The sequence below is a fragment of the Camelina sativa genome, chromosome 6, assembly GCF_030686135.1.
Source record: "Camelina sativa cultivar CO46 ecotype springtype chromosome 6, ASM3068613v1".
Lineage (NCBI taxonomy): Eukaryota > Viridiplantae > Streptophyta > Magnoliopsida > Brassicales > Brassicaceae > Camelina > Camelina sativa.
Genome location: NC_141885.1, coordinates 4,549,914 through 4,619,949, shown reverse-complemented (window position 1 = coordinate 4,619,949; position 70,036 = coordinate 4,549,914). Strand labels below are relative to the sequence as shown.

The following is a 70,036-nucleotide window of genomic DNA, read 5'->3' as shown; positions in this document are numbered from 1 at the left end:
CTTACTGTTGTGCGTGCACGGTGACAATACGGAACGGGTCATGATGGAAACCCATGAAGGGGCAGGAGGTAACCATTCCGGTGGACGAGCCTTAGCACTATGAATCAAGAAGCAGGACCATTACTGGCCAACAATGATCTACGACTGCGAAAGATTCGTGGCCAAATCCGAGAAATGCCAGCGTCACGCGCCCATCATCCATCAACCGACCGAACTTCTACGAGCTGGCGTAGCTCCATATTCATTCATGCGCTGGGCAATGGACATTATCGGCCCGCTACCCGCGTCGAGACAGAAACATTATATTCTCATCCTCACCGATTACTTCACTAAGTGGGTCGAAGCCGAGTCCTACGCCAACACCAAAGCCAAAGATGTCCAGCTTTTTGTATGGAAATATATCATATGCCGCCATGGCCTGACTTATGAAATAGTCACCGATAACGGCTCGCAATTCATTTCTTTGCAATTCGAAGACTTCTGCGAAAAGTTGAGAATCAAGTTAAGGAAATCAACGCCAAGATACACGCAAGTAAATGAGTTAGCCGAAGCGACAAAGAAAACCATACTCGACGGCCTAAAAAAGAGGATGGACGCCAAGAAAGGCGCTTGGGCCGGCGAACTCGACGGAGTGCTTTGGTCTTATCGTACAACGCCATGACAAGCTACGAACCAAACCCCATTCTCCCTAGCCTACGGAATGGAAGCAATGGCACCAGCTGAGGTCGGCAGTACAAGCCTTCCCCGAACAATGCTCGTCCAAGACACAACACTCAACGTGACAAGGCATTTCTACGAATTCAAAACTACCAACTTGCCGCCGCCAAGTACTACAACAAGAAAGTCCACAATCGGCACTTTGACGGGGGAGATCTTGTCTTACGAAAAGTTTTCGAGAACACTGCCGAGCCTTATGCCGAAAAATGGGAGCCAATTGGGAAGGTCCGTACCAGGTGTCCAAAGTCGTCCAGCCCGGTGTTTACGAGCTCCTGACAATGAGCGGCGAGCCAGTACCCCGCTCTTGGAACGCCATACATCTAAAGCGCTACTATTACTAAAAAAAAACATAGCCCATTTTCTACAGTTTTAATTATCTATATAATGTGAACTACGAGCGGCTTGATCCCTCCTGATCGGGGGGTACGTAGGCAGTCTCGTTTACGAGACACAACTGCCAATAATATAATTTTATTATGCTTATCAGCGATAGCGCGTTGCACCAGAGTAACAACAAAAGCATAAAATAAGAGCTGGTTCAAAAATTAAAACAAAGGGGAGCCGACCCCCAAACCGGCAAAAGTTCAAGCCGACCCCAATACGGCACATACCAAAAACAAAAAAAGGGGGGGGAGTAAGAAGAAATTGGGATCGCTACTATCAAGCACTCCGCACAAGGCCCCGCTACTCAATCCCCAGGTCGGCGTTCGAGGGTTCGTCAAACTCCAGGCCACCGTTGGTCGTCTGCCAGAAACGGCACGAATCCTTCAATTCTTTCAGCCTGTCCATTGGGATGACAACACCCCTGAAGACAATCCTTTCGATGTAGGAGCAAGCCGCCTCAACACGACTACTGTCGCAGAAGTAGTGATCTGTACTCTCAAGCTGATTAATGTACTGCTGCAACACGTCGACTCGAGTTCGGCACGCGTCGAGTTCCACATGATCTTAGTACGGCCTCCTACCAATAGGTACAAGGTTGGGAACCCCCGCTTTGGCCAGTAACGCCTCGCAGCAAGAACGCTCCTCGAGCTTTCGGTCCCATCTACATGGCAAAATTGGAAACGACGCTCGAACTATCGACGCGTTGTTACGATATAATCCCGCAGCCATTGAATCTGGGCATGATCGTACTCCAGCTCCAAACGAATCACATCATCAGGTCGTACAGCGAGCCGTTCCCGCGCCCTCCTCAACCACGCTGACCTCGCTGTTACGGGCATCACAAGGTGTTTTCTCGAAAAAAAATAGAGGAAAATGAAAGAAGGTAGAGGCCAGATGGGTAATTTATAGATTGCAAAGTGCGTGTTCCCGAGGGGAGAAATAAATCAAGCCTTGGAAAACGCACCCATTAAATGACCAGTGCGTTTCATAGGCAAAAAAATAAAATAAAAAAAAATAAAAAAGAAGGGGGCCGACCACTGCGTATCGCGTCTATATAATTAAGCCGAGTCGCTACTCGCAAAGTCATGGGCAAGCCGACCACTGCGTTTCGCACCTTTATAATTCAAGCCGAGTCGCTACTCGCAAATTCATAGGTAAGCCGACCATCGCGTGTTGCACCTATATAATAAAACCGAGTTCGCTACTCGTAATAAGAAAATAAGCCGATTCCTGTATGTCGCACTCGAACGAGAAAAAGCTGAGTCACCACTTGTGACTTAGGAAAAGCCGACCAAACGCGTGTCCCGTGCCGAAGAGATTCAAAAAAAAAAGGAGGGGAGGGGGAGAAGAGAAGTAAAGGCTTCTCGCTAGCCAGTATCCCATTGGTTGGCTCATCAAAATCAGGATGAGCGGATCTACTCTCGCCAAAGTTGGCATCCTCCCCGCAAGAACACTAACGTCGCCACTAGAATCTCGGACTCCAAAATGGAGTTCAAACTTACGACGTATTGCAACCTGAAGCGGGATATTCACGAGCTCTCCTCCAAAGACACCGACCTTGCTGTTGCAAGTGACGCAAAAACCACGGTCGACCCCATGGAGAAGCTCGTACGTTTAAAGAAGAGAAGAAATAGCGTGAAGAAATTTTCGAAGCAAAATGACGATATGAGTTAAGTAAAAACAAGGAATCCAAAGTAAAAGAAGATCGTCAAACAAACATAAATAAGTTCCAACAACAAAATACAATGCCATAACGGCCCAGCATCCACTACATCATGGGGATAAGCCGCCGAGCGACCTGGTGTAGCAGGAACAATATTTTCTTCCTCGACTTCCTCACTGGACGCACGCCTCCTTCAGACTCCGAATCCGAATCATCTGCGACACCTGGGGAAGAAAACCATTCGAGGGGATCAGGGAAAGGCTCAACAAAAATGGAGGAAATATCGAAATCACCGGGATTGAGATCCAGCCGCCACAGCAGCAACCCTCTCATGTGCAAATTCCCCAAGGCCTGGTTGTACTCGAGCAACTTTGGGCGAGATGCTTCAACAGCCTCCGCTTGAGCCTTGTGACGATCCAAAATCTTCTGGGCACGATCGACAACCCTACGATAAGCAGCCATCTTTTGATACCGACTGAACCCACGACGACGAGCTCTAAGCCTCGTCGTCTTGGATTCTAGAGTGATCCGAAGTTGGGCACAAGACGCTTCTGCCACGTTGAGCGTCGACAGAAGGGCAGCCTGTGCAGAGTTCGCCACCACTCGCTCACGCTCCAATTTGGAAATCTTCCCGCTCAGCGTCGTGTTCAAGCGAACTGCCTGTTCGAGCTGAGCTTCAAGCTTCTTGACTTGCTTGACCGAGGAACTTGAAGGCATAGAAGCAGCGGACTCTAGGTCGTACACACGCCTCTCGTAGCCAGAAGCGAGACGGTTGATGCGACCTATGAGTTGCGACGACCAAAAATCAGAAAAGGGAACTTAAATAAAAAAAACAACGAGAAAAAGGAAAACAACTGCCGAATTACGAACCTCGAAGGCGGTATTCGCCAGATCGATGATCTTATCGCCCTCCTTCATCCTCTCGATCGGCATAAGACGACCAGACCCAAAATGGATCTTGCAAAACAGCTCAGTGCATGCCTCCTAGTCGTTCGAAAAAGCTCGAGTTGCCGAAGTATGAGAGAAATCCCACCGATAGTCCACGGTCCTCTGCCGCTTTAACAACCAATCGATCCTGAGATCGATCTGCCCTCTTCTGCGAAGGATTCAAGGAATGCTCCTTCTGACGGCTAGAGTCACCCGTAGGCTTTTTCCCCTTGGGAGTCAGCTCCAGCGGGGAGAGCCAGGAGGTTTGGTGGGAGAGGAGACGATCTCGATGCCGGCCTTTTGCCAGCGCGAATCTCAGCCGAACGAGAATCGCGAGAAGCCGGAGGAGATCTCCGTGATGGGTCAACCCCGGAAGGGCAAGTCTCGGATTGGACCTCAAGGTGAGAAGGTGGAGAGAGCGCGGGTGGACCATACGCTTGACGGTAGCGAGCCAACACGTTGGGAACATCCAAATAAATTCTCCCCATTGTACTAGCTGCACAGGGAATTCAAGTTAAAAAAAAAAACACTCTGACCTCCTAACATGTCGTCAACGAACGCCTTAGACAAACCAAAGAAAAGTTTGACTATTACTTGTCGGTCGAGGAACCTTTTGCTTTCTTGGACGACCTCCTTTCCTCTGTCTAGAGCCTGACCAAATATACGGACCCACTGCTCGTATCGCGTCAATATCAGCTTGAAACGCAGGAGGATAAGGAAGAAGGCACCGCGGTATGAAAACTACAAAGAAGCGAACGGGGTAAGTAACGAAAAATATATGAAGGACGTGAACAAATTACAAAGAAAGATGAACTACCAGGTGAAAGGTTCCACCCAGAAGATAAAGGGATCGCAGGATCCTCGACGACTCCTGGAACCACTTTTTAGAAAAAATAAGACCTTTCCGATTTGTGGGTCTTCCGTTTTGCCCTTTCGACGAGCAGAGGGGGTCGCGAACTGACATAGTAACTCCGGGTTTCTTATTTCTGTCAGACGCTGTTAGACGAGTAAGCTCTTCGAAATGATCAACCGACAGTCGAATCCCCGCTCTCTTTGCCAAAATTGAGATTCCAACCGCGTTCCGGAACGTAGCCGGAGCGAACTAAGAAATTGCCATTTTGCGCTTAGCAAAATACGACATCAGAAAAGAGGGAAGGGGAAAAGTAACCCCACATTCGGAGAAAATTTTCTCCGAGAGACAAATGAACCCTTCGGGAACATCCCAAGGACACTGATTGCGCTCGGGGATAATAATGACGGGATCGGCCGGGAATTCGCTGATCTGAACCGCCTGGAGAGCCGATTCACGTTTGGAGGAAGATCGGGGAACGAAAGAAAGGGCATGCTCCTTGGTTTCTGAAGGGTCGGCAACCGACGGGAGAGATATGTGCCTGATGAGGCGATCCGCCGGAACGATAATGTCATCAAAGTCCTCGTCGATAAGAGAAGGGATCTGGCATGGAAGGGCTGACGAACTCGGAACCGTCACATCAGAGAAGATGCGGAACTGGAGTTCGGCCAAATTGGTGTCGTCAGAACTAGACGACGATCCCAAAGAAACGTCACTACCCGTCGGAGACCTCGCCACACGACGGTCCGATCTGGTCGAACCACTGGAATCAGGCGAAGTGTTCTGACGAAGGTGGCTCGCCGCCGAGGAATCAGACGAAGTGGATCGGGGGGGAGGCCATAGAAAGTCTCAAGGAAACAAATATATAGACGAGCTAGAAGATGAGGGAAGAAAATACTTGGGACGACGAGCTGAGGAAACAATCGATGGAGAGAAATGAAGCCAAGATGAAGAAGGGATGAGTATTTATAGGGTTGAAAGGAAGATTCCCGAAGAAATCATCATTACAACTCGAGGATCAAAGCGATGTTACAACTTTCAGATGTCACGCGCATCAAGGTAAATGCGTGACGATGTGACCGTATTTTTTGGAAAACGGGAAAGCTCACGCGCGACTCTCCAATTTCCCAATATTTGTCCGCATACCCTTCAAGTGCCCATCGTTTGCCGACCTCGGATCCAGCTCGTCGTCAAATACAAAGGCTCGAAGATTGCGCGACTACGAACTAAAGATGGGGGATACTGTTAGGGGTGGATTTTACCCCAACAATAGGTCCAGCCCAGAATAGGCCCAAAAGAGTTAATAGACCGAGCAGGGTATTTTGGTCTTTTTAGATGACAAACCGACACATTAATCTATAAATAGTGATTGTACGGCGTGCGGTGAAAGGACACGAAAAACGGAGAGGAAATTTATACTAGAGAACCGGTTCTCGGAGCATCGATTCGACGAGCTCGCAGTTCGTCAATTGTTTCCTTTTCGTCATTTTATAGCTCGTCGTTATCAATTGTAGCCCGACTTTTCATATATAAAAGAAAACTTCGACCCTCTAAATACCGAACTAAAATACTCTAATTAGACCGATCTGGACATCAACACTACGCATGTTAGCCTACAACTTCATTTTTTCATTTTTATTTTGTATCAATCAACAAGACAACAATTAATACAAATATTCATGGTATACGTGAAGTTAACACTCATACATTCACATAAGTTGGTGTAGCCTAGCTACGATAACACAACGGTCTTGTTTAGTCTAGAATCTCCAAGATTGGAAGCCTTCTTATTCCCTTCAAAATGCACTTGTTCTAGCTGTAATAAAGATAATTAAAAAAGAAAATATATAATTTTTTTTTTTTTTTTTTTTTGTAAAAATGTGAATTTTCATTAATGAAAATAAATTGTATTGGTTACAATAGCCTTAATACAGTAGATAAACCTCGCCCAAAAAAATAAAAACCAGGAGTGATCTAAGATACAGAACTTTAGATGAATCTAAGCCAACTTTGCATTAAGTTTTTGAAGTTTTTCCGATGCCTCTTAGCTATGATCGCATCACGGACCAGTCTATTCAGTTGCTTGAACAGGATATGGGGAGGTGTGGCAACATTGTTGTGAAATCGGTAGTTCCTTTCTAGCCATATAGTATAGATGAGTACCTGCAGAACTAGCCGTCGCAATGTCTGGGTTGAAATTGAGTCTTTGATGTTAAGCCACGCTGACAAAGCATCCCAAGTGTGAAACACGAATAAGCTTTAGCCGAGTCTCCGCGTTGCTTCTTGCTAGAGAACCTCACTGAAATCACAGTGTAAGAAGAGGTGGTCTCTTGTTTCAGACAAGCCACAAATGCAGCAGGTCGTATCAATTTGTAAACCCCAGTTAGCCAAGCGGGTTCTTGTGGGAATCCTGTCAAGCTGGGTTAGCCACATCGTAAACGCATGACGCGGTACTGCACCTTTGTACCATACATGCTCTGTCCTGGGAAGGGGTTGATTTCTATGCATGATTGCTTCCCAAGTTCTCTTTGTGTTAAAATCATCAAGATTATCATCCTCAATCCTCCATACGTAAGAGTCTGACTCGGTGCTGCTTGCTGGTAGTGAGATGCGTAAGAAGCAGTTCCGCTTGGGGAGATCTTGTAGGTCGAATACGCCACCCTGAACTGGTACAAGCCCTTGCCACGGTTCCAGTCAGGGGAATGCATGTTTGAGACGGTCAAGTTGGACGACCAAAGACACTGATGAGGGAGCCGAGAGGGGAGGCAAATTGTTGCAAAAAAGTAGAAGTTATCTTGATGCAAAAAAAAGTTTGGGGAGGCAAATTGTTGTACATAGGAATCAAACCCTTTACTTTGAGTATCTTACTTGTGGATTTCTAACCATTTAGCCACTAGATTTATTTTGTTTATAGTGTAACAATATTGACTATTTCTATTTTACTGGTGGTATAAGTACTGCACCCACAATCCACAACATGGATTCGCGACTGCTTCTTATACGGTTTATACCATCCACCTAAACTTCTAAATAACCAATCAAAACTAATTATCTCAATATTCACATTTATTTCTAAATTTCTTGTTATGTTGCATTGATTTCATATATAGTATAAAATATTGTTATGATAAGAAACAAGAGAGGACTAACGAAACCCACTTGAATGATTTTTTTTATTAGAGGGGTATTCAAATGAGAATTTTGGAGGATTTTGGCTTTTTATTAAAATCATCTGTTATTCAATTTATGATTTTAAAATCACTTTCCAAATCTAATGTTATTCAATTTGGAATTTCTATAAAATCATTTAAAATCACTCACAATACCATGTTATTCAACATATAACTGTTTTTTAATAGAAAATCAAAACACAGATTTTAGGAGACTTTGGATACATTTTTACATGAGAAATCCAACAGAAAAAATCACACCTTGAGCGGTGTTATTTTGAAAGATTTGTTTAAAAAAAAAAATTAATTCACAAAGAAAAAAGAAATAGTCCTCTGCAAATGACGCCTTCTGTAGTGAATGTGATGATACGTTTCTTTAAATACATCCTTGCAAATGATCATCATTCTTGTGAACAGTGTCAATGGGGTAAGATGCAAGACCAGGACCATTAGTGATGACCCATCTAAGAGCGAAACTAGCAAAGAAACTGTCCTGAAATAACCAAAAGAGAACAATAACATGTCAAAACCAACCAATTATAAGCAAGAGAACACCCAGATCAGTGAGAAAGACAACAAGACGAACCTGCAAGTCTACAGTAAGGAGAACACGCTTCACAGAGTCATAGAGTCCAATTGTCTACCACCACCTCATTTCTTTGCAGCCTTGGCATCATTGGCAAGACGACTGCATACGTAGTAAGGGAATACACAAACAGAAGGATTTAACAGAAAAAGCGTTTGGGTATATGCATTCAAATAGTAAGCGATCCCTTCTTTTAGTCGCATTAGAGCATAGAAGACATGATGAATCATTGATTAATCCCTTCACAGTTCGATCACATCGTCCAAAATATGAATGTTAGCAGTGATGATATCAACAACCTTCGAGAATTGATATAATCATGACGAGAATGTAGAATAAAAACAAGAGCGTGAGAATTGAAAACAATGACATTGCAAAATTATTCACTTCATGACGAGAATGTTTTGTTTGGAAACCAATTTTTTTTTTGGGTTCTAAAAATCTCTTAAAATCATCCAATATATTCTTTAAAAATCTCACCAAATCACAAACTATTTTTCCTTTTTTAAGATTGAAAAACTAACAAATCCACCTAAATATCCTAAAAACTCTCAAAATCCAAAATTTCCAAAATCTCCAAAATCACATCAAATTCTCCAAAATATCATTTGAATACCCCTTTCGAACGCATCATCGTCGGCTCAGTGAACTTTTTTGACTTCTTCCTTCGTTGATCTCGATTTATTAAGTAAAAGTATGAATACTTGCTTATTGAGAGTTAAAAAACAAAAAGGCAAAACAAGAAAGGGAAATAAAAGTTGTCAAGTAACTAACATGGCAGACAACCTGAACGGGACAATCAATATTAAACTAAACAAAGACTAACGACTTGCACTGTTGCACACTCGTTGTATTGTATTACTATATATTCGTCTATAAGTGGTCCTATAGTGTTTGTAGGTTATTTAATTGGGTTTGTTATATTTTGGGTTTAATAATTTGGGAACCAAAATGACATGTGTTAAGCTATATGTCATGCTTATATTTATAAGGACAATTGCTACGCTACATGTCATGCTAAAGCTTATAAGAGAACAAGTGTGAAGTTGCATGTTGTGTTTGAAGCAATGTTAGACACTTGTTCTCACACTTGTCACCACTGTCTTTATCTCTACTATGATGGATAATTGAGATTAAATTAGAAGACAAAACCCTTATGATGAGTAAGGTCTTCTTCCCTTCTATAAATAGATGGTTTGCTCCATCACAAATCATCACAAGAACAAAACAACACATAATGAAAAGAATTTATAGGAAAGGGGAGAGAAACCTTATCTTCCACCTAAAGATCATCTAAGAGTTTCTTTTCAAGCCTTCAAGCCATTGAAGAAGAAACCATTCAAGGAAGCATCATTTCTACAATGAGTGAAGGTATTACTTTAATCCTCTTTATGATGCTATTATGTGATTAATATAGATGTTTAAGATCTTGGGGTTCATGTTAAAGTATGTTTAACATCGTCAACTCATATTCAAATTAGATCCAATGCACAGAGAAACAACTATATTGATCCATTTTTTAATACACACTAAACTGAAGTCGGGTAAAGTACTATTACACAAACATTAATTTGCATACTCTCCTAATCGCAACCGTCATGAGTTCCAGCTTACAAGGACACAAGAAAGCATTGTGTATCCTAGTTATACACTGGTGATTGTTTGGAATGTGATGCTTGCGATCGATTCACGATGGTCGTTAGTTATGCGGCGAATGCAAGTTTATTATCCACTCCAAATGTGCATTTGTGTTGAACACACAAGAGATATGCGACCACCCTTCTCATGTTGGACATTGTCTCAAGCTTCTCATGACCGGGGTTCTGGATCACACCGGCCTAAAATGTCATCTATGCGATTGAAACATCAAGCGCCTTTGTTTTTTTTAATCATTGCTATGATTGTAAACTCAATTTGGACATTGGTTGCATAGTTGATCACATAACTTCCCCCATTCCATTTTTTATACCGTGCCACCAACACCCTGTACAAGACTACAATTATGTTATTTTAGATCATTACGTACTTGTGACTTTTGTAACGAATCTGGTGGACAAGGCTATCTATAACATCCGCGAACCAAATTGTGGATTTTGGGAGTGGGTGCCGATGACACCAAGGGGAATGTCGATCGACACCATCAATTCTGATTCAACCAGATTGACTTAATTGTCGATTTGGGTCGGTTTGGTTTAAGAAAAACCATGGAACCGAGTTATTTAAGTGTTTTGTCGACAGAAGGGTTTTGGGGGGGGGGGGGGGGTTTGTTTTGTCGCCGCTTAGAGTTTGGAGAGAAAACAGAGAAAAGAGGTGTTCTTGAGGTTTTGGGAGAGATTTTGGAGATTCAAGGCTGGTTTGGTGAGATCTGTCTCTGAGGAGTGGAGATCTTGTGCTAGGAACAAAGGAGAAGAAGGGAGATCTATCTTCTTCATGTGTGACGGGATGGATGGGAGATTAGTGGTGGATTGAGAGACACAAGGAGGCTTTCCCCAAGCTGTTATCCAGGTAAGTTGTGTTGTTTGATGCTTAATCGGTTAGGGAATCGATAGTTGTGAAGGATTAGGGATTTGCGGCGAGAAAGAGCTTTATCGATAGCGCAAACTAGTTTGATAGGGCTAATTCGGGGCAATGTTTGGAGGATGAAACGAAGTCCGATTTGGCTGAATTTTGGTAGGTAGCTTCGTGGTGCTATAAGTTTCATATCCAACAGTGGGTTTGTGAAATTAACGGTTGGTTTGTGTTTTAATCAAGTGTTTGTATTGTGTTTGGTATTGACGGTTTTGTGGTAAAGTTTGGGTGTCGAGCGACACCAAGGTGGTGTGGTCGACACCAGCATGTTGTTGTGTGTTTGGGTCCTAGGAGGATAGCTAGAGTAAGGATTGGATGAGGAGATATTGACTAAAGTGATTCCGTGAGCGTCGGTGTTTGTGTTGGTTCGCAAGTGGTTCAATGAGTGATGTTCGACACCAGGTGGAGGTGCCGTTCAACACTAGAGGAGTTCATATTGAGTTGGAATAATTGTGGGGAAATGTTGTCCGTGGCTGGATGAAATTAAATATTTCAGCCCACCTCTCTTGTTACTCGGTCGCTAGGGGTGGTTGGTTGTGCGACTCAGTAAATATATGAGGTGGGGTTTGATATGTTTGTGAGAGTTTTTTGTAAGGAACAATTTCTACGCCGGTTGTCTCGTCGGAATTATAGGGTTCTGGTGAGATCGTTTCCTGTGGATCCTATGTGAGGATCGGAAAAATGGGTCGGGTTGTTTCACTATCTCTGCCTTCTTTGCGGGTTGGCTATTCATGAGCAGTGTCTATTATGATAATTAAATGGAAAACACTAATTTGACTTAACAATAAGCTAAGAAACAGGTATTCGAGCTTTAGAGTCATGAAAGCTGGTTGGATAACACAGTATTTGATGTAGGGTTGAGCTATAAGATATCAAAGATATTTTTACAAAATTAGTGTGATACATCATTGAAAGCTATGTGGGTGCAACTAGACATCTCAATACCCTTTTCTCAATCTAATTCACTGACTATGTTGGGCTTATATCATTTTGTTGGCTCGTCATTGCTGGACTTGGATCACAAATGCACCAAAGCGTATTAATTAGAAGATAAGAGTTACTTTCTATAACTATCTCTCCAGAGATCTAAATCCCTCTATAGCTCCAAATTAGCATACGAAACTAACAAACTTTATTTATATCACTAATTCATATGTAGCAAACTCTCACACCCTTTCATCGAGTATGCACATTCCAACACTTTTCAATTCCTGTTTGAGTCAATCTGGGTAAATTTCAGTTTTTTATTTATTTGATTTTTAACTAGTTGATAGAATACTCGATATCAAATACTTTTATATATTTTTTTTCTTGTTCAAAAACGTAATACAACTTTTTTTGTAAGTTATCTTGTAATTTTTTTTAATTTATCCAATCATACTCTTTATGCAGATTAACTGGATTCTGAGCAAAACATTCATGTTCTTTCACTAAATAAACTCCATCTTCTCTAGCTCTCCAATTCCATAGGCCTCCGGTATCTGAATTACTGAAAAGCTTGAATGCTGTAAAACTTTGATAGTGTTTATAGTTAGGACCTTGTTTCAAAGTACACATAAAACGTGTTGTACGAAAAAAGTTAGGGCCAAAATAAAATGAATAATCTTGTCCCATTAGTATTATTTTTGGACCAATAACATCATCTTTGGAATAACATCTCATCCAAAGTTTTTTGTTGAATTTAAGATCGTTCGCGATCCTGATTCCCGTGTCGGATACATGGTTGAACACTGAGAGACTTCAAACAAATAAAAATACTGAGAAGTTTTTCATACTTTTTTTGGAGTAGATTTTTAAATATTTTGTTTTGTTAACTTGGTTTTTGTGTAGCTGGTATTTATATGCACACATCTGTATAACTATGGTTCGAAAACGTTTTCTTCAGGTATTATTACTTTATTAGTTTCTAAGTTTTAGCATATACGATATATGTCAAATGGCATAATATCTTCCATGATTCTTTCATATATGTATATGTATCTCAAAAAGTCAATATTAGGTATCTGTATCTATTAGAATTGAAGTTTGAAATAAAAAGGATAAAATCATATAACTAAGATTGTGTACGATAATCAGGGCCTCTCGGACAATTTTAGATGTCCTACGCCAAAAAATTAAATACCATTTTTATTATTGTATATAAATCACAAAAATAGTAATATAAAAAATATTTTCATAATTTTAATTTTAAATCCACAAACCTAAATATGTTCTTTTTGCTGCTCCCTTTTTCATTTTTCTTTGTTTTTATGTTCATTTAAAATTTTATATGAAAATAAATATTATATTACCTAATCACTCATTATTGATTTAAAACTCTTCCAATATGAATTTTTTTACTAGAGTTATAAATTTGTTTTTCTAAATAAAATTTTGCTTCAACACTCATTAACAACAAGTTTAGTTAACATTAATCTAATATCACAAACAATTAAAAAGATGAGATAATTTTTGTGGAAAAAAAAATGAGATAATATTTTTCATAAACCTAATAAAACTTCATATGTAAATTGGATATATCTACATAAATAATATCTTTTTCTTATATTGAACTTGAACTTATAAATACTTTTTTTTATTTATAAAAATAAATAAAAAACTAAATAAAGAAAGAAAGAAAAAAAAATCTACATATAAGGCTTAAAATTTTTGGGCTAAAATATGCCCCAAAAAATTTGATGCCCTAATCCTTGGCTTCACTTGATTGTCCTATGGGCCGGGCCTGGCGATAATCAATTGATGCAATACGAAATACTCCTCTAAGAACATCAGAAGTGTATTCTCAAAAATACATAACTATATTCTCAAAAATACATATTCTTCCATTTTTTTAGTTTTAGCATCTAATAATATATTTCATAATGAAATCATTCCCCATAGAACCTAAAAAAAAAATACTGATCAACCCAACTAAAAAATGTAAACAAATTGAAACCAAATAAAAATAGAAAATGGTTTCATACTTTTAAAGTAAAAACTAAAACCAAATTAATTTATGATAGACTAATTTAAAAATATATAAGATTTACTAATATATATATATATATATATCACATTATATTCAATAATGATATATAATGTATTAAAGACACAACTAAAATTTGTATTTAATAGTATTCTATAATTTACAGTTTGACTGTCTTTAAAACATATGTACTAAAAAAATGGTCTCATAAAATAATTGTTTTATCTCCCAATGAAATAACAGAAAACAATAATTTCAAAATTAATTGATTGTTAATAATACTATTTATTTTAAAATGATTAGAAATAGAGACAATGGAAGAAAAATATATTTATATTAAATTTGACACACTTTTATTTTCATGGATTTTATAAAAAATTAGTTAGACTTAGAGTATAAGATATTTGTTTTGTGATATCGTTTCAATAAATTATTTGAAAACTGACTTATCATATTATAAAATTATTTGTTGTAAACAATTACTTTTATATATGAAAAAAATTAATATATAAGACAACATAATTTACAATCAAAATAAGGTGTTACACTTTTTTCTTAGAATGCTTAATTATCAGTTTTTTTTCCAAAAAAAACAAACTATAAATACATTAATTTATCTTAATTATTTAAGGAACGTACAAAATTTAATTAACTTTGGTGTAACTAATTGTCCTATTACTATAAAATGATTTGATACCTTTCAAAGTAAAAACTGAAACAAAATTAATGTATAAAAAATTTTCTAATATATAAGAAAACTCACATTATATTTAGTTATCATATATATTGTGTTAAAGACACAACTCAAGTTTGTATTCAATTAATAGTAATTTATAAGTTACAGTTTGATTGTCTTTATAACATATGTACTAAAAAAACATAATGGTATCATAGCATAATTGCTTTATCACCCTATGATACAACACAAAACAATAATTTCAAAAGTTATTTATTGTAAATTCTACTATTTATATTAAAACTAGATTAGGACCCGCCCGATGTGCGGGTTTAGAGTTTTTAAAATAAAATAAAATTTAACAAAGAATATAAAGTAAATTTTTTTAGTAAGTAAAAACTATCTATAATAATAAATATATACACGGAGTTGTCCAATGTGATATTTGGTGTAAAAGATGTGAATCTGCGGTTGAGACTATTAATCATGTTTTCTAGGCCTGGGCATAAAAACCGTACCCGAATACCCAACCCGGAACCCGACCCGAAAAACCAGGTTCGGGTTGGGTACGGGTTTGCCTATAAAACCCTATTGGGTTCTATTTTCTAATACCCGTGGGTTCGGGTTAGGATCGGGTAATACTCGATACCCGTTTTGGTACCCATTAAACCCAAACATATAAATATATTTAGAATATTTATCATTAATATAATGTAATTACCCCAAAATTATGATTATAGTTTTTAATATTTCATTTAGTTTTATACCTAAATATCAAAAATAATCAAAATATCTAAAATATTTTGTCACATAAGTCAAAATTTAACTAAATTTATTTAAATTTAAATAATTTTAATTATTTGTAACCCAAACCGACCCGAACCCGATAGTAGCCAAACCGAACCGAACCCATATATCTAAAAATTTTCAATGGGTTCTATTTTTCTAAACCCGTTTACCCGAACCCGAAATGGGTAATACCCGAACCCGAACGGGTTACCCGAATGTCCACCCCTAATGTTTTCTTTGAATGCCCTCGCTCGTGTGAAGTTTGGGATTTATCTCCGACTCTTGTGTTGTCAGAGAGTTTTCCATATGAGTCGGTGTACTCAAATTTGGATTTTGTTTTCAGGAGGGGTGCCTCTCAACATGGTGATCCTGATCAACTTATTCAATTACCATGGATTTTTTAGAGGAAGCTAAAAGAGATGACTCTATTTCGCAAGCGGAAATTCACATTATTGAGAAGAAGTTAAAAGATGCATATTATGATGAGGAATTATATTGGCAACAGAAAAGTCGTAAATTTTGGTTGCGGGTTTGAGATAAGAATACTAGTTATTTTCATGCTTCTACTAAACAGAGGAGGGTTAGGAATAAGATTGTAGGGCTGTTTGATTCAGAGGATGTTTGGGATGAATCGAGTGCGGGTATGGAGAGGATTGCGTTAGACTATTTCAATAGTCTTTTTGCACAATCGGATGTGTTTGGTATTTCAGAGATGGTACAAGCGGTCAATCCTTTTGTTACAGAGCGTATGAATGGGAGCTAACTAAGGATATCTCAGAGATGGAAGTTCGTAAGGCCTTATTTGCTATGCACCCGGAGAAGACTCCGGGACCGGATGGAATGACCGCACTTTTCTTTCAGAGCTTTTGGCCTCATCTTAAAGGGGATCTAGTTTCCCTGGTTAGGGATTTCTTTCGGACTGGGAAGTTTGATCCCAGAATTAATGAAACTAATATTTGTCTGATTCCAAAGGTTGAAGTGCCTAAAAGGATGGAAGAATTCAGGCCTATTAGTTTGTGTAATGTGAGTTATAAGATCATATCGAAGATTCTTTGTTTCCGGTTAAAAAAGATTCCGCCCTCGATTATTTCTGAAACACAATCGGCCTTTGTTTCTGGTCGGTTAATCACATATAATATTTTGGTGGCACAAGAGATGTTTTATGGTTTATAGACCAATAGGATGTGCAGTTCGGAATTTTTGGCTTTCAAAACGGATATGAGTAAGGCCTATGACCGAGTTGAATGGGATTTTTTGAAGGTAGTCCTCATAAGGCTAGGTTTTGATTCCAGATGGATCACTTGGATAATGTGGTGTGTGAGTTTGGTATCCTACCAAGTGTTGATTAATGGTCAACCTTGTGGCTCCATATCGCCAAAACGGGGTCTGCGACAGGGGGATCCTTTATCCCCTTATCTGTTTATTCTTTGTACTGAGGTGTTAATAGCGAATATCAAAAAGGCTGAGAGGGAGGAAAAGATCTCGGGTATTAAGATTGCTCGAGATTCCCCCCCTATTTCTCACTTGCTGTTTGCGGATGATAGTCTGTTCTTTTGTAAAGCGGATGAAGAACAATGTTCAATGGCTATGGATATTATAGGCAACTATGGTAAAGCATCCGGCCAGGAGGTAAATTTAGAAAAATCCTCTATTATGTTTGGTAAAAAAGTGTCTTTAGAGGTCAAGGAGAGGGTAAAATCTGTCATGGGAATCTCGAAGGAAGGGGGTATGGGTTCCTATTTGGGAATTCCAGAGAATCTCGGCAGATCGAGAGTTCAAGTCTTCGGTTACGTTCGAGATAGGTTGAATGATCGGGTGAATGGTTGGACAGCAAAATTTTTATCTAAGGGTAGGAAGGAAGTTCTATTAAATTCGGTGGCTTTGGCCCTTCCCACGCATGTTATGTCTTGCTTCAAGCTCCCTCAAGGGTTAACAACCAAATTGACGAGTGCAATTTCAAATTTCTGGTGGAGTTCTGATGGGAAAGATCGGGGGCTTCACTAGGTGGCTTGGGATAAAATGTGTAAAGATAAAGCTGAAGGAGGTTTGGGTTTTCGGGATTTGGAGACTTTTAATGATGCTTTATTGGCTAAACAGTATTGGCGTTTAATTCTGTTTCCGAATTCCTTATTTGCTCAAGTTTTTAGAGACGATATTTCAGGAATAAACACCCGTTGATGGCAAAAAAACCTTACTCTCCCTCTTTTGGGTGGAGAAGTATTTACTCAACTAAAAGTTTAGTGGAAAAAGGTGCCTGTTGGACAATTGGGTCAGGGTTCAATATTTCGGTTTGGCGTGATCCCTGGATCCCTAGTCAACATCCTCGACCTGCAAATGGTAGGGGACGGCTTCTACACCCAAATCTAATGGTAAACCATTTGATTAATCCACGGACTAAAGAATGGCATTTACCTATCCTTCAGGAATATATGGATCCGGAGGATATTCAAGTTATTCTGAGTTTGCCTATTAGCAAATCTCTTAGACCAGATCGTTTGGTGTGGCATTATACACAATCTGGTCGATACTCGGTTAAGTCAGGTTATAAGGTAGCTCAAGCTATGAAGACTGAAATTGATTATGGTCCCAACTTAAATGACTTGAAGGCAAAGGCTTGGGATCTTCAGGTACCGCCTAAAATAAAACACTTTTCCTGGCAGATCGCATCGGGCTCTCTTCCGGTGATGGTGCGATTAGCCTCTCGGGGAGTTAATTGTGATACGGTATGTAAACGATGTGACTTAGAGGAAGAGTCTATTAATCATACTTTATTTGAGTGTTCTCATTCCCGCCAGATTTGGGAGAGAATTTTTGATGGCTCAAACACAGACAAGCTCCTATATGGTTCGATTTATTCAAATTTGGATTTCATATATGGAAAAAGTTTAATCCCTATGGCTTTAGGCGTTACTCATAGTTCGATACCGTGGCTGGTCTGGTTCTTATGGAAGGATAGGAATAAAAAAAAATTCCAAGGGATACAATCAGAGCCAATAGATATCATTAATTAGGCTTTACGTGAACAATTGTGGTGGGAGGAAGCCCAATTAGCTCCAAGGAGACAAAAACTTTAAGTTTTTTCACAGAATCATCCGCTCTCGTCAACTTTAAAAGCAGATCCTCTACCTGTTTGATGATAATGACCAGATGGTCGACTCAAAGCAAGGAATTCAAAATCTAGCGGTGGAATATTATCAACGCTTTCTTGGATCAGAATCTTCAACCAATCCTCCCACGGTTGAGGCTTTAGCCTCTATTGTCCCTCAAAGGTGCTCTGTTTCCGCATTACAGGTACTCTCCGCTCCTGTCACCCCTGAGGAAATTAAATCAGCGGTGTTTTCTCTTCCGAAAGACAAAGCGCCTGGCCCAGACGGCTACTCTGTCAAGTTCTTCACGACTCAATGGGATATCGTGGGATCGGATCTCGTCGGTGCAGTTCTTGAGTTTTTCCAATCCGGCAAGATTCTGAAGCAGTGGAACTCTACGCTTCTGAATCTTATCCCCAAGATGACCAATGCGGCAAAAATGACTGATTTCCGTCCCAATGCGTGCTACAACACAATCTACAAGGTAATATCAAAGCTCTTGGCAAATAGACTCAAGATTGTCTTACCAGACCTTATCTCCAACACTCAGTCAGCTTTCACATCGGGGCGTCTCCTAGTGGAAAATGTTCTCCTTGCGACAGAGCTTATCCAGGGGTACATCAGAAGAGGATTTTACAACGTGGCATGTTAAAGGTCAACCTCAGGAAAGTGTTTGACTCTGTTCACTTGGATTTCATCATAAATGTCCTAAAGGCCATGGAGTTTCCAGAGCATTTCGTTACTCTGCTTAGAGAGTTTGTCACGACACCATCGTTCTCAGTTTCTGTCAATAGGGAATCTTGTGGCTATTTTAAAGGTGCAAAAGGGCTTCGTCAAGGAGATTCGATCTCCCCTTATCTGTTCACCCTAGCCATGGAGGTTTTCTCTCAAATGTTGAACAGTCAGCACAACACTGCCTGCATAGGCCACCATCCATCAGCAGTGACCCCACAGGTGTCTCACTTAGCCTTTGCAGACGACATAATGGTGTTCTTTGATGGAAGCTACAACTCCCTGGAAAACATTATTAAGGTCCTTCGTGATTTCTGTGAGATCTCGAGTCTTCATACAAACATGGGCAAGACTGATTTGTTCATTGCAGGAGTGAACCAACCTGAAACCGAAAGGATTGCATACATTTGCTTCAAGCTCGGTTCATTACCCATTCGGTATCTTGGACTGCCATTGATGCATCGAAAGCTCCGTATCGCAGAGTACAAACCTTTAATAGACAAGATCTCAGCAAACTTCACCAACTGGTCTACTCGTGCTCTGTCATATGCAGGAAGAAAGAACTCATATCCACTGTAATATATGGCACAATAAACTTTTGAGATTCTGCATTCATCCTCCCCAAAGGATGTTTGCAAAGCATTGAGAGTTTATGTGCAAACTTTTTGTGGACAGGTGATATAACAAAATAAGAAAGTGTAAAAGTGGCTTGGTCGACTCTTTGCTTGCCAAAGGAAGAAGGGGGATTGGGTTTTAGACGAATGGACACTTGGAACAGAACTCTTTGCCTAAAGCTCATATGGCGGTTCCACTCAGCAACAGACTCTCTGTGGGTACAATGGATCAAGAACAACAAAATAAAAGAAGAGGTTCTTTGGCAAATAGATGAGAAGAAGCATACGTGGAAAACTCTACTTCAGCTTCGTCCCCTAGCCAACTCCTTCCTGAGATGTGTCGTGGGCAACGGACAGCAGGCAAGTTTCTGGTTCGACAACTGGACTCCATTTGGTAAACTTCTTCAGTTCTTGGGTCCCTCAGGGCCGGTTCAAACCGGTATTCCATTAAATGGGACTGTGGCACTTGCTTTCTCTCCGAATGGCTGGCTCTTTCGTTCAGAACGGTCACCTTAAGCTGAATTGCTTCAAATTTACCTAACGATTGTTCACACTCCGGCTCAAAGTTTGGACCAGGACTATTTCCATTGGTGCACGCAAGGAGACACTACTGGGTTTTTCAGTACTAAACGTACATGGGAAGCTTTAAGGGAGAGACAAGAGCCGCTTGCTTGGACAAAGCATGTATGGTACAAAGGTGCTATCCCAAGACACGCTTTCATGATGTGGCTAACACACCTCAATCGGCTACCCACGAGAACCAAGTTGGGGACTTCTCCCTGTGGACTTCTCCCTGAGACTCGCGACCATATCTTCTTCAACTGCGAGTTCAGCGAAGACATTTGTTTGCAAACAACAACGAGACTAGGATACAATCCTTTTGTCTTTCACACCTGGGATGCGTTTTCATCCTGGCTGGACATTCCCGATACCTCTTTAAAGCTCTCCCTTCGGCGTTTGGTAGCTCAGGCAGTCCTCTATCCTATATGGATAGAAAGGAATAATCGGGTACATAATAACATCACGACACCAGCTCATATGTTGTTCAAGATGCTGGACATGCAGATAAGGGATGCAATCATAGCAAAGAATCACCAGAAACCTTTCAAACATCTTATGCAAGATTGGTTAAGATTTCTCTAGTGCTCATTGCTTGGTTTTAGCACTCTCTAAGATAGCTCTTGTTTTTTAATTTTTTTTTAGCAAGATCTTTTTTCTGTACCCAAAATATTGTATCAATTATAATCTATTTTCTTCAATGAAAATTCACAAATTTTCAAAAAAAAAAAAGATTGTTTGTGCATCTTTTTTTGGTGAAGAGATCGTTTGTGTTTTTTTTTTGTCAACAAAAGAACCAGTTCAAATGACCCAATTTGAAGGGAAATCGTTTACAAACAAAACATGATGCGGACTTGCGCGCGCTGAGCGTGCCAAAGAATCCGCCTTAACATTAGAATTATGAGAAATATGAACCAAAGAAAAAGAAGAGAACTCATCCCTATCAATCTTTATGTCTTTTAAATATGGTATCTTGTCACTGTAGAAGAAAACCCACCCGATAATCTATTTAGTTATAAAAGATTTTTTGATATAATAAATCAACATAAAAGAGGTTATAATAGTGCAATTACATAATTGGAAATTTGATGGCAATAAAGAAAGAGATAAGATTGACAACTCTTTTTTTTTTCATTCATTTTCTAGTAGCTATATATAAGTTAGAGACTCTTAATATAATAAATTTCCATTTATCTTCTCACTTAGTTAGATATATACCTCAATTTAATGCATGATTTCCACTAAAACAAAATTCGAGCTTTAAGGCAAAATTTTATTCATTTTTTTTTTTGTCAAACTTAGTCATTTATTTTTCCAAAAACCAAAAGACCTTCCTAAGTTTTTTTTTTTTTTTTTTTTTTTTTTTTAACCTCCCTAAGTTGTTGACCCTAATATTTGAACCTCTCTTGCTATGGGGATCGTTTCAATATCTCTTACATTGCATGAGAACCAAAAACTACTCTTATTCTGGCATTTCTTTTTATATGCAGCTAAGACCATCTCCATCTCTCACTGTGATGAAAGAGTCTTTCTCATGTAATACTCTAGAGCTTGTTCTCAACAGCATACGCTCTTCCCTGACCAATTATCAGACTTCCTCAATCGATCAACTGTTGCATTAGTGCGAGTGCGAGTGTGAGTGAGATTTTTTAATGGACAAAATTGATGTTCGGCTAATTTTAACTAGTTTCTTTTTATTATTAGTCCCAAAAAAACATAATGGTCTGTCTGGGCTTGTATATTTTTTGTTTTTGCGACTTAATTTGAAAGCCTATTTAACAAAAAACTGAGAACGACGCCGTTGCGACTTATCTACTTCCACTCAACAAAAGTCTCCCAAACTCAGCCGCTCCAAGATCAAGAAACAATGCAACTCTCACTGGTTCAAGTCCCTTCAGTGTCCTTCTACTTGAGATCTCACTACTCAACGATCCCTACTCTCTCCAACTCCAACCCGTCTTGTTCACTTCTTCAGAAGTCCATCTTTCCTGGAACCAAGTTAACCCGCCATCTAATTTTTCGTTATCGGAAGAAGAAAACCTCAAATGGGTCTCCTCCTCGTGCTTCCTTGCTTGAGACCCCTGTCTTATGGGCTGGTCGAATTTGTGTCTTCTACGCTCTCGTGAAAGCTGGTTTTGCTGGATCCAAGTCTAACCCTATCGTTTCTGGTTTGTGTGGTTTTTAATCAATTACTTTTACTTACTCTCTAGGGTTCTTCTTTTTCAATGGTTCTTTGTTTTGAGTTTCTTTTTGTTTTATTTGCATAATCTTTTAGGTTTGGACAGCGGTGGTGTTGATGTTGAAGATGATGGCGCTGATCTTGGTTTTTCAAAATGGCTTCAGAACATTAAGGGCAACAAACCAGGTTTTGTTTCAACACTTAAAGACTCATTTGTCTATAGGATTTGTGTTCAAGTCTAAATTTTTTTATCCAATTTCACACATTCTCTTTTGTGGTATGTTTGAGATTCAGCTATAGTTTCCATGAACAAGAATGAGATTGCTTGATTGTTATCTAGTTTCAAATGTTTAGGAGTATGAGACAATCTTTTTATATTTGTATATATGTTTCAGAAAAGGATGCAGCTGATAAGAGGAAGCTAGTGAGCAAATGGCACCCGACAACAAAGGGAACACTTAGAAGGAACTACAGGGTGCCTTCCAAAGGTGAAGGGAACCGTCTGCTTAAAGCCATTGCGTCGCTTCTCTCAGATGATGATCATTTTAGAGATGCTACATCTCACAAGGTAACAACAAAAAGCACATCTTATCATATAATTACCCACACACTCTTGTTTTTTATTATTCTATGTTTCGGTAAACGGAGATACTACTATTATTGCAGGGTTGTCAAATACGGAGGGAGAGTGCGCATGGTCAAAGCGTGTGTTGCAACAATGTGAGAGCTCTGTTTGATGAGTTACCTACTCCTCATTTGGTGGTGGAGATCACACCTTTTCCTGCTGGACCCCTTACAGAGAATGATTACCTCAAGGCCGAGAAGCTTGAAAGGATTCTTAGGTCAGGCCCCAACATCTGAACCTTCTGGTACTCAAGAGATAGTGTTCTACTTACAATGTGTCAAAAATCTAGAATTTGTACATACTCTACGATGTCGTCTTATTTTGCTGACGTTCAAATGTTTCGACTCTATGAAAGTCTTAGTTTCTTTTCTTGTGAAGTTAAAAAATCGTTCTGAGGTATGGAGTTGCAGATGACTCCTTTGCATTTGATTTGAAATTTCAAAATTTTACGCATGCAAGGATTTATATATTGAAGATTGGATAAGAATACGATAGTCAAAGACTTTCTCAAGTAACCTTTCAATGTAACTCATTTGCCACTTGTGGCGAAAAGGGACAGTTCATACTAAGGTTCAGCAGTCCCTAAAGCGTTAGGATTGAAAGGATTGAAACCAGTTCTACAAGCGTTAGGGAAAGAGAAGCTAGGATTATATATAAATTATAAAGTGATCTCTATTGGGCCATGAAAATTGATATTGCCAAGCTTTTGGTTCAGTTCAATGGGATTTTGTTTTTTTAACAACATTTTAGAGGCTTTGGATTTTCCGGAAAGGTTTGTTCAGAGGACTTCGAACGAATTTTACATTCAATACAACAAGTCAACAACAAAAGAAAATCATGTGTCTCCTGAACTTAAGTATGAACGTGAACGTACGTTTCGGAATTTCTGTTCGGAAAATAACATACAATGGCCTATCCTTCACATACAACTGAAAATACACTACTAAATTAAACATCACCGGGTGAAAACGGGTCATACACTTGATGGACTCCAGAGTTGAACCGGTGGCGAATCTGTGGCTGGCCACGCGGTACCAAATTATCATGATGAAAGACTGGTCTTGGAGGGAAATGAGTAGAATGCTGCAGGAATTGAGCTCCAGGGAAGTTCCTCGGCCTCATCTGATGAGACGATGGTGGTCCAAAGTTCTGCAAGTTGGAAGATCTCGCGTTACCATGAAATGGCGTAGATGGATGGCTCAAGGGTTGTTCCATCTGCCTGTCGAAGTGCTGTAATCTTGTGAAATTTTGCCCAAGATGTCGAGGGTTTAGAGTGACGGATGGGGCTTGAAATGACAGATGAGGGAGATGAGCTGATTGAGAGTTGGGTCTAGGAGATATATGTGGTGTGGAAACAACGTTTGGCTGCTGTGTTAGGAAACCAAAATCTCCGGAAAATGGCCTAGGAGCTGTATTTATGGGACGATCTGGGGGAGGAGCAAGACCAGCATGCCTGCCAGTAATATGTGCTGACACAGACATAGGACGCATAGAACCACCAGAACCATATTCTGCTAGATGTTTCAGATTTATACTTGTGGGAAAGGGAATTGATGGTGGTTCAGTACCTTGCTGATGAGCTACCGGATGTGGACTAAAGTTAGGAGCCAGAGGCCGTACTGACTGGGCCATGTTGCTTGAGACTACGTCTGGCAACAAAGTTGGTCTATGTACAGGTTGGAAAGTAAATAGGGTTGAAGGCCTCATAGTAGAATGTGGTCCTATTGGTTGTATCTGACTGCCAGCATATGGAGTCGCAGTCACAGAATAGGCCCTTGGTGTGTTGGAAAGGTTAAAAGCGAACGAATCTGGTGGTCGAGGCATGTGTGGATGAAATGGAGCTTGCTCCTGGATACTATAACCATGACCTGAAGCAGAGGGTATAAGAGGTGGATGAAATGGAGCTTGATTTGAAGCCCAAGGAAAGGAAGAACCATGCTGTTGGAGTTGGCTTTCAGGAGGTTGTAAAGAGCTATCAGTTGGTTGTTCGGAGGTCAGGGCTGGATTAGTTGAAATATCTTCAGATCTGGAAGATGAAGGAGCAGCATCAGCTCCCGTATTTCCCTACAAAGGAAAACAATATACTTTTGAGTATTATTTGATTGAGACTTTAAATAACAGAATGCTATATCATACTTCTAACTCTCTTATAGAAGATTTAGGAACTCACAGAAACTGAAGACATAAGTAGCTCAATTACAGCAATTGCTGCATCCACTTTTTCGTAAGTGTCAGATGATATCTGAAAATACAAGGTTTGCCAGGGCGTCTGGATCTCATTTTCATGTGAAGGAGAGAGTTCAACCTGCACGATCCAATTCATAAACCTTCGCATTAAGAATTTTGAGAAGTTTTAGGGACCAACATGGAGAAGCAGAACAAAAATGAAAGTCTATTATGGTTAACTCGATGATATTGTATTCCAATATTTACCTTCTCTCCTCCTGTTTTAGTACCAAAAATTTGTACTTTGGCTCCCGTCTCCTGTTCCCACAATGAAAATACTTAGCTCGTATGCAGAGTAAAAATGGAATGATAACAGTAAGAAAGAAATGTTAGAAAAAGACACAGTCACACAGAAGGATGTTGACTCAAGGCAGGTAAGGAACCTATAGTTTTGAATAGCAGCAATGGCATTCATAGGTGACTTACTTTTTCGAGCCGCGTTTGAGTATCACCTTGGGAACCAAATATGATACTTAGGAAGCTGAAATCAGAATGATCTTTAACCTGCAAAAGCATAGGTCCATATACAATATAAGCTGTGAACAGCTGAGTTATCACATAACTTAGAAAGCAGAATCCAAAGGATGTTGTATAGGTTTAAACAGCTTGATATATTACACCCTCAACTGATACATAAAATATGGTGGACTAATAGATAAAAGTCATCAAAAGGATACATAATTATATTCCACTTTTGACATGACTTTAAACAGGACTAGAATGAGAAAAGAGAAACATACTCCGAAATAAGACCTATCCTTTCTTTAAACTCAATACATTCTCAATACTCTCCCAAGATACGACATGATCCATCTCTCAAACAAATGTACAAGACTTTCTAGATTCGGTGAGGTAGGTAGTAAGGCAACACTCCACATGAGAGAACAAATGCATGATTCGATAAAGGTTAAACCATCTAACCAAGCAAGAACTTACATCAATTGGCAATCTAGCTTCTTTTAGCAATGGCTTATAATCACGTGGAGCCTTGTACCTCGGGTTCAGCTCGAGTATCTCCCCTAGAAGTAAAGAAACTATATATTACTTGAGGGAAAGCGAATGTCCAGATGGAATGAGGAAAATTTAGTGTTACATACCGATTGCTTCGCGCTTCTCAAACTCCAGCTGTTCAGCAATACTGATCTATGAACATATAAACGGCAGATGAGTTTACATTGCTAAAGAATCATAAATGGAGAAGAAAAAAAAAGTACTGAAAATCACTTACATCATTGGTGTTCTGTGAAGCTAAAGCTGATTCTCTATTAGTCTCCACTTCAAGAGTTCCCGATGCCAGTCGCTGTGTAATTTGATCCAGGCGTTTCTGCTCAAAATTGGTCACCAAACACGCAGTTTATCACACCCAAACACGCAGTTTATCACATAGTGGTACCTGACATGGATTTTTCCATTTTGGACAATTCACAGAAGACGCCGATGCGTGTTTAGTACCAACAGGCAAAACTAACATGACATTATTAGTCCTCTTGCCAACAGAATAAAGACTAAAAAGTCGAACATTGAGCTTCAACATATAATGTGGGCCAAATACGAGATATTATCTACAATATAGCACCACGTTGTAAAAGGAATCTATTATCTAACATTTCAATTGCAAAACCTGTGAAAATTTGTGCAAAAACACCCAAACTATATTCAAACATTAAACCAGTCCAAGCAAAATGTTCAAATTCCATACATAAAGCTACCACATCTTTATATATGGGGTTCAACTCAGATCATATTCCAATGCTTAATCTCCAAATCAATCAACTGTTCACAATATAGCATCTTAGTAACAATCAGTTGTACACAATAACATTTCATTCAATTTTATACCTGGTAAGCTAAAACTCGAGCTTTCTTGACTCCAATATCTTGTGACAAGTCAGGACCCCATTTAGTCTTTCTCTTCCCCAGCTTCGAGTGAAGTCCACTATCTTTATCAGCACCTTCTAGGGTCTTATTAGTAGTGCCACGTTGAAAAATCGGGATCAATGATCCAGATAATTTGTTCTTAGGGATAACAAATCCAGTCTTGGCACCACCAAACATTGAGATCTTCGCACCGCTTGTAGAAGTCATCTCCTGGAGTAAATTAGCGGTGGAGAGAGATGATGGTGTTAACAACGGTAACGAGTAACGAAAGCATACAACATACGAAAGTCTGAAACTTGAATTCAACACAACTACAAAAACTTGAATTCAACAAAACCCACAAATCCCAATTCAACAAAACTACAAAAAACAACTCACAAATTAAAAAACGAAATGAAAACCCACAAATCCAAATCTGCAAGAAACGAAAAGTCTGAAACTTGAATCTGTTACCTTGAGTAATGGTGGAGATTGTTGGAGCTTGAGAAACGAGGGGTGAGATCCAGGGGCGGCGTAAGAGGATTCGGAAGAAGGGTCGCTCGGAGTAAAAGCTGGGGTTCGCCGGAGCTTCGTCGGATATCTCTTTTAGGTCTTTACCAAAAATACTCAGAACGCTTCGCAAATGTGTGTTTGACTGTTTTCTCCTTTCTTTAGCGACAACCCTTAAACGCCGTTGTTTCACTTAGAAAATTCAGAAGAAAAAAATACAAATATATTAACGTACGGTTAACAAATATGACTAAGTGTATTTCTAGAGAGAAAAATTCTAAAACTTTTATAATAAACTAGTGCAAGTTTTTCATAAATTTAAGAGGTAAGGAAAATTTAAGAAAATTTTACAAAAGTAATTCTAAACTTTTGTGTTTTTATTGTTTTTCTCTTTTTAAACAATTTTGTTATATTACTTGAAAGCAATTTCAAACTAAAGTGACAATAATATATGTTGCTGATCTAATCGTTTGAGTATTACACGTTTTGAACCCACATAGTACATTTAGATAAAATTATATATAACGGATGATAGTTATAAAATATTATTTTATAAAAATTTTAGATCTGCTAAGGAAATAATTTTATTTCAAATATACAATTAAAAAATAACAAAATCAATTGTATTTAAGAATAAAATCTTGATCAAAAGAATCATGAACCAATTTTATATATGCGTACAGTTACTGCGTTTGGTTCACTAAACAAACAGTTCCTTAATCTATGTAAATGCTGAGGACCTAAAACAACATCTCTAATTCATAAAAAAAACAGTTCGAACAATGTAAGTACTAAATTAATCAAAATGTAAATTAGAAAAGTATAAAGTCTAAATCAAATCTATCTTGATGAGGTCTATGAGGACGGTTATGGAGCTATGGTTGTTGTCCACAATATGGGGTTTTAAGAACCAATATCATGTGAACGTATATGATTGTGTGATGATCCTTCTTTATTCTTACAAAGTTTGTATGATGATAGTTCTTTATTCTTAAAAAACTTGACCAAATATGACAAGGTGAACAACCATTGTTCTAAACAATAGTAAAAATGGTTCTCCTCAATTTCTGAGAATGTTCGGGTGATAATCAGCTACCATGAGAATGTATATCTCATGATAACGATAGCTTACCCACATTTTTCCTATTTCGATATAATCTATATACGTAAAGTTGTATTACTTGTTATATCAATTACCATCTAGTTATTATTTAAAAAAAAAAATTAATAAGAGTTATTTGGTATTGATAAAAAAAAAAAAATGGATCATCCTATTAGTGAATCCAAGATCTGCGGGTATTTGATATGAATCTTACCAAAACAATAACCAAAAGTATTATCAAAATCATTTCATTATGTTTTATATCATTTATCAACTAATTAAGAACTTTTTGAATATATTTTTTAAAAATTATGATGTAATAAGAGCCATTGTTGTAATGTTTTTTTAAGAAAAATTAATTAAGCAATAGTTTGATAAAATTATGGAATTCGTGATTTAAGAAATGTTTTGTTGAAAACATTTTATGCAAAATAATATGATTCGATTACAAAATTAATATTTATTTTGTGAGGTAATTTTCGTAATTATAATTTTAACGTTGTGTTTCATCATCCCATGCCATGCCTCGTCAACAATTTTAATATGTCTATGTATTTTCTATCTAACATGGTAAGGTTTTCTAATTTTGGATAAAATAAATTATTTTGCCTATGTAATTATTAAAATATACTAAAATGCCACACACCTTTTTAAATTATTAAATTCTAAGCAACAAAACTACGCCGTGTTGAGATAATGTCACCTCGACACAAAACTACACGACGTTTTTAAATAATATCACCTCGTCACAAAGCATGTCGTTTAGCATTGAAAATTAAACTCACATCACATCACATGGCAGAGAGCCGGCGCACGTGTTTTATATGCCTTAAAGCAAAAAAAAAATTGGACGACCGACTAACAAAACATAAAAAAAAAAAAATGCTAAAACCTGCAACAATATAGTTCGAACTTGAGACAGTGAGTTAATGAACAGACTTCGAGTGAAGTCCACTATCTTTATCAGCACCTTCTAGGGTTTTATTAGTAGTGCCACGTTGAAAAATTGAGATCAATGATATAGATAACAAATCCAGACTTGGCACCACCAAACATTGAGATCTTCGCACCACTTGTAGAAGTCATCTACTGGAGTAACTTAGCGGAGGAGAGAGATGATGGTGTTTTTTAACAATGCAGATTTTGACACGTTTAATGAGAGTTCAGCTGTTCAGATAGTTGATTTCCTTCATATTTTCGTGTCCATTGCTCTTTTTAAAATTATTTTTTGGAGTTTAAGTTGAATTTGAATATGTATATTTTAAAAAACCTTGTTCCTAAGGTTTAGATTTGTGCATATGCAGATCCGACCCTGGCAACAGGCTCGTGATATAAATAGAGAGAATAGGATCGTATTATTATTATTGTATTATCAAATGGAATGATACAACTTATATATAATCACATACCATAATAAAATAATATAATTAAAGGAATTACATAGAAAAATATAATTAATATATATTAGAGTAATATATTTTTTTTTACCTCAAAAACACCATACTTTATTAATCAAGTTCGAAAAGGTTGGTTTATAGAGTTAACTGCTCCGGAACCTACAAGTCTACATGGGAAAAAAGAAAACCTTGTGCACTTTTTGCAAGGTGATCGGCACGGACATTTAATCGTTCGAGGAATATGAGAGATAGAAAAAACCAAAAACTTTGCTCTTAAAACAGAAAAAGAATCTAACTTCGTGGAAAGAATGGGCCACTCATCAATCTTCTCTATGACTTTGATAATGGTCGCGCAGTCTGTCTCAAAATGTATTGATGTCAATCCTTGTTGTAATGTTGATTCCATTGCCCAGATTAAACCCTACAACTCATAGTGAAGAACCATGAGCTGTTTCTTTGTGTCTTTCAGACCGTAATATGAGATAGGACTCAATAGCACAAAACCTAAACCAGCAAACTGATCCTTAGTCTCCTAAGATGCATCTAGTTGGCACCTAACTTCTCCTATAGCCTCCTCTTCTTCCTCCACTTCCTCTTGATGACTGTCTTCAGACTCCTCATAGGAATCAACTATCTGAGCCAATCTCCATGCTAAGGCTTCTGAAGAAGCAAGATCCAGCGTATCCATCTGGGAAATATCCTTATTGCTGAAAATTTTTTTTGTTCCTTGACTTCCATAAATACCATAAAATCCAGGGGAAAATCGCAAGTTCCTCCTCCTTCGCTCCCTGTTCCTTGGCTCGCCATAGCAGATAATCAAAGTTAACAAAAATAGAGCCACATGGGAACTCTCCCGGAACGGTTGCAATGTTGGACAAAGCCCACACCTGCAAAGCTGGCGGACATGTGAACAAGATCTTGTATTAATTGATTCATCCTCGTCTCCACATCTAGGACAAGCCTTTTCTGTGCCACAGTGACACTCTACTAGTCGACAGTTAGCAGCCACACATCCAGAAAGAGTCTGCCACATAAAATGTTTAATTTTTCTCAACGTATTCATTTTCCATACCTGACTCTTTAGCTTGGTAGTGCTAGGTTCTAAAACCTCGAGGCTAGATTGTGTAGCAATAGCATATCCCAATCTGACTGTATATTGTCCTGACTTTGTGTAACACCAAACATCATCATCAACCATAAACCTCCTACTAGGCTGGAGTCCAGTTATGAGAGGAATATCGAACGGGTCCACCAGGTCGGTTATCTTGTCCATTTTCCAAGTCTTTGACTCAAAATCAATCAGGTGGTTCACATAAAGGTTCGGGTCCCAACCAGTGCCTCGATCTTTCGCTGGTCTCCCTGGTATTGTAGGGATCCAACTATCCAACCATACTCGCGTAATAAAACCCGAACGGATGTTTTTCCTCAGACCAAGCTGGAGTAAAGGTTTAGCCGACATCATGCTTCGCCACCCAAATGATGGGGAATTTGATTTCTTTACATCCATGGGATTTGAATACCTAAAGTAACACCCCTTTAGGACTCGAGAGAGGAGAGAGTTAGGGTAACGCAGAAGTCTCCAGAGCTGTTTAGCAAGTAGAGCCAGATTGAACTCCTTTAGATCCGAAAACCAAGCCCCCCATGCTCCAAGGGAACACTGATTTTATCCCACGCCACCCAGTGCAGACCTTTATTGTTGTTTTTTGTACTCCACCAGAATCTAGCAATTGCTCCTCTAAGTTTGTTAACGATTTGTTACGGTAGGAGGAAGCAGGACATAACATACGTTGGTAAAGCCTGTGCAACAGACTTAATCAGGACTTCTCTGCTACCCTTTGATAGGAATTTCGCCGACCAGGAATTAATCCTAGCATATAACCTGTCCTGTACAAAGGCAAAAACATGTTGCTTGGAACCACATATTGTCTCAGGTAGCCCCAAATACGTCTCCATTCCTCCTTCTTTTGAGATTCCAATCTCCCCTTTTAAATCCGCTGTAAAGGCATTGGACACTTTATTGCCAAAAAGGATAGCCGACTTTTGCTTGTTCAGTTGCTGTCCCAAAGCTGCCCCATAGCTATTTATAATCGTAAGAAGCTCAGCACATTGCTGGATATCGGCTCTATAGAAGAAGAGTCGGTCATCTGCGAAGAGTAAGTGCGACACTGGTGGACTTCGTTGGGCTATTTTTAGGCCTGTAATACGACCTTCGACTTATGCACCGTGTAGTTGGGCTATCAGAGCCTCTGTACATAAGATGAACAAAAATGGAGAGAGCGGGTTGCCTTGGCGTAATCCTCTTGTAGGGATTATATTTCCTTTTGCTTCCCCATTGATGAGCACTTTATAAGAGGCTGATGATATACAACACATCATCATCGAGATCCATTTATTATCAAACCCCAATTACACATAATTTTTCTAAGAATGACCATTCCACACGGTCATACGCCTTACTCATGTTCGTCTTGATAGCAAGAAACTTGGACCTGCATATTGGGTTCGTTCGTAAGGCATGGAAGTTCTCCTGTGCTAGCAAGATATTATATGTGATCAGACTTCTAGCCACAAAGGCTGATTGGGTCTCTGAAATCAGCTTCGGGAGGGCTTTCCGCAATCTGTTGGAGAGGACTTTCGAGATAATTTTGTAGCTTACATTGCATAAACTGATGGGTCTGAACTCCCCCATTTCTCTAGGCCTCTCGTTCTTGAGGATCATACAAATATTTGTCTCATTTAGTCTTGGATCAAAAGAACCCGTCTCGAAAAGGTCTTTGGCCATTTTAATGATGTCCTTACAGATGGATTTCCAAAACCGCTGGAAAAAGAGGCTTGTCATCCCGTCTAGATCAGGCGCTTTATCTGGATTTATGCTAAACACAACCTTCCTTATCTCCCCATTCAAAGGAGAACGAGTTAGAAAGGCATTTATATCAGGCGTAACTGATAGTTGAGTTTTCACCCAGGGTATCAATTCCCTATGCAGTTGTAGTACAAAGGGTTATCAATCCAAATGGTTGTTTGTTGCTAGCAGGAAGGATATGATCAGGACAATACAAGTCAAGCCAAGAAGATAGGGTTTTTGTTCTAACAGTCCTAAAATATATAAAAGAAAGGAATATAAACAAAGAAACCACACGACTAAGTACTCGATGCAAGCAGTCAAGTACAGGATCGAGTGGGTGATCGAGTAAGCAAATGAGATATGAACAGCTCGAGGTATTACTCGATGCAGGTTATCATGTACCTGATCGGGTAAGTGGTCGAGTAAGTAAAGAAAATGTAAACAAATAAAATACGAAAGCTCCTAAGGATGGGGTAATCGAATCCTAAGTATTCTAGACCAGTACAAATGCCTTACATGCCTCAAGCAATTATTTCCTAGACAATGAATCTCTAAAACCTTGTCACTACACTCTCACACTAGCAACAATCAACCTTGATCACTTACCACTCTCAGCACTAACAATATGAAAAAGCAGGCACTAAGAACGATTCATTATTGTCAGTAAACTCAAACTCACTAATCCCTTACTCAGAGTCAAGTAAACCTCTAGCATTGGCTAATTCACGCATCTCATCTACACCTCTCGTTCGCTGAAACGCTGATACACAGAGTTTTAAACCCTATTTTCCTACTGCAAGTGCACAGCAAAGAAGTAGTACTTAGGGGTCGAATCCCACGAAGACCAAGTTTTACTCTATGGTTCTATTGGTTCAATTTCAAGCTAAGACAATTCAAAGTTGGTTTTTGGTAACAATTAAGTGATTAAAAACGGTATAAAAAGGCAATAAACAAAACACTAGATCAGGAGTGATTCTCGGGAATTTCATAGATAGCAACCAAACAACTATTCAGGGCATAGATTAAGTACCAGTCTAGAACTCAAACATAAATATAAACTGATCCACTGTCGTGGCATTAATAACTCTATCTGATCGATTCTGTGCGGAAACGCGGAGCATGTGCTCAGACATCCGGAGCACATGCTCGGCGATCCATAAATCCTAAACTGTCGTTTGAGCCCAGAATCGCAGACAAGCATTAAAGAACATGAATGATAAGTTCATAAATCACCTACACATCAACTTTCGCAGGTCTAGGATAATTTGCCCACTAATGTCTTTTCTAGCAACCTATTACACTTTTGATGAATAGATAAACCTAGAATCATAGATTGGGTGATCAAATCAACCTAAGCATTAAGTCTAACAATAGTGAAGACAATCGATTATATAAAGCCCTATTTGTGTTCTGTTGCTAACCCATGAAACCCCTTTGAAACCCCTAATCTAGCAAAGAAAACTACTCAGACATAGAGAAATGAATCATAGCCCAAAGATGAGAAATTCAATAGCATAAAAATATAAAAAGGGTTCAGAGAATGCTTCACAAGGTAGCCGCTCTTCCTCTCCCTCACAAAACGTCGCTCAAAATCCTCAAGAAAAGAGTATATTTTCTCTCCTAAAAACCCTAGGTTAAATAGCATACAAGTAGAGAAAAATAAGGAAAGAATCCAAATCAAATCTCCCTATTAAAAATCGATCTCCTCCCTCTTTCTCTCACAAAGGATCGCCTAAAATAAGGGGAATTAGGCAGGGAATCGGCGCCTAGATGCTTGCCACGTGTCGTCATGAATCCGTAGAGTTGGGAGCATGTGCTCGGAAATCGGGAGCATGTGCTCCTGGGTCTAAAATCAGCTTTTCTGCTCCAATTCAACTCCTTTCTGCTCCGATTGCTCCTGCTGTTCCAATCCTTGCTTTTAGCTTCCTAGCCTCTTATTATAACCTGAAAAGGACTCAAACAACTACAAAACTATCAAATAAACGGGGTCAAAGTGAGTCAAAACCGTAACATATCAACTCCCCCGGACTTAGATCTTTGTTTGTCCTCAAACAAACTCAAACCAAGCGCCAAGAGAGCCAAGGTGGGAACTCGCAAAAATCTCAGAAACCGTGAGTAGACCATGACCTGCAGACCACATGTGTTAGAACAAGCTATACCAAAAACTTCTCCAGCAAACATCTCCAAAACCAGAACCATAATTGGCAATCAAACCCGGAAAAAGATCACTTTCCAGACAAAGACTCTTTACATTCAGTTAAAATTGGCGTGAGCTTCTCATTAAGGGCATTAAGCTAGTGAAATCGAGGTTTGGTAGATAAAAGGCTGTTTTAATGGTGGAGCTATAGAGTGTTTAGGGGTTACCATTACTTCGAAAGAGATGCAGGATATCGCACAAAATGGTAAGGGAGAGTGGACTCATTGATGTCCACAACCTCTAATCGCTCTCCTCTTCTTATCTTCTCAAACTCAGCCTCTCTTTTCTCCTCAGGTTACAACGCATGCTCGGGGGTGTGTAACACTAGCTCTGGTCCCTTTCCATCATCCTTAAACGTTTTTTTTTTTTTTTTTTTTTTTTTTTTTTTTTTTTTTTATTATTATTATTTTTTTATGAGAAATTGAAGGATGATGGGGGATCTTCTTCTGATATTGCCCCTGGAGCATGCGGACCGTATCTTAGGCTCTCTCTCTGCTCAAAACAACTCGCGGACTCGGATGTATATAATTTCGGAGCAGGTGCTCGCTGGGTTGGAGCACGTGCTCTGTCCGTCCGGCTCTTTCCTCTTTGGTTCTCCAGCAAGAGCGAGTTAGAGATTGTGTCAGTCCTGCTCTCCCCGACCGTTTTGCACATAGCTGCACAAAATGAGAAAACAAAAATACAAGTGCAAGTGGTTTGAAAGGAGGTTAGGCTCGGGGTGGGTACTAACTTAAAATGAGCTAGCTATTCAGGATCAGCAAGATTGGCAAAATGAATAAGAAGTCCTGAATATGTGACACGTTCCCTATCCTAATGCCCAAAACGAGAAGAATTTAAATCCGGTTAGGTTCCAATAAGGTAGAGTCTAAGTCTTTCCGGTGAAACCTTAATGGGATGAAGCTTTTCTGGCCAGGAGAAGGGTCCGAATGTGAAGAGGTATTAGCTCGTCTCTGTACTCTTAGTTCTGCAACAATGGTCACTAGGAAACGGTCAAACTCACAAATGGTTAAAAACATCACAGATTTCGGTCCTAATTCCCACAAGTTTTGGTTCGACTCACATGACAAACTGACTCAATAAAAAGAAAAATAAAGAAAACAAAGGTCATAGGTGACCCTCCCCCGGACTTACTTCACACCGTCTCCGGTGTGAAAATAAGCCAAAGAGAGACCTAGACAAGAAGAAAAATAAAGATAACAACAAAAATGAAAAGAAAACAAGGCGGATAGGACAATGATGGTGTGTGTAACCGTGCTCAGGCGTCGGAATCGTCTGGACTCTCGCTCTCTGAACGGGCAAGGTGGCACCGTCGACGTGGTGGTCTCACCGGATAGCTTGGATCTGCGGCGGTAGTGGTGTGGTGGCAGCAACCGCGAAATAGGGAGGGTCACCTATTTTACAATAAATGCAACATATTGCCAAAAGATTAAACTTGAAAATTTCTAATTTGATCATTTTTGTTTTTTTCCTCGGAGTTCTTTAGTAGTTTAGTTGGCTTAATCATTTGAGTTACAAGTTCGATCATTTCCTTATACAATTTTCCCATTTATCTTAATTTTTATATTAAATTTAAAGTCGTTCCTAGATATTATGTAACAGAGGATTGTAGATAGCATACTTGGTATACCAAGTGACTGATTATTTAATACCTTGATGAATAATCCATTGAGCATCTACGACTCCAGTTTTCTCATGTCGACTGGGACCATCTTTGAACTCTAGAAAAAACTAAAGTGGCTTGTTCTGAGATATGTACTCCAAAAAGTGAAGGAGGTTTTGGCTTGCCATCAATAGAAAAGACTAGGATTATGTACAATGAGTGAGTTGAATTTTGATGCCTATAGTGGAGGTGTTGAATATTATAAAAAATCTAGATGGATTAATTGTGTTGAATGCAAAAGGAATGGAGCCTTCAATCGATGTTAAGTGGCACATTGTGATGGGAAGAGTGAGGGATGTTTTTTTTGTTGAGAGAAACTTTTTGTTAAAGATATTTATTATTTTTCTATTAATTATTCAGATTTTTGTGTTTTTTCATCTCTTTCCAATTATTTGTACTCTATTATTTTATAGTAATCAATTTTTTTAAAAAAAGAAATTTATATCGAAATTCATCATCTTTTGATATCTATATATAAAGACTAGTTTTGTTTTATTTGGACATAACAATAATTTACTGAAAATAAAATATAAAATAAAATTGTTAACAACAGTTTATGTAATTTTCCAATTATAATTAAAAGTAAATCATTAATTTTTATTCTTTTGTAGGTACAAAATTAGAAAAAAATAAAAAAGAATTTTAAAATAAAATTGGTAAAGTAAAGTATTGAATTTTATTAAACAAAATTATTGTAAAAGTTAAAATTAATATAGGTGTTGAATAACGAAATGGAAGTGGAGTTTTAAACAAAAAAGTGAGGTGTATGTTTAATTTTCAAACCATTGTACATAGTCTAACCAATTACAAAGTGAACATTTTTTTAAGTTGATTTGGCGTATTACATCTGGCAAAAGGCTTGCTATGGGTGAGAAAATAATTCTTAAGTCTACACAAGCTTTCTTAAATCTTGTCGAGGAGGAAGTGAGAAAGCAAAGGCTGACCATGAATCATCAGACATTGCTTTATGGAAAGGCACGAACAATGATCACCCCTAATGTATATTATACTGTTATATATTTAGGTTAAAACTTAAAAGTATAGTTTAAATATAGAGAAAATCGAATATAGTCATTTACAATACATATTATGTATACAGAGAGATAGAATTAGTCTGAACTTTTGTGTTTTTTTTTTTTTTTTTTATAAACAATTTTGTTATATTACTTGAAAAAACAATTTGAAACTGGAGGCAAAAATTACGAGAGTCAATGTTAATGACACAATACATGTTGCTGATCTAATCTTATGAGTATTTATTTATTTAATCGAGAATGAAACTGAAATTTTAAGTCAACGTTTTAACTCTTCTCGTCTGCGTTCAGAGACGAGAGAAACAATGGGAGAGGCTGCGATCCAAACCATCGTGGAAGCGATTCACTCATCACCGACGCAGGCCGTTGTCTATGTAACCGGTGGTGCCTCTCAGGTTTTTTTTACTCTCTCTCTCTCTCTTTGTGTATATAACTTTATATGTGATTCTTGCGTGCTTTAAGTCATCAGAAACTATTAATTCTCAGGCTTTAGGTTGGTTGATGTCAGTTCCAGGAGCTTCAAACACACTTCTTGAAGCTGTGGTTCCATATTCCATGATTTCTATGGTCCAATTACTCGGCAGGGTTTGTCTTCAAAACCTTAAATAATGGTAAGTCGTCTTTGGTTCTCCTCGGCTATGAGCATATTTTTTTTTTATCATCGCTCTCTCAGGTTCCGAGCCAACACTGTAACCAAGCAATGGCTAATAAGATGGCTTTGTTAGCCTATAATCGGGCGCTTAAGCTTTCTAAACCAGGTTCCCTATAACGTTACTAGTCTCTTTCTTCAACTACAGTTCTTGATTTTGTCAGCAAGAAATAGAAATCTTGGATTGGTCTAACTTGCTAAAGTGATGGATAGGCTATCCTGTTCTTGGTGTGGGTTTAACGGGAGCATTGGCAAGTTCTCGTCCAAAGCGTGGTGATCACAGGTAATTTTAATCAATTAACCATAGCAGGGGATCTATGTTCTCACTGTATCCTAATCGAAAGCGAGTTAATATTTTTCCAAACTGTTCATTGTCGATTGGTTTTGGATGGGAAGCCCATGAAACTTAACATTATGCTTTCTATTACTCAAAGTTCTGTTTGTTATGCGAGTAGGTTTTTCTTGTCGATTAGAGCATCTGATCAGAGCTTGGAAACTTCAGTTACTCTAACAAAGGTGATTGTAACATTCTTTCTCGTGTTTTGATTTGCTCTAATTATATATAACATCAATTACGTTCTCATGCATTTCTTATCTGATGGTGGAGAGCATTTTAGAACCTTCGAAGCCGAGAGGAAGAAGATAAGGTGGCAAGTTGTGTTCTGATCCAGGCTATGGCTAAGGCATGCAAAGTTTCTGGGACAATTGACTGTGGCTTAACCAAGTCTGATGTGCTTGATGAGTCGGAAACTCGGTTTAGTGAAGAGCAACAACTAGAGCAGTTTATAGCTGGACAACTGTGCTCTAAGATTTATCCATTTTCTAGGGGTGAGATTTTGACCAGTGTTAACTGAATCTTGCATTTGTTATGTTGCCGTTAAATTTGTAACTATTACATCTTTATGGCAGAAACATACGGGTTGGATCAAGATAGAAAGATTATACTGTCTGGTTCTTTTAACCCATTACATGAGGGTCATCTCAGCTTGTTGGAAGCTGCAAAGAGGTAAGCGAGTATATATGTCTCTATCATTATGTTAGGGTGAACATGCATGTTTTAAAAGGAATGCAATCGTTTAGTGTTCTTTCGTTTGTGTTATATTAATTGCTTCCATTGTTGGATTGCGGAGAGGCCTCTGGCTTTTCAACGTTTTTTATAATCTCCAAATTAAACAACAAATTGGATAACAAAAATGTAAACAATATTATCTCACAAGAATTAGATTTGTTAATGCAGTCTTTGTCAGGGCCGTGGGTACCCATGTTTTGAAATATCAGCAGTCAATGCAGACAAACCACCACTTTCAATTTCACAGATTAAAGATCGTGTCAAGCAATTTGAAGCAGTTGGTACGTACGTGCAATCTTAATTTTTTTGACTCACTAAGTATTCTTTCTTTTTATATATACTTTCTTGGCTTCTTGAGTTACACAACAAGAGGAACACTAATCAATTTTTGTGATCCATAATACGAGTATAATTTCTACCAATTAAAGTTTACGTACGTTTATTTAATTACTTGTGCCATCGTATGAGATTGGTTTGGGATCCGGTTGGCAGGAAAGACGGTAATACTTTCAAATCAGCCTTACTTCTACCAGAAAGCTGAGCTCTTTCCAGGAAGCAGTTTTGTAATTGGCGCTGACACCGCAGCAAGACTTGTTAATGTATGTTAAATACTTCATGTTCCTCTATTTGTTTCTTTTCTGAATCCTACACTTAAATTCATATATGCTACACTCTCGCAAATTCGAGACTATCAAAGAAGAGTACTAAGGACTTTATTTCTTGCAGCCAAAGTACTATGATGGAAGCAAAAAAAGGATGTTGGAAATACTTGGTGGTTGCAAACAGACAGGTTGCAATTTCCTTGTTGGTGGCCGTACAGTAGCTGGTGTATTTAAGGTTGGACATAACCACTAGAGACTCGAGCAATATAATTTTTTTTTGCTCTCTTGAGCATTGTCTATGAGATTGTTTCCCATTTGCCTTTATCCTTAATTTCTCCTCTGCAGGTTCTTGAAGATCTTGATATCGCAGAGGAGATAATCGACATGTTTATCTCGATTCCAGAAGAAATGTTCAAGATGGATATATCCTCTACAGAGATAAGAAAACACCAAAGAATTAAACAATGACTTTTCAACCTGCATGAAGCCTTTGCTTGTAAGACAAGACAGTTTCTCATATTGTTTCGTTCTATTTTATTACGGAGTGCTTCATTATATAATCAACCTTCATCAGCTTGGTAGTATAATGATATTTTCTTTGTTCTTACCATGTTTGATTACCAATGTTGTTTGCTTGTTTTATACTTTTTTTTTTGTATTGGCACCTTAATGTATTGCAGTTGTCTCAACTTTCACTAGAACCCAAGTTTGATTTTCAAAGTAATCTATATTTTTATTCTTGAAGTACATTTTTAATAGACATTTTTAGTTTGTGACCTTACAAAGAATGTCACTGTTTTTTTTTTTTTGGGTATCAGTGTGAAGTAAGAATGTCATTGTTTTAAATTAGGAAGTTCTTTAAAGGTAAATATGAAATAAAGAAATACTTATCTATATGTACTGATGTACATATGTAAAAAACCCTCATAACTAATTTATTACTATCTATATAATCAAAAACAAATTTTATATCATTATTATATAATTAGAAATATCCATATGTAATTTTTCATAATTAATAATATAGATATTTAAAAAAAAAATATTGAAGATTTAAAACTATGATTCTTCCGTCATCTCCTGTACTTCAGAAAAGATCTTGAATGCCGCACTTTGATAGAAATAACACCAATGGCCAAATATTTGGTACAATGATATTGTAACATATGTAAGATTGATTGTTGAGGTATCATATATTGTTAAGGTACTGATACTGAATGAGATAAAATGACGAAAATGTTTTTATCTCATGTTGCATAATGTTGTGAACTTGTGATATTGTCTAGATCCAACTACTATATATTGAGATATTCAAGACTGTGTTGCAATTTTTAATATTTAGCTTAGTTGGAGCTATGATCTACGATTTTACGAGGATAATAAATTAATAATCTTAGTTTTTTTTTCTTTAACACTTCGAGGATAATAGTCTTTAGTTACTCTTTAGAATTTCTTATAAATTTTTATGGTTGTTCTAAAGTCTTAAAAATGAAAGTTTCAAAAATAGGTTGAAAACCTTTATTATAAAAATTAATCATTTGTAATAATATAAAACAAAAATATTTTAAATTGAAAATATATTACACAAATAAATCAACTAAAATATCTCCATGGTGTAGGGCATGTTTTCTATCTAGTTAAGTAGTATAATATATGAACTATACCATTCCCCAAAATCACGGGAAATAAGAAGTATCATCGTCGGTTCAATGTATGGTTGTCCGATATAATAATGTTTTATAATTGATTTATAAAAAAGCGAAAAAAGGGAACCAAATTTTTTTTTTCATTGTTGAATCGACCATGTCTGATTTATAGTCAGTTCATATTATATGGGCTAACACGATTTAAAAGATTCGAACTCCAGTAGAATTCTGTTTGACTGTAACTATTTGACCAAAGTCACTTCACAAATTTTTTTTTGGTTTTCTGACGTAACGATATTTTAATGGTTGATGTTTAGAAAAACAAAACAAGCTTAGGTTATAAATGCAAAATATAAGAAAATAAAATATTTTGTTGAAAACAAACTTACTGAAGTTGCGCAAAAACATAAAAGTAAGTAACATTGGGAGGGCACCGAATAGTTTTAACGTTGAAATTTAAAACTCAAATCACATGGCAGACAAAATATGAGACTTGATATAAGCGTTTGAGCAGGGATAATCTATATTAGCTTCTAACATATGAGACAAAAATTGAACTGGACTAATTTTGTTTTTTTCCTCAAACATACTATATTCAGTACTTGCGACCAGTCAAATAGACAGCCTCCGATACGATAAGATGAGCCAGCACTTGTTGGACTAATAATTACGTCCACTAGTTATTTTTATAGATACATTAAACACATTACGTGCCCACTACTTTTGACTTAGAAAAATACTTAGGTTCTATTATAGATCTTAATGTCCATATCTCGATTAATTAATTAAAAAAGTATCCAAGTTATAGACGATTCTATTTCATATTTTTGATATTTTACCATAAAGCGTAATACTGTATGATGCAATATCGAAGAAATTTACTACTAGTTTTTGAAAAAATGTATATTTTATTTTACAATACGTTGATTATCTAGTTAATACATATAATATAACAAGTAGCATTGACAATGATATATATAGCTGACTGAGACAATATTAATCAACTTTTTTCACACGAAACAAAAGTCCAATTACGGCGAAAAACTAATTTGCATATTTTTTCAACTTCTGATAAGCACAACAGCCATGGATTCCGAGATTTTACAAGGCCACGACCATTCTCTATCTGTTGTTTACAACAGTGAAGGTTTGGAGTGCGATGCTTGCGATCTATCGTTTCGTGAGGGCTACTCTTGCAATATATGCAAGTTTACGATTCACAGGAAATGTGCATTTGTGTTCAAGAGACAAGAGACGTTCGAGCATCCTTCTCATGTTGGGCATCGCCTTCAGCTTCTCACAACGGGGACTCTTGATCACACCGACCCGAAATGTCATATTTGCGACAAAAACACTAAGCGTCTTCATTATCATTGCTCCATTTGTAAGCTCAGTTTGGACGTTGATTGCATGGTTGATGCTATGTGTGCCCGAGCCCATCTTATTATGCCGTGGCACCACCATCCTCTACTCATGGTTGATTTTGGACTTACCATGCGGTGCGATGTTTGTCTTACACGCCATGGATATGGCTACTTTTGCCCTCGTTGCAGGTTGGTGGTTCATGATGGATGTGTCTCTGTATTTAACTCACTAGAGATCACTCACCCTTCTCATGTCAGACACCCTCTTAAGCTTCTCACCCACGGAGCTCCACATTACACAGATCCAGAATGTCATATATGTGGTAAAGACACTGAGAACTTACTTTACCATTGTGATATGTGTAAGTTCAACTTGGATCTGAGTTGTGTGATTGAAAAAAAACCACCAGTTGCTCTTTCAAATCTGAAGGTCCATGAGCATACACTCACACTCATGCCAAGATTGATCTCTTTTGTTTGTGATGCTTGTGGGGAAAAAGGCGACCGTTCTCCTTATGTATGTAATCAGTGCGATTACATGATCTTCCATCAAGATTGTGCTCATTTACCACGCGTCATTCATGTCAATCACCATGATCATCGTGTCTTGTACAAGTATCCTCTTGGTCCTGGAGAATGGAAATGTGGAGTTTGTTGGGAAGAAATTGATTGGTCATATGGAGCATATTCATGTTCCTTATGTCCTAACTACGCTCTTCACTCAAGATGTGCAATAAGGAAAGACGTGTGGGATGGGAAAGAGCTTGATGGAGTACCTGAAGAAATTGAAGATATTAGGCCATTCAAGTTGAATGATGACAACACAATCACTTATTTCGCACATGAACATGACATGCACCTCCTCAACAAAGATGGTATAGCTCTGGATGAAAGCATCTTGTGTGGAGCATGTGTTCGACCCATCGGTTCTAACACATTCTACAACTGTTCAGATTGTAGTTTAGTTTTCCATGAAACATGTGCTAATCTTCCCCAGAAGAAAAGACATTTTCTAAACCCAAGACCTCTTTCTCTTCATCCTTATACCAAAGAAAAGTGTGATGCTTGTCTTCAAATTTGCTGCGAAGGGTTTATGTATATTGATAGAGCTCAAAGGTTTGACTTAGTGTGCTGTTCAATCACAGTGCCATTTATCCATGGAAGTCATCCTCATCCTTTACTCTACCTCAAACTACAATATGGTCACTTGAAAACATGCCAGAGCTGCGGCATTAATGAAAAAGGAGTCGTCCTAGGTTGTATAAGATGCAATTATTATTTGGATTTTCGCTGTGCTACTCTACCATTAATGGTGAAACTTCCTAGGTATGACGATCATCCACTCACTCTTTGTTTTGGAGAAAAGGCAAGCGGGAAGTATTGGTGTGATATATGTGAAAGAGAAACAAACCCAAAGACTTGGTTTTACACGTGTAAACATTGTAGAGTCACTTTGCATGTTCTGTGTGTACTTGGGGATATTAGGTACGCCAAAGCCGGAGGAAAGATCGAAGACGACGTTGAGTTACTACCTAACAATAGATCTTCACGACCTTTCTGTAACAATTGCTATACTCGTTGTCCAGGTCCATTCATTCTTAAGGATTCTTTCGAAGACAAGTTATTTTGTTCTTATTGCTGTTTCAGCCGTTTCAACTTCTGGAGAACTCTAAGGAAGGCGATTAAAGTCATACACCCTCCATGGGCAAAAACCAATACTTAATAAGGTGTCGATGAAACCAAAGAAACACATCACTTCTATTGTGGCTTCTTCTGTGGGACTCTTTTGCTAATAATAAATTGGGCACAATGATTTAAGTTTGGTTCTTGTTTGTGTTATGAGCCATTTGGGTATTAGACCGTAGCTAGTGGTTGTGTAAAGCATTTTACTCTAATGTTTTAAGTTGTTAAACAACCGGTCAATGCCTTAATTTACTTATAATCTTTTTAACTTGTATACTTTTATTTTTTGTTTTGGTTGTTATGGACGTGAAAGAAAATTTCCATGTAGGACTTGAAAATAAGGGGAAGTTTCAACTATGCTTTACAGTTTTTGTACTTTTGGGTTCAACTTAACTATTTCGAGTGGGTATATAGTATAATTTCCCTCTCATTGTTCGGTTTCCAATCCCAAATTTTCATTCGATCTCTTGGTTGATTACCTATCTGGTACTCTAAACCTCTGTGTCAAAGAGATAAACTTAGAATAATATTTAACTTGTCGGTGATGGCTAACTAAATTGACAATTTTATTCTTTCTTTCTTTTGCATTTGCTTAGAATTTTGATTTTGTCTTAAAAACTTCTCAAACAGCTACGCAGTTGCTAATAACTCAACTTCGAATGATCTAATGTAAAAGAAGTTTATTTACCTATGTGCACATTTATCTTCAGTTTGTTTTTACCCTTTTGAACAAACAACACATTCTATATTAATTGCACCAAACTCGTTAGATGAAGACCTATAGATAATAATGTTATTTTAGGTAATTAAAGAAAAAAATGCATATACCCGAAAACAACAACATTACTAATTGTTTCCCCAAAGGAATCACTATGTCATCCACTCTTGCTTATTGTAATAATGTTGTTGGTGCCAAGAAAGCCTATCCTGCATATGCCCAACCCCAGTGGTTATCAATTTTGCAACTCAAAATGTTCCATATATTGTTGATCTACATTCAGGTTCAAGTGCGGATACAAAATAAAAATAAACATGTACAAATCTTGTCTTATATCAGTTCCACTACATTCTATGCAAACAACCGGTTTAGTCCAAAACAAAGAAAATCTACCCCTTTTTCTAACTCTCATGCCTTATGTGCCTCTTTCGTGGTGTGGTGCAGCCGTTGTTTCTTTCTCTCTCTTTTTTGGTCGTGACGCTTTTTCTTTCTGCTCTATTTTTCGTGTGATCTCAGCCAGAAATGCCTTCAAATTTTCACTGCTAGAGAGAAATTAAAAACTTCAAGCTGCACATAGTAGTCTCACATTTTTTTTTGCTAGATTGGGAAACTAAGTTTTTCTCCGATCTTTCCAATATCCACTTGAAAAGTGTCTAGCAAGTCCGACTTGTCAAACGATTCTTCTCCAAATTTTCTTTATAGCGTGAATGGCTAAACAATTTTATCAACACATGTCTTCTCGACTTCTCGTGGTTCATATGACATTTGTGTTTATTTTTTAATGGTTCATAACTTCATAATTTGTTTTTCTTGTATTATTACATGAAACAATTTTATTTCTGATATGTAACAATTTTCTTAAAATTGCTAAAATGTTTATTGTCTTATGTGTAATTACAATTTACCCTTTGTAACTAGTTTTTTGATTTTGGTCAAAAAAATAATAAAAAAATACACATCAGCAAATTAAAATACACATAAGAAATGATTTAACATGTCATTAAACAGTTTTTTTTTTCAGATCAACAGTTTTTTTTTCAGATCAACAGTTATTTTTTGGAAAATTGGGCCGTATAACCAAAAATAATTCTATAATTTAAAAATTAACTATAGTAACCATATATCTGTTATATACTCCATATAATATGTATTAATGACATTATCTACCCCTCCACCACCTAATCTCCATCCACCACTAACACCTCTTCCGACCATCTCCTCTGCCGTCAACCTCCGACCACCTACTCCAGCCACCGACCTTCGGCCAACTCCTCCGCCGACTTCCGGCCGCCGACTTCCGGCCACCAACCTCCGGCCATCGACTTCCGGCCACTGACCTCCGTCGCCGACCTCCGGCCACCGACCTCCGTCGCCGATCTCCGGCCACCGACCTCCACCACCTACCTCCGGTCACCGACCTCCACCACCTACCTCCGGTCACCGACCTCCGCCGCCGACCTCCGTCCACCGACCTCCGCCGCAGACCTTCGGCCACCTTCTCCGGCCGCCGGCCACCGCTTCTGACCAACAGCCACCACTCCCTCCACCACACAAAATTCTAAAATGGTAATTTTTCTCTATCCGTATCATGATTCCCTAATTTTTTTGAATATAGTGTTATTTTATTCTATATTTCCAGAGAAGAAAGATGATGACATGGATGATGCGCCCGACGTGGCAAGTCAGCCATTAAATAAATAATAACTCAGCCTTAATATAACTCAGCCATAAAATAAATTACTCAGTCAAAACATGAATAACATTACAGTAATTAAAAACCAGAAAAATGGCTGCCAAATTCAACCGCTGCGTCAACTGAAAATATGTAACTCAAGCGTATCATTTCATAAGTCAGCCGTAATTGAAAAACATTCTAGTAATTAATCTTTTGCTTCTAAGTCAGCCGTCAAATGACCGAGTTGTACGATAAGTCAGCCTTTCACGGCTGAGTTATAGTTTTTAACCATAACTCAGCCGTAACTACATCTCATAAGTCAACCGTTTTTCATAACTCAGCTAGCCGGAAATACGATAACTCAGCCGTGTCGTATTGATAACTCAGCCGAAATTTTGACAACTCAACCACCGGATAATAATTCAGCCGTAAGGATGGTTGAGTTATAGTCTAACTCAGCCAAAATTTTGACAACTCAACCATCCGGTGAAAACTCAGCAGTAACGTGCGACTGAGTTATGCTCTTAGTCAGCCGTCCGATCTTACTCAAATGTTTTTCCTTAAATCAGCCGCAACATACCTATAACTCAGCCGTCATTACCTCTATTACGCTTTATGGCTGAGTTATTTAATACACGTCAGCGATTTTTGACGTTGCGTCTGACGTGGAAATGGCATTTTTGTAATAACGTTTTTTCCGGTAACATAAAACAAGAGCATGCTGGGTATTTTGAAAATACACAAAATATTCTAGTAATAAAATCTTTTTTTGTAGATTCTGGTGATATTACCTAAAATGTATATCATTTGAGTAAATGTCCCTTATTACATTTATATTGAAAGTTTTATAGTTGGGAGTCTTTAGAGATTTCTCACGTCTTAGGAAGTATACGAAAATATACAAGAGCTATTTCCCTATGTCCCTGTTTGTCTTCCTCGTCTTCTATTGTTCGTACTTCCTAATAAAAAAACTTAACCGTACATGTATGTTATTCTTTAGCCCTGGGCAAAATACCCGAACCCGAAACCCGATCATCGAACCCAACCCAAAAAACCCGAACCTGAACCCGATCCGAAAGAAGAAAAAACCTGAATGGATTTTGGATTTCTGAAATTCGGATACCCGATCCCTATCGGGTTTTATCCGACATCCGAAACAAATCCGATCCAAACCTGATGTTATACGAACCCACAGATATAAACCTATGAATGATCATAGCTGATTATCTCTAACTCTAACCCTTTTGATTTGTTGCTTTTACCTCTCACCATCGGTTCGTTTTCCAGTTACTCTTTCTATAAACACTATTTATTCGGATTAAATCCCCATTCTTCAAGCTGGAAAACCTAAACTGCTACTCATCTCCTTCGTCTGAGTCTTCACGGAGACATTCACAGGTGATTGTTTTTGTTGTATCGTGTATCATTTTTGTTTGCGAGTTCTACTCTGTTTCAATTTATGTTGTATCTTGTATCAATTTCTGTGGGTTTTTGAGTAAAGCATGATTGGGTTCTGTTTTAGTTTAGCTTCATGTCTTGTATTGTTTTAGTTTGATCATTTGATTGGGTTCTGTTTTAGTCTAGCTTCATGTTTCATGTCTGATCGATGGGTTCTGTTTTTGAATTGCAGTACATAGATAAAGAAAACCAAAGTCACACAACACACAACAAGTGTTCGTTTAGGATATATATGATCATGTGTAAGATTACGATCCATGTCCATGTGGATCTTTGAATTAGAATAGCTTACATTTGGGATAATCAATTATAAGCGTGACATTGTGTGAGCATTTGTTTTGTGTGATCAATGATCGATGGTGACATGGTGTTTTCTTTCACTAACTTATTTTTTTTTTACAATTAGCAGATGGATTCATCATCTCCACATCAACATGATCGAGATAATGATGCAGATGGACTTGAGTTTGATGACCAAGGAGAAGGGTTTCAGACTCCAGAAGCAAATCAATGGGGAAAAAGAAAATAGAATCATAAAGATGGAGATGAACAACCATCTGAGGCAAGTCACTCCAAGCTCAGGTGTATGGGTTCATTTCACAAGGCTACCAAATAACCGCAATATATGTACCTGCCAATATTGCAAGAGAGAATACAAGTGTCCATCAAAGTCAGGGACTAAAAATTTGTGGAATCATCTTGAAGTCTGTAAGTAGCACAAGGCGTGGCAAGAAGGAAAAGATCCAATGTTCAGTCAACATGTCATTAATAAGGATGAAAATCTGCAAAATGCTTAAGTTCCAGAGAGTGTTTTCAGAAAAGCATCTAATGAGATACTTGTGATAGGGGAGTTGCCATTATCTTTCATTGAATCTATGGCTTGGAGACACTTTTGTAGCAAGGTATAGTGTTCTTTTTTTTTTCCTTTTTTTTTCCTGGATTTTATTGTAATGATAGTAATATGTTTCTATATGTTCATGGATGCAGATGAATCTATATAAACCACACTCTAGAAGGACTGCCACAAGGGACATTGCTGAGATGCTTATTCAGAGAAAATCGACAATGAGAAAGTGGTTCATTGCTAACAAACAAAGAGTCTCACTCACAACAGATATATGGGTTAGTGATGTCACAAGTAATGTAATTTCTCCTTCTTTTTACTCACAAATCTTTCGTTTTTGAGTTCACCTTTCTCTTCTAATCTTATCTTTAATTCGATTGCTAATCACAGGTGCAAGTTATATGGTCATAACAGCACATTACATTGATCAGTATTGGCGACTAAAGAAGCTTATAATAGGATTCAAGTATTAGACAGACCACAAAGGGAAGACAATTGCAGCTACTCTTCTTGATTGTTTAGCTGATTGGGGTATAGAGAAGGTTTTCTCTATTACAGTGGACAATGCAACGGCAAATACAAATGCTTTGAGTAAGTTTGAGACTGCTTTCTCTCTCGTTTCTGATGAGTCTTTAGTTATGAAAGGAGAGTTTATGCATGTGAGATGTGCTGGTCATATCATTAATTTGATAGTGAGAGACGGGTTGACTGAAGTTTCTGAGAATTTACTTGCAATCAGGAATGCTATATCTTATTTTAGATCCCACTCAAATAGGCAAAACGCATTTGACCAGAAGATAGATTCTGTTAGGATGACAAGGGGTCGTTTGCCTTTGGATGTTAAGACTAGGTGGAATTCGACTTATTTGATGTTGCAGAGGGCAATTAAGTACAAGGTAGCATTTGATAAGATGGAGACAGAAGACAAGCTATACAATGATCATTTCTTGGAGATTGATAATGGAAAAAAGAGAGTTGGACCTCGTAGCTTCAATGATTGGCGTGCAGTTGAAAGGTTAGACAAGTTTTTAGAGATTTTTTACAACTCAATATTGATTGTCTCGGCTTCTACTAAACTGAATTCTCATAAGTGTTATGGAGAGATTGTCAACATATCAACCAATCTTGACCTGCTGTGTTCTAGTTATGATTCTGAGTTGAAGATAAAGGCTGAGGAAATGTATAAGAAGTTTGATAAGTACTGGGATGGGATTAGTAATATCAAGCTGATGTTGATAATAGCGACAATATTTGATCCTAGTAAGAAGCTTCATTTTGCTAAGATTTGTTTTGCTGAGTTGTATGGTGCAGAGACTCCAACATATAAAGAGATGTATGACAAGGTTTATAATCTTCGGATTGATATGTTCAAGGAGTATAGTGATCGGTATGCTAAATCTCAGCCTTCTCAGTCTTCTCAGTCATCTCCGTCATCTCAGTCTCAGCCTTTTCAGTCATCTCAGCCAGATGTGAGTGAAGCAGATAGTGTTCCTCGTCTTTTCACAATTGATAAAAGGTACAAAGCAGCGTTAAATGAGATTGGAGTTCAAGTAACAAAAGATGAGTTGACTACATACCTGAAAGAGGCTGTTGAGAATCCAGATGTGATGATGGGGACTGAGTGTGATGTTCTATCTTGGTGGAAAGTCAATTGTGGTAAGTACCCTATTCTATCACAAATGGCTCGTGATGTCTTTGCTATGCAAGTGTCATCTATAGCATCTGAAAGTGCTTTTAGCACAAGTGGTAGGATAATAAAACCATGTAGAAGTTGTCTAACTCCCTATATGGTTGAGGTTTTGATGTGTACTGAGCAGTGGATGAAACAAGACATTGCAATTGAATCAAGAGTTCTTACCAATGCTCAAATTCTGGCAGAAGTACAATATGAAGATCAACTTGAAAAAGGTTTGTATATCACTAGATTTTGTTATTTTTTGTTTTCGCCTCTCTTATAGTTTATGTTAGCTCATCCAATTCTTTTGTTTTCAGAGTTCTGCATTGAAGTTTAAGGTCTTGACTACTTGAAGCTACAAGGTGTTTTGTTCCTTTGTCTCGTTTAGTACTTGGTTTATTAAGACATGCATTTGTCTGATACGATTGTAATTGAGATACGATTGTCATAGTATATTACATTGATTGTAATTAGATATTATAAGATTCTATTGTAGTCTATAAAAGCCATGTCATGTAAAGTACCATGGAATGATAGACAGAAATATTATTTCCGTGAATGTACTAATGATGGACATTGTCTTAAGCTTCTCACAACTGGAGCTCCTGACGACCCAATATGTCATCTATGCGGTAAAATCACCAAGCGCCTTCTTTATCATTGCTTTGATTGTAAACTAAATTTTGACATTGGTTGCCTAGTTGATGCCCTGTGTGCACGAGCCCATTTGAATATGCCGTGGCATCCCCATCCTCTACTCATGGTTGACTTTAAATCTCGAATGTGGTGAGACTTTTGTGGAGATTACTACATACATGGCTATCTATGCCCTCGTTGTAGGTTGGTAGTTTAAGAGAGTTGTGTCTTCCTATTTGACTCACAAGAGATCATTCGCCATTCTCATGCTAGACACCCTCTTAAGCTTCTCACCGATGGTGCTCCAGATTACACACACCGAAGCTGTCATCAATGTGGAGACGACATTGGGAATTTACTTTATCATTGTGATATATGTAAGTTCAACTTGGATATCCTTTTGCAATTAAAAATCCACCACTAGTTGCTCTTTCAAATATGAAGGTCCATGAGCATACACTCACTCTCATGCCAAGATTAATCTCTTTCGCTTGTGATGCGTGTGGGACGAAAGGTGACCGTTCTCCTGATGTATGTCTTCAATGTGATTTCATGATATTCCATCAAGAGTGTGCTCAATTACCACGTGTAATTCATGTCAATCACCATGACCACCGCGTTTCGTATAAGTATCCTCTTGGTCTTGGAGAACGGCTATGCGGAGTTTGTTGGGAAGAGATTGATCGGTCATATGGGGCTTATTCTTGTTCCTTATGTCCTAACTATGCTCTTCATGCACTATGTGCAACAAGGCGTGACATGTGGGATGAAAAAGAGCTCGATGGAGTACCAAAAGAAATCGAAGATATCGAGCCATTCAAGAGGAATGATGACAACACAATCACTCATTTTGCTCATGAACATAACCTGATCATGAGAGTCAGCAAAGACGGTGAAGAAAGTAGCTTGTGTCAAGCATGTGTTAGTCCCATTGGTTCTTCCACATTCTACAAGTGTTCAGAGTCAGATTCCAGTTTCATTCTCCATGAAACGTGTGCTGATCTTCCTAAGACAAAACGGCGATCCGTGTGTATATTTCTGTCCCTCATGCTGCATTGGTTCTGGCATGTTCATCGTATTACATCTTTCATAATTTCTCTATATGATGTTAGCTACAACTTCAATCTTTTAATTATTTGTAATGAAACTCACAATTATTACACCTTAAGTAAGTTGACACTCGTAAATAAACAGTAGTACGACGTGAGAAGGATTAAACTAACTTTTCTAACATTAGCTATCTCCATTTTTGTACAGCTCGATGTAAACAACGTACGATTAAACAGAATTTTACTTGCTCACTGAAAAGACTGATATAAGTGAAAGCAAAATACCTCTATACTCCTCCGGAATTCTCATATGGTTAAATGAGTTGGTAAAAAGAAGATGTTAATAAATGTGCTTAAAAAATTGTTCTTTTTACCAAACTGTTCTCTTCCAGAAACACTAAATAAAAAGCATAGCTCCAAGTTAGGGTGAGAGACCTTTTTTCTTCGATAATGATTTTACCGGTGAGGCCGTGAAGAAGCATTGTTGTGAGCAGATGCTTCAAAATAAGTCTTTTCTGCATCATCCAATCTGTCTTGAAACATTGTCCACTCTCTCCTGCATCTTTCTCTCACCTGAAAACTCGAATAAAGATACAAGTCAGATAAGAGTTACAAGAGGATCCTAATCTATAACCGAAAATAACAAGGATGAAAAAGGACTAGGGGATTGATTGGTTGTATTATTCATTCTTGCATCGGTATTTACCCCTTCCCATGGTTGTTTCCCTCTCTCTGGTTGTCCCTGTCAGATTTTTTATACACAGAGAAAAAAAGGGAGCATTAGCAACCCTGTTCAATGCATATAACATTACACGCTAATGTCGTATATATACAATTACTAGATATTTCTATTAACATGAACGGGTGTGACTTGTACCCTACATTACCGCATCAAGAACTTTTTTTGAATGTCTTATGTATATAGACCTTGATCTTAAGAAATATGACTCTCTACAGTTTTGAAATGCAGGGTACTGGTTTCTTTATTCAACAGAGAAATTCTGTTTCATAGTTTCCAAAGGCAGTCCACAAAATGCAAAATCTTAGTTTTGTTACCATCAAAACAAATAAAAGAGGGATTTGAAAGCATACTTGATTTCCGAGTGATGGAACACCTTGATGAATAATCCATTGTGCATCTACAACTCCAATTCTCTCGTGCGCGTTCTGTTAAGGCAAGTAGGACTAATGAGCATATAAAACAGAGTGTGTATAGTATTCAAAAGAGGTACATAAATGTATGTGTCCAAAGGAAGTGAAGTTTCAGACCTGAACACATTTTCGAACCGCAAAGTCTAGACCCCATCCATGAACCAAATCGTTCTGCAGTTACAAGGTAACATTTTGAAGACATTGATTATTATTTTTTCTTTTCACTTAAAGAGAGAAGCACTGAGATTTTCTTTCATTTACATACCTGAATCATATGCCACACACAGCGCCAAGCCTTGCGGGAGAAAACAGGAGTCATAATCTCGACGAATCTGATTTTGGTTTTTATAGCAAGACGATGATGAGAAATATTTGATTTCCATGCAAATCCATTTTGTTAAGATCATTTAGATAAGTTAAGTAGCATACGCTGCACAAGGAGGTAAATTTGGATCAGAGCACCAACCATTCCTCTCCTCAGCATGCCTGCAAGAACATATGATATGAGAGGGAGATATGGAGTAAGTGTCGACCACTCTATATGATATAACCAAAGCAGTGGCAAGGAAACAATTTAGAAACTTCATTATATCATTCTAACATGTGGACTTCAGTGTCGTCTCTTTTCTTTGTCATCTCCCATGTAAGCCCTTCATATGGCTCTAACCCAGGCTGTGAGATTTCCAAACCATGTTTCTTCACCACTGCCAAATATCTGTCAAAGCTATTTAGTCTTCATAACCTTAAATGGCTATTTAAAGGAAGTCCAAGCTTGAAAAAAAACATACTTTTCTGAATTAAAGTGTTCCACGCCAAGATCCTCGTCCCATATGAAGATATACTCATAGGGGGCAACTACGTCCGGATGAAGAAACCGCTTGGCGTACCACCTTCAGCGAAAATTCATAGATATTTTTTAAGTAAATCTTTCATTACATAGACACTCCTACTTAGCGAAGTAGCCACTAACCATTTAGTTTGTTTCCGAATGCTCACATGAATAGCTCGTTTGGACCATTCAAACACTTCCCATTCACTAGCCCGGCCATCATAGTGAAACAGCATTATAGAGAAGTTATCTGAGAACTGAGAAAAGTAAAGTCAAGAAATGAGAAAAATAGAAGAAGGAAAGAACAAGAACAACAACTAAAAGGAGGCAAAATACCTTCTTCAACACAGTGTCTATATTTTTCCTTTGATCATAACCAACTGTAAATGTAACTAGATACCTCTGCTTGGTTGTTAAATCCTAGCATCATCATGACATACAAACAAAAATGTGACATGATTTTGAAACCATTCATTCTCTAATAAAGAAAAAGCCAGTAGATTACCTCACTAGGGTCACCCCACAACCGACGAAGGTATAAATCTGATTCAGGTGTAACTATATCTGGAGGTAGCCTCTCAGCACCACGGGGGTTAGTAGGAACCCATATCTACAATAACTCGAAAATGTTCTAATTATCATCAAGTTTATTTATTTTAAAAACATTATATTAAAAAAAAACAAGCAGTGAAACAGAGAGAAAGAATCACACAAAACCTTAGTGTCATTATAGTTAAAGGGAGGGTCAGGGATGTCCTTATTGATTTTTAAGCCTTTTGTAGAAGACCAAGAACCAAATAGTCTTTGTCTTGATATGTCAGAGTATTTATCCTCAATGTATGCAAGATCAATCGAAGGGAACAATGTTGATGGAAGATTCATCTAACACAATTATCAAAAAAAAAAAAATTAAGAAAGATCACAATAATGACATAATAATCAAGCAAAGGTGAAGATTTGTAATTGTATATGAATGTTGTTACCTTAGTTAAGGTCAAGGTAGGAAAAGTAATACCCATAAGGAAACCAACAATAACCCCGAAAAGGGATGTTAGTAGAAGCCTCATCATGTGATTGGGTCTTCTCATATTTTTCCACTGTACTAAGAGAATTGTATACGATTTGAAAAGTTTCGTAGACGAAATTCATATAGATAAATTTAATTCGGCCAAAATCGCCGAATTAAAACCTTAGAATTTGTTGTGGGTCGATAGGGATTTTGCTTGAATCGGAGGGAAGATTGAAAAACCAAGAAGAAGAGAGAAAGAATGTTGGAAAATGCAAAATATTCAAAGAGACAAAAAGCTCAAGGAAGAAGATAATCCTTGATCAGAAAGAAGTTCAAGTTACAGTATTTTGAAAATTAAGGGTAAGGCCCAAAGATAGAAAGCCCAATAAGCAAACCAAGTCGTGACTCATGGGGTGGGGGGGAAGATGGAATCGTGAAGATACGTCGTAGACACGTTGATGTCAGTTATAACCGATCTGGTTGTCAACCCGAAGGAGCTCCAAATCCACCGGATGACTGGAGCCACCGTGAGAAACGCTAAGCCAAGTTGCCCCCCTTCTAACAGATCAAAACATCCTTCAAATAATCCCAAACGTCTCGTTGTCTTTAATAAATCTGCAAATCTCTAAACTGTTTAATGTCAAAACTCAAAAAGTATTTTTTTTGGTTTCATTTTTACAGCAATGAAAAAATGTTAAACAACTCATAAAATAAAGAAAAAGATTCGGGTTTGATAATTAAAACTGTAAAAAAATCACCTTTTCAGTTAAGTTATTGATGATTTTAGGCTTAATCAAACATAAGCACAATAATTATTCACCAAAAAAAACAAAACATACGCACAATAATTATTCAAACGAAAATACAATTCGTTAATTACAAAAACAGTTTTACGAACGATTAGTCCCTGCTTAGTCGTTAGACGGTCATCAAGCACCTGTAGGTAAGTTTGCATTGTACTTACCTATAGGTTTTTTTTTTTTTTTGGGTTAAATGTTAAATTTTATACCAATAAAAAATGTTTACATAGTACAATGCAGACAAAAAAACAAACCGAGCTCTTTATAGAGAGAGCATATGGAACATTGATAGATTTTACAAGGAGCTTAGCCTCACTTAAAGTGGGCTGAGAATACAACCAAAATAATATCCAAGGAGAGTAATAGAAGTATCCATATCCTCCGACAAAAAGGATATGAGACGGTTACGCATGATGCGGTCGATAGTAACCTTGATCGTGGTAATAGGAAGCGAAGTTGCAGAGAAAATTCTGTTGTTGCGCTCTTTCCATATTATGTAAAGGACCGTTTGGAGAAGTAGCTTGAGGATTTTACAGGCATATCGCGGTGGCACGGATTGCACAGTTTGAACCCAAGAGGCTGCTAAGGGAAGCGTGGTGGGGGGATTTTGAAAACATTATTATTTTACCCATATTAGCTATAGTTTTCATATGCATTTAGGACTAGCTTGATGAGATTTCAGGTATAAAAGGTCTATTATCAAGTATTTCAGGTTTCAAGAAGGTTTTACAGGTTTTATAGTAATTTGGACCAAAAGACAAGGAAAACATGTTTTAGGACAGATTCAGAGCTTTACAGTACGGACAACTTTTGAAGAAATTCTACAACTCACATTTCGACATGCTTGGTATCTATGCAAAGCTGGAAGAGTTATATTTCTCCTTAAAGTGGAATCATCTCAATCCATCCAGCCATCCGGAAGTTGTGCCCATTTTACCAAGACGTGTTATAGACCGACGTAAGGAGAACCAACCAGCCGATGGGCTTTTATCCAAGGCCTGACCAGCGACCATCACCACGTCCTGCACTCAAGAAGAAAAGATGTTTCTACCCTTACAAAACCCTAAACCTAGACAAAACCCTATAAATACTTTTAAGACCTAGGGTTTTCAGTGTGTGCTCTTCATTGCCTCTAAACCGCCCCTGTCGTGCAACCATGGACGACCAGAGAAGCTTGAAGATCCACCAGCTCTCTCTTTCTACCCCTTCTTATTTCATACTATCATTGCTTTTGGGATCAAGTTACTTTTGTGACAAATAGAGAAGTGTCCTTTGAACCCCTTTTGTTTTTTGATTCATTTTTGATGCTATTCTTAATAATATAAATGTAGTTTCTTTGCATCATGAGCGAGTAGTTTACTTTGTTGGGTTTTATGGGGTGATTCAAGGGGAATTCATAGGTTCGCTTCAATTATGTTGTTAGATCTTATTTTTGGTTTATATTAGAGTTCTTTTGGGACATCTTTATCTTAATGCATGTGCTTGGATTGATCACCAAGTGCTGATCTAGAGAACGGGAGCGCTAACCGCGTTATCCTACTTCTCCGAACTAGTGTTATACCAAAACCTCGCGTCGTAACCTGCATAAGTTGAGTTGCGGGGTTTGGTGAATGTATCGAAATTGTTTTACTAGCTGGTTGACATACGTCGTTGCCTGCGAAAGTTGAGTAACGGAGTATGAAGAATTTAGCCTTTCATTCTATGATAGTAGCTTATTAGTTCATTAGTGTTTCGTAGTTGAGAACCTAGACCGAAATTAGTATTTACTTATTAGATCTTACACTTAATATTGCTTAGAACCATGAAAACCCTGAGATGACTCCCAAAACGCCCAACGCCTCAGTCTAATAGTTTTAAACCGTTTTTTTATTTATTTGCAATAGATATTAGGAAAACCAAAACCCCAATATTTGGTTTAGTCTTAGCCATAGTTCTTTATCTTTTAATTCAATTTGTGTTAGCTATTACTCTCTGTAGGATCAATCCTAAAATACTACACTGATTAACTGTGCATTTTCAGTCGTTGTGTAGTCTTTTTAGGTAAAAGATTTGGAGTGAAATTTTACACACATCAAAGCTTTTTGACGCCGTTGCCGGGGAGTAACTAGTTGCCCATTGAATTTGATAAGAACTTTCGTCTAAGATACTTTGAATTTTTTCTTTTGAATTTTTCAATTTTAGTTTTAATTTTCTTGTTTTTCGATAACCTCAATTTTCCCTTTTAGTTTCTGTTTTTGAATTTTGTAGTGCATGACTAGGAGTCAACCTTCCGGAACCGTATCTCCAATTCAAGACATTGAACTAGAATGTGAGCTTAGGAAACTTCGAAAACAACAACTCATGACCGAAGAAAGGAACCAGGACCAAGGTCCCATTAACCTCTACCAACCGCTGATACCTCCTGCCCTAAACGAGCAAGGAGAACCAATTCTCGCACAAGGTGGCAACCCGAACCTTGAAGCCGCTGATCTACAACGACCCTCTAGGTGGCCGAGAAAACCTACAAGCTCCTCGTGATGCTACTCCTCTAGGCGTGGGAGACAACCTCGATGTTCCTCCTCACCAGACTGATCTAGTCGCTAATCCACAACTACCTCAAGATGGCGGAAGACAACCTGCTTATGTGCACCCTCTAAGACGTGCCACTCCTAACCGTACCATAGACGATTATGATGCTCCTAACCAATTCGTTCAAGACCTTGCTGCTATCCGTATCACTCATCCTCCACGACTTGATTACGAGATTAAACCTCAAATTATTGGTTTGGTTAAACCAAATCAGTTCCACGGCCTTTCTACTGAACATCTGATGGACCACATTGATATTTTTGAAGAAATCTGCTATACAACAAGAGCCAATGGAATTCCTGAAGATTACTTGAAGTGTAAGCTTTTTCCTTTCTCTCTAGCCAACAAGGCTCATAGATGGTTAAAGTCTCTACCTCCTGGATCGATCACTAGTTGGGAAGGATGCAAGTCAGCCTTTCTCAACCACTTCTACACAAAGTCGAGATCCAACTCTCTTTGCAACAAGCTGCAAAGTTTTCAACAGGGACCAGTCGAATATTTTTATGAAGCATGGGAACGCTTCAAGGACTATGAACGTGAATGCCCCCATCATGGTTTTGCTCAAGGTAACCTTTTAAGTACCTTATATAGAGGACTACACCCTAAGTATCAACTTTCACTCGACACGGCCAGCAATGGAGATTTTACTAAGAAGACCGTTCAAGAAGGACGAGCTCTCATCGACAACCTTGCCGCAAGTAGTAGCAATACTTGCACCAATTTTGATAGAACCATCTGTTCTAGAAATTCCGACACTAAGGAGATTGCCGATCTTAAGAACATGATGAACCAACTTCTAAGGAACCAACAACGTGAAGTAAACGCTTGTAAACATGGAGCCTTTCCAAGAAGATTCTTATGACCAAGAAGAAGAAGTCAACTATGTTGGTACTCAAGGATACTACCAAAACCGAGGGTACAACAAAAACTTCAACAACAATTTTAGAAATACTTCTAACCTTTCTTATAGGAACCCAAATGTGGAGAATCCCCAAGATCAGAATTATCCTCACTAAGCTAACCGCTTTCAAGGCAACAACTTTGGTGGAAAGCCACCCATAGAGACCTGGAGAATTCACACTCAAAAAAAGGTGATCGTGTCAGTCAGTATCAGAAGAACAAAGTACACATTCCGCAGGTACAGTCATTCCCCAATGTTGAAGACGATCCCTCGTGCTATTTTTGCCAAGAACAGCCAGCTAGTGGATGAACGAAAACCGAGGGACTGACTCTTTGAACCAGACTGCCTTGTACCACAACACCGAGGGAGAAGATTGTCTGATTTGTTGCCACGTACCTTTTGAAGAGAAACACTCAGTATAAGAACCCGAGGCTTGCCTCCATTGGAACCAACCAGAAATTCACTTTTCCATAGATAACTGAGACTATTAGACGTATCTTACCCGCATATGACAAGTACTTAACCGTCTAGGAGTGAAGCTGATTCGTTAACTGTTGGGTGAAAGGTTGCATAGTAGCCAGGGTTAGCTTAGTTGGACTTAGCGGGAGACCAAGATACCGGGTTTGAAATGACCCTAACCGAATCCCCACTAGTCTTGAAAGATCTGCAACATCAGAGTCATTGGTTCCTCCGAGAAACAGCTCTGATTTTGCAGGTTTCATTTCAAGCCCCGAGAAAGAGTGAAACTGGTGAAGAATCACTGAGATACCCTGTATGGACTGAAGAGAACCATCTGAGAAGACCAACAGGTCATTTGCAAATGCTAGATGGGTCAGAAGAGGAGAGATGCACAAAGGGTGCGCTAAAAACCTGTCTTGAGCTTGTCCCATGTCTAATATTTTAGATAGGACCTCCATAGCCATAATGAATAGGTATGGGGAAATGCAGTCACCTTGCCTAAGACCTTTTGCCCCCTTGAAGAAACCAGCAAGCTCACCATTTATAGCAACATAGAAGCGTGGGGTAGAAATACATTCCTTGATCCATGTGATGAATTGACGTGGAAAGCTTTGTGCTTCTAAGATCTTAAGAATGAAATCCCAACACCGTATCAAAAGCCTTTCTTATATCCACCTTGAGTAGAGAGCTTTGAGGGCACGAATCCTTCTCATAATTCCAGATAAGCTCTGTTGCTAACAGGACATTCTCGCCAATGCTTCTACCGTTAGGAAAGCCGCCTGATTAGGCGAGATACAATGGAGCAGAACTGGTTTTAGGCGATTTGCCAGAATTTTGGAGATGAGCTTGTATGCCAGGTTGCAGCAACTGATACCTACAGGTTTTTATCTGATATATATATATATATTTTTTTTTTTGTTAAAACATACTTAAGTTGTGGTGCGAAGAATTGAACACTTTCATTCCTTCACCTGCATCACATTTGCATCATTGGATGCTTCTAACAACTCTCCATGATTTTTAAATAAATGAGCTTTGAAAAAGCGTACGTAATTAATAATGTGAACAATCATAATATCATTTACAAAGTCATAGTAGAATCACAAATTTCAGTTGCATCATTATAGTTTTTGACAATAATTCCAAACAATATAAATCCAAATTAATTAAAATACACCATATTCACGTTGTTTCCAACAAATTCATTATAAATCAAACTCCTTAACCAAAAATGATTTTTTACCCAAAAAAAATGAAATAAATAAGTTTTGAAAAAGCCTATACTTAATAATGTGAACAATCACAAAGTCCTTACCAGAGACACAATAGAATCACAAATTTCAATTGCATCATTCTAATTTTGGACAATAATTCTAAATATTATGGTCTTGATTGGTTACGGTTGTTACTTTTGGCTGTAGAGACTTTGACTTTAAAATTTTAGCCGTAGAGAATTTGACTTTAGATGCTTTGACTGTAAAAACTTTAACTATTAAAATGTGATTGTTTACCAAAAAAAATTAAAGCTGTAACTGTTTTTTATTATTATTCTTATTATTATTATGTATTAATAATATAATTTTAATAAAGAATAATTATGTCCGAATTTAATTTATATAGCAATTTAATAACAAGAATAATTATTAATAATAATAAATAAAAAAAAATTAAAATGAAAGTCAATCAAATATGTGATTTTGTTTGAAATTTTTTTTTTTGGTGATTGATTTTTGATTGATTTTTAATTGTTTTGTATGCTTTTTTTAAATTGAGTAGTTATATGAGTTGTCAAAAATCCATTGAACAATGCATTGTTTTGAATGTTACTCTCTTACTAATGATGAATCTTATAAATTGTTTTACACAACTGTTAATGATGATGATGAAAAAAAAAATTATTATTGAAATGGATCTTAAAACAAGGAAACAAAAAAAATAAGAAAACAAGGAAGGAAAAAAAAAAGTGGCTTTCAAATTTTAGAAAAAAATAAAAACAGAAAATGTCTGATTGGCAAAAAATAGCTGTAAATAATTTTAAAAGTTTAAAAGTCTCTTACCAATCAGGGCCTATAAACCCAAAATAATTAATTTACACCAAAATCACTTTGCTCCTCACAAATTCATTCTAAATCAAACTCCTAAACCTAAAATGAGCTTTGATAAAGCCTACAGCTAATAATGTGAATAATCACAAAATCCTTAACAAAGACACAATTAGAATCACAAAGTTCAGTTGCACCATTCTAATTTTTGACAACAACAATTTCAAACTTTATGAATCCAAATTGATTAAGTTACACTAAAATCACTTTGTTCCCAACAAATCCATTCTAACTCAAATTCATAAACCTAAAACTAACTTTGAAAAGTCTAAACTTAATAATGTGAACTGATAAGCTCAAATTATAATACCCTAGAGGTACTAACAGTTTTGCAGTTGTAGTACTTGGGGGTCGAATCTACAGAGACTCAAGATCACACAATAAATTGCAGAAATTTATGATTACGCCAAACAAAATAATTCAAATAGAAAATAGCAGTATAAAATATTAAGTCAAAGTGTGTAAATTCAAGGGATTAAAAACGCTAGGCCTAGGGAAATTCTCAAGAAATTAATAGGATATCAAATCAATTGATAAATCAGGATTCAATCATTTAAAATCAAATCTTGAACTCTAAACCCTATTGTAAAATAAATCAGTTCTCAATGCAAATATTATCTAAGTTTAAAACCCGAAAAATCCAAATATTTTTATAAAATTCAAGTTAAAACCCAGCTTTCAAATCTAGTTTAGATTTGTTCACAAAATCACTAATTCAGTTCTTTTGCAAAAAGTAATTTTGCTCATCAAAGGTTTTATCAATAAAATCAATTATATTCTCATATCAATTTACTTTCATAGGTTATTAATTTTAAGTGATTAAATCAAGAATTAATATTAAAAACAACCAAAGATAAAGATCACAGAAAATAATGAATCTTAAAGAATCAACAGATCGAATAAACCATTAAAACCCTACGAAAATCGTAAACCTAACAAGAAATATACTCAGACATACTGAAAGAAACAATCATCATGAATAAAATAGATATCATAAAAAATCAAAAGAGAAAACAAAGGAGTGTAGAATCTTCTCTCAACAAAGCTGAGTTCCAAAAGCACTCTAGGTCTCTCTCTCAAAAATTTGTAGAAAAAAAAAGTTAAGGGCTTCTTAAACCTAAAAATCATATATATATATATATATATATATATGTGTGTCCTACAACACGTCGGGGACTAATGTTACAATTAGAGAAGACTTCGGGGTAACTTTGTAAATCTTCAAAACTTGTGTTCTTCATGTGCCGCAAAAGGTGTCGATCGACACCATCATCCTAGATCGCCTCCAAGTTGATCTCTTTCAGCATCATTGCTCCAAACCGTTCCAAATTGCTCTATTCTGCTTCATCCATACCAAAATCCTATAAAACCTGTAAAGAACCACAAAAAAATTTAAAAACACATCAAAAGATTCTAAAATACTCCTTTAATCATGGTTAAAAACCGTAAAAACCATGATATATCATGAACAATTACAGAATCATTAACAAAGTTACAACATAATCACAAATTTCACTAGCACCATTCCAGCAATTAACAACATTTCCAAACATTATGAATCTAAATTAATTAAATTAAATCAAAATCACTTTATTCCTATAAGTCCATTCTAAATCAAACTCCAAACCTAAAATGAGCTTTAAAAAAACCTGCATTTAGGCTCCGACTAATAATCCATTAAGGAATAAAAACAATGAGAAAGAACAAGAATAAAAAGGAACAAATAAGAAAGGGAAAAATAATAAAAAATGAATGAAGAGGAATGAGTGCAGAGGAAAAACAGAACAAATAGTATGGTAAATGGTAACAAACAAAAAAAATAGAGTAAGCAATAACATAGAAAAAGTATTAATAGAAAAATAATTATATCTTTTTAATTAAAAACAAGCATCTTCAACCCATGATACCAACATACGAACATGAATACATGAACATAGTTTTTTGGAAATTTCAGTAACCACTACAAATATGTGATACTAATATGATCATTATAAAATATAAGCAACTATAGACGTTGAGAACCACATCTCTTTACAGACCATTTTTGCTCAAGAATTTGATCTCGAAAAAAATTCATATAAACTCTGTAATAACGATTTCAAGCATAATTTTACAATGTTTTTTCTTTCAAACATACTATAATATATACATACTCAGTATTCAGTAATCATGTTTCGTTTTAATACTGTTCATCGTATATGCATTGAAATTCAATAAATAATTATATACAAAACATATATACCTATCTTTCAGTGTCAATCCCTGATGCAGTGGTCGATTTTCCTTTGTTTCTTGAAAGACCTCCACGCTGGTAAATTACCATAATCTAATTATTTTCCTAAAGATCAAAACCAAACACAAGACCATAAGCAAAACATAAAAAGCATATAATTTTATTTTTAACCTTTGTCTCTGGATTCTAGAGAATTTTTTATATGGTCGATAGCTGCTTGTACCGAAGACTATTTATAGTTGTATTTTATAAGAATTATATTATTAAACAATTAATGAGATAAATATAAGTTATATCAAGATGAGTTTGAATTTGATATTGACCATGTACGAATTGTTTAAAATATAAATTGTAGAGCTGGTTGAATCAAAAGACAAAGTTGTTTAGAAGAGTTTTGACGTTATCATGTACCTCTTATAATTAGGTTGAATTAATTTTTATAAATAATGATGAATTTCTTTTCCTATTTATTCCACATCAAATTTGGAGAGTGTAACACCCGCGAACCAATTTCTGGTTATTGGGAAGGGGTTTCGATCGACACCAAGAAGAGTGTTGATCGACACCAAGAAGAGTGTTGATCGACACCATCAATGTTTGGTTCGACCAGGTTGTTTTTAATTGTTGTTTTGGTTTTGTTTGGCTTAATTGAGAGTTCCTAACCGATGTATATAAGAGAAAACTCGACCTAGGTCGTGGGAGTAGTTGTTTTGGCCGTTCTAAAGAGAAAAGAGAGAAGAGAGAGTATTCTTGAGGGGATTTGGAGATTCTAAGCTGTTTTGGTGAGATCTGTCCCAGTGGGGTGGAGATCTTGTGCTAGGAACAAAGGAGAAGGCTTCCGAGGGTTGGATTTATTGTTGTTGGGTCAAAATCTTCCTGAAAAAGAGGTGAGTGCGTGACCATGGTTTATCTAAGCCTGAGGATCCTTTGTTTGCTTGATTGGTTGTGTTTGTGGTGTTGTTCTCTCTTGTGGTGGTTGTATTATGGTTCTTATAGGTTCCAGAAGCTTTTGGGTGAGTTTGGAATGGATTGGATGTGGTTGGAAACAGAGATTCGATGATCGGCTTCGAGCGAAAAGCGTATGCGGAGTCGATGTCGATCAACACCATGTTGGTGTTAGTCGACACCATGTTTGGGCCAGTGTCGATCGACACCAACTTGTCTGTTTCGTGATTTTCCGGTTTTGTTGTGTTTGTTTGTTGTTTGTTAAACATGGGAATCTCAGTTGCTTGTGTGTATAGCCTAGTAGATGGGAGGATTGTCTCACTAAGTATTTATGATAATACTTACGCATCTCAATTGTTGTTTGTGGTGTGCAGGTATGTAACGTGGAATCATGGCGATGAGGAGGCGGGTGATCTAGGGTCTCATATGTGTGTTGTTAGATATATTTTTTATGTTGGAACCTTGGATAGAGTTATGTTAGGCTGTTGGATAGAATGGTTAGAAATGTTATTGTATTGATGTTATATTGTTTCTATATTATTGGTATGTTTCCGCTCTGCATAATGATTGTTGATGGTTCAATGTTGAGTTGTGATTTGGGTTGGTTTCATTAAGTAGTATGAGATACTTAATTATATAATGTATTTATTACTATTATTTATTATTAAAAAAAGAATCGGGTTGTTTCAGTTTGGTATCAGAGCCCTTACGGTTCTAGGATGGTTAAGTGGATGGTTAGTGAAACGACCCGACCCGTTTTTTTTAAATGATAATAATAATAATATATAATATAGGTAAATACTCTATAACTAGTGGTCTAATACCTACTAGTCTCCTAACCACAATTAAACCAACCAACGGAAATAATACCAATACCAATAACCAACAAATTATCCAATCATTAATAACCAATAATCAAGTATATCAATTGCAATAACCAAACAACATGGAAACATAGAACCAACAATTCTAACAATGATCTAATGACCCAATTCTAGCAATCTAGCAAGGCTAGACAACAACCAATCAAGTCCCAAGAACATCCTCCTCTTCATTGCCTTGATTTCACGATCACACTTTGCGTTTACCTGCACCACAAACAAAAATTGAGATGCATGAGTATTTGATAAACACTCAGTGAAGCAATCTTCCCATCTACTGGGCTATACACACAAGCAACATGGATTCCAATGTTCCAAACAAACAACAAACAAAACATACAAACCAGGAAAACAAACATCATCTCGTTGGAAGGGAGGTGTCGACCGACACCAGCCTAGTGTCAACCAACACTAGCATTGGTTTCGACCGACACTACCCCACAGTGTTGATCGGTGCCGTTTTGCTGGTGTCGACCGACACCAAGTGGTGTCGATCGACACTCCCTCTGCAATCGCGATCTACTCGAAGCCGAGAGTCGAATCTTGCTCCCAACCTCCTCCAAATCGCCCAATACTCAAAACCCAAGCCATATACATCCATAGGAATCTGTAGCAACCAATCCCAACAAGAAAAACACACAAAACAACAACAAACAAGCAAGAACAAGGAAATCAAAGGCTTATATTAGCCATGGTCATGCACTCACCTTAACAAGTGATTCACGAAAATAACAACAACCAAATGAGAGGCTCTCCAATTTCCAAGAAAAGCCAAACTCGCTCCTACAACCAATCACACCAATAAACAAACATTGAAAACAAACTGGCAGAAAAATCAGAACAACCTCACAAGTGAAACCACGAAATCAAAACGAACCATTAACTTTCTAATCCCTTTGTTGAAAAGCAAGGTCGACACGTCCAAAAGTTTCCCATAAAATTTCGGAACGATCAGATCTCAGGTGAAACCGCAATCGATCCTGAAACCCCCGCTGGTCTCAATCCGCGACTGAGACAAAATGCCCCACTAAACCGCCAATAACTCCTAGAATATTAACCTATATTCACTTCTATAAAAAGAAGAGTGTACGAAAATCTCTTAGATACAACCCTACCAAAAATCAATACCTTTCGAAACGTTTTGAGTAATCGGATCTTCCTTCTCCCAAACCCTGACAGTTCTGTTTCTCTCATTACTCTAAAGAAAAAGCTTCATCTTCTTCTCTTCCTCCTTTACACTAAACAACTAAGAGTTCTGTCCCTTTCTCTCCGTCTCTCTTTCATAACAATGTCGAAAAAAACAAAAACAGGAGAGGAGGCGTGACTTTGAGAAAAGAGATTAGGGGTTTTGTTTAATTAGATTAAACCATAATTTAATTAAACCAAAATTAAATAAAATCCACTCTTTTGGTTTACTCAACATATCTCAAATTCTATTCTCGGAACACGGATGTTACGATTCTCCCCCACCAACATAGATTCGTCCTCGAATCTCGAACAACCATCAGTTAAGGACTCCCGTGCAACCGACTCCACGGTCCGCACTCCTCTGACCGATCTACGAAAGGTCACCTCCAGGCGATAGACTCACGTTCCAGGCATTATTTGCTCTCGACTTTTGGACTTTCCTTTACTCACAAGCCTAAACCTTGAGTTTTTATTGGCTCCTCATCAAGTCGAAGCCTGCATGCCACAATATTGACTCCTCATCGGGCCTAAGCCCGCATGCCATAATATATATAAGGAAGTCCAATACTCGTTTCTCGGATTGCCACCCTACAGCGTGCCCCCGAATCGTCATCCGAAGTCGATATACCAACCACACTCCCAAGCCACAAAGTCTTAGAATATGGCGGTACTAGGAGAATCAAAGTCCCCCAAGAGTCGCGAGCAAACAATTCTGAACATGTCTGAGTCCTATCCCTATCCAGGTTTCCTTCTTGTGGCTCGCGTAAGACAACACAATGTCCTACCAACCACATATTCCCTCACTAGAATACCTCATGACCACACAAGGATCATCTCTCTGCCCAACGGGCCGCCACAAAGGCCAAACAAATGTCCCAAACAGGACCGCCACCAAGGCCAAACAAATGTCCTAAACAGGACTGCTACAAAGGCCAAACAAATGTCCTAAACAGGACGCCACAAAGGCCAAACAAATGTCCTAAACAGGACCGCCACAAAAGTCATTTGTCCCGAAGGACCGTCACAAAGACCATCTGTCTCGAAGGACCATCACAAAGACCATCTGTCTCAAAGGACCGTCACAAAGACCATATGTCCCGAAGGACCGTCACAAAGACCATCTGTCCCGAAGGACCGCCGGCACTCTGGCTAAACAGCCCGCCACAAAGGCCACACAATTGGCTAAACAGCCCGCCATATAGGCCACACACGGCTAAACAGCGCGCTACAAAGGCCACACACGGCTAAAAAGCCAGCCACAAAGGCCACACATGGCTAAACAGCCCTCCAGAAAGTCCACATAATGGCTAAATAGCTCGCCACAAAGAGCACACACTGTAAAAAGCCTGCTACAAAGGCCACACACGGCTAAACAGCCCGCCACAAAGGCCACACATGGTTAATTAGCCCACCACACAGAACACACAATGACCCCATGGTCCGCCACTAAGGCCACACTAGCCTCTCCAAGGCTCACAACCACAAAAAAATGGACAAATTCTAACTCACATAAAACTTCCCATTTTTAGAACTTTCCACTTCTGGAAACTTTCCTCAATACACATTATCTCCAACCTGAAACTCAAGATCTCTCCTCCTCTTGTCGGCATAACTCCTCTGCCGATCTTGAGCTTCCTTCATGTTCAGCTTGAGAACCTGAATCTTCTCCGAGGTCTCCTGAGCAAAATCTGCCCCGTACATGCTCCTCTCCCCCACCTGAGTCCAGCATAACGGTGTATGACACAACCTCCCATACAAAGCCTCATAAGAAGCCATGCTAATGCTCGCCTGGTAACTGTTGTTTTAAGCAAACTCTACCAATCTCAGGTGATCTGCCCAATGGCCACCCCCAATCCAACACACACATCTTCAGCAAATCCTCCAGCGTCTAGATCGTCCTCTCTGACTGTCCATTTGTCTGGGGATGATAAGTTGTACTCATATGCACCTTAGTGCCCATCTTTGCCTAAAATGCCCTCCAGAA

General features: G+C 37.8%; 8 protein-coding genes, 1 non-coding gene and 1 pseudogene across 16 annotated transcripts; 6 read left to right on the top strand and 4 right to left on the bottom strand.

Moving 5' to 3' along the window:
• Positions 1–12,227: 12,227 nt before the first annotated feature.
• LOC109133448 (S-protein homolog 17 pseudogene) lies at positions 12,228–12,638 on the bottom strand (annotated as a pseudogene).
• A 7,236-nt stretch (positions 12,639–19,874) lies between these two features.
• Positions 19,875–20,870, top strand: LOC147942258 (uncharacterized). The gene is made up of 2 exons (XM_087455990.1): positions 19,875–20,233; positions 20,351–20,870. Exons 1-2 carry the CDS (start codon positions 19,875–19,877, stop codon positions 20,868–20,870), a joined length of 879 nt encoding a protein of 292 aa, XP_087312116.1.
• A 926-nt stretch (positions 20,871–21,796) lies between these two features.
• Positions 21,797–23,373, top strand: LOC104790406 (uncharacterized). The gene is made up of 4 exons (XM_010516155.3): positions 21,797–22,453; positions 22,561–22,650; positions 22,860–23,032; positions 23,131–23,373. The coding sequence occupies exons 1-4, from the start codon at positions 22,153–22,155 to the stop codon at positions 23,323–23,325; spliced, it is 759 nt and encodes a 252-aa protein (XP_010514457.1). The 5' UTR covers positions 21,797–22,152; the 3' UTR covers positions 23,326–23,373.
• Positions 23,374–23,862: 489 nt separating this feature from the next.
• On the bottom strand, positions 23,863–27,946 carry LOC104698698 (uncharacterized). Of its 5 annotated transcripts, none has more exons than XM_087455893.1 (9): positions 27,647–27,946; positions 27,155–27,403; positions 26,544–26,639; positions 26,413–26,458; positions 26,252–26,334; positions 25,742–25,819; positions 25,523–25,573; positions 25,260–25,394; positions 23,863–25,153 (listed from the first exon to the last, which is right to left on the bottom strand). In XM_087455893.1, the coding sequence occupies exons 2-9, from the start codon at positions 27,398–27,400 to the stop codon at positions 24,038–24,040; spliced, it is 1,851 nt and encodes a 616-aa protein (XP_087312019.1). In that variant the 5' UTR covers positions 27,401–27,403; positions 27,647–27,946; the 3' UTR covers positions 23,863–24,037. The 5 variants fall into 5 exon arrangements, with proteins under 5 accessions (XP_087312019.1, XP_087312022.1, XP_087312023.1 ...); XM_087455896.1 differs by having other exon boundaries at positions 26,544–26,708; positions 27,647–27,940; XM_087455897.1 differs by having other exon boundaries at positions 26,544–26,779; positions 27,647–27,877.
• Positions 27,947–38,076: 10,130 nt separating this feature from the next.
• On the top strand, positions 38,077–40,981 carry LOC104790405 (uncharacterized). 3 transcript variants are annotated; one of them, XM_087455892.1, is made up of 12 exons: positions 38,077–38,114; positions 38,209–38,312; positions 38,404–38,502; positions 38,591–38,675; positions 38,780–38,849; positions 39,022–39,082; positions 39,184–39,394; positions 39,476–39,572; positions 39,804–39,916; positions 40,128–40,234; positions 40,362–40,472; positions 40,583–40,981. In XM_087455892.1, exons 2-12 carry the CDS (start codon positions 38,223–38,225, stop codon positions 40,703–40,705), a joined length of 1,167 nt encoding a protein of 388 aa, XP_087312018.1. In that variant the 5' UTR covers positions 38,077–38,114; positions 38,209–38,222; the 3' UTR covers positions 40,706–40,981. The 3 variants fall into 3 exon arrangements, with proteins under 3 accessions (XP_087312018.1, XP_010514456.1, XP_019102200.1); XM_010516154.3 differs by lacking the exon at positions 38,077–38,114 and having other exon boundaries at positions 38,138–38,312; XM_019246655.2 differs by lacking the exon at positions 38,077–38,114 and having other exon boundaries at positions 38,189–38,312; positions 38,426–38,502.
• A 1,913-nt stretch (positions 40,982–42,894) lies between these two features.
• LOC104790404 (uncharacterized) lies at positions 42,895–45,296 on the top strand. Its single transcript, XM_087454074.1, has 2 exons — positions 42,895–44,503; positions 44,574–45,296. Exons 1-2 carry the CDS (start codon positions 42,970–42,972, stop codon positions 44,918–44,920), a joined length of 1,881 nt encoding a protein of 626 aa, XP_087310200.1. The 5' UTR covers positions 42,895–42,969; the 3' UTR covers positions 44,921–45,296.
• A 5,183-nt stretch (positions 45,297–50,479) lies between these two features.
• On the top strand, positions 50,480–51,583 carry LOC104698695 (zinc finger BED domain-containing protein RICESLEEPER 2-like). The gene has a single exon (XM_010414104.2). It carries the CDS (start codon positions 50,495–50,497, stop codon positions 51,581–51,583), a length of 1,089 nt encoding a protein of 362 aa, XP_010412406.2. The 5' UTR covers positions 50,480–50,494.
• Positions 51,584–51,868: 285 nt separating this feature from the next.
• On the top strand, positions 51,869–53,068 carry LOC109133286 (uncharacterized). Its single transcript, XM_087455989.1, has 2 exons — positions 51,869–52,966; positions 53,049–53,068. Exons 1-2 carry the CDS (start codon positions 52,375–52,377, stop codon positions 53,066–53,068), a joined length of 612 nt encoding a protein of 203 aa, XP_087312115.1. The 5' UTR covers positions 51,869–52,374.
• Positions 53,069–53,252: 184 nt separating this feature from the next.
• LOC104790402 (uncharacterized) lies at positions 53,253–56,686 on the bottom strand. 2 transcript variants are annotated; one of them, XM_010516151.3, is made up of 13 exons: positions 55,950–56,686; positions 55,684–55,848; positions 55,472–55,576; positions 55,303–55,386; positions 55,108–55,223; positions 54,926–55,027; positions 54,739–54,852; positions 54,567–54,623; positions 54,403–54,469; positions 54,255–54,308; positions 54,078–54,152; positions 53,692–53,727; positions 53,253–53,558 (listed from the first exon to the last, which is right to left on the bottom strand). In XM_010516151.3, the coding sequence occupies exons 1-13, from the start codon at positions 56,052–56,054 to the stop codon at positions 53,442–53,444; spliced, it is 1,197 nt and encodes a 398-aa protein (XP_010514453.1). In that variant the 5' UTR covers positions 56,055–56,686; the 3' UTR covers positions 53,253–53,441. The 2 variants fall into 2 exon arrangements, with proteins under 2 accessions (XP_010514453.1, XP_087312017.1); XM_087455891.1 differs by having other exon boundaries at positions 55,108–55,216; positions 55,950–56,293.
• A 3,106-nt stretch (positions 56,687–59,792) lies between these two features.
• LOC147942257 (small nucleolar RNA R71) lies at positions 59,793–59,901 on the bottom strand. The gene has a single exon (XR_015560586.1). It is a non-coding gene; the product is annotated as a small nucleolar RNA R71 (small nucleolar RNA).
• Between the last annotated feature and the right edge of the window lie 10,135 nt (positions 59,902–70,036).

Bases quoted from the DNA above. Each gene is read 5' to 3' on its own strand.
- LOC109133286 (XM_087455989.1), top strand. From the start codon at position 52,375: ATGAAGGTCCATGAGCATACACTCACTCTCATGCCAAGATTAATCTCT. The intron at 52,967-53,048 runs GTATATTTCTGT...ATATGATGTTAG, and splicing joins GACAAAACGGCGATCCGTGT to CTACAACTTCAATCTTTTAA.
- LOC104790404 (XM_087454074.1), top strand. From the start codon at position 42,970: ATGGATTCCGAGATTTTACAAGGCCACGACCATTCTCTATCTGTTGTT. The intron at 44,504-44,573 runs GTTGTATAAGAT...GAAACTTCCTAG, and splicing joins TGAAAAAGGAGTCGTCCTAG to GTATGACGATCATCCACTCA.
- LOC104698695 (XM_010414104.2), top strand. From the start codon at position 50,495: ATGTTGCAGAGGGCAATTAAGTACAAGGTAGCATTTGATAAGATGGAG.
- LOC104790406 (XM_010516155.3), top strand. From the start codon at position 22,153: ATGCAACTCTCACTGGTTCAAGTCCCTTCAGTGTCCTTCTACTTGAGA. The intron at 22,454-22,560 runs GTTTGTGTGGTT...ATAATCTTTTAG, and splicing joins GTCTAACCCTATCGTTTCTG to GTTTGGACAGCGGTGGTGTT. The intron at 22,651-22,859 runs GTTTTGTTTCAA...TATATGTTTCAG, and splicing joins CATTAAGGGCAACAAACCAG to AAAAGGATGCAGCTGATAAG.
- LOC104790405 (XM_087455892.1), top strand. From the start codon at position 38,223: ATGGGAGAGGCTGCGATCCAAACCATCGTGGAAGCGATTCACTCATCA. The intron at 40,235-40,361 runs GTATGTTAAATA...TATTTCTTGCAG, and splicing joins CCGCAGCAAGACTTGTTAAT to CCAAAGTACTATGATGGAAG. The intron at 40,473-40,582 runs GTTGGACATAAC...TCTCCTCTGCAG, and splicing joins CAGTAGCTGGTGTATTTAAG to GTTCTTGAAGATCTTGATAT.
- LOC104698698 (XM_087455893.1), bottom strand. From the start codon at position 27,400: ATGACTTCTACAAGCGGTGCGAAGATCTCAATGTTTGGTGGTGCCAAG. The intron at 25,395-25,522 runs GTAAATATTGGA...TGGATCGTGCAG, and splicing joins CTAAAACAGGAGGAGAGAAG to GTTGAACTCTCTCCTTCACA. The intron at 25,154-25,259 runs GTGAGTTCCTAA...TTTCCTTTGTAG, and splicing joins TACTTATGTCTTCAGTTTCT to GGAAATACGGGAGCTGATGC.
- LOC104790402 (XM_010516151.3), bottom strand. From the start codon at position 56,054: ATGAGAAGACCCAATCACATGATGAGGCTTCTACTAACATCCCTTTTC. The intron at 55,387-55,471 runs GTAATCTACTGG...TGATGATGCTAG, and splicing joins TGTGGGGTGACCCTAGTGAG to GATTTAACAACCAAGCAGAG. The intron at 54,470-54,566 runs GTATGCTACTTA...AACCAAAATCAG, and splicing joins AATTTACCTCCTTGTGCAGC to ATTCGTCGAGATTATGACTC.
- LOC147942258 (XM_087455990.1), top strand. From the start codon at position 19,875: ATGGACACTTGGAACAGAACTCTTTGCCTAAAGCTCATATGGCGGTTC. The intron at 20,234-20,350 runs GTCACCTTAAGC...TGGGTTTTTCAG, and splicing joins TGGCTCTTTCGTTCAGAACG to TACTAAACGTACATGGGAAG.